At 44.1% G+C, this 72,089-nt stretch overlaps 1 protein-coding gene across 1 annotated transcript; it reads left to right on the top strand.

The window, feature by feature from the left end:
• The first annotated feature begins 24,806 nt into the window (after positions 1 to 24,806).
• Fermt1 (FERM domain containing kindlin 1) lies at positions 24,807 to 71,342 on the top strand. The gene is made up of 15 exons (XM_006983971.4): positions 24,807 to 25,262; positions 28,296 to 28,464; positions 30,518 to 30,751; positions 33,849 to 33,995; positions 35,471 to 35,684; positions 37,769 to 37,871; positions 48,524 to 48,631; positions 50,328 to 50,459; positions 52,227 to 52,276; positions 58,497 to 58,621; positions 59,421 to 59,527; positions 61,006 to 61,227; positions 61,776 to 61,900; positions 66,579 to 66,720; positions 68,661 to 71,342. Exons 2-15 carry the CDS (start codon positions 28,314 to 28,316, stop codon positions 68,832 to 68,834), a joined length of 2,034 nt encoding a protein of 677 aa, XP_006984033.1. The 5' UTR covers positions 24,807 to 25,262; positions 28,296 to 28,313; the 3' UTR covers positions 68,835 to 71,342.
• The last annotated feature ends 747 nt before the right edge of the window (positions 71,343 to 72,089 follow it).

Here is a 72,089-nt window from a genome sequence, read left to right as displayed (position 1 = left end):
GAAACAGGAACTCACTCTCTTTAGGCTGAGGATTTCGTAGAGGTAAGAACTAGTGGCTGGCTGTTCTGCTTCTCTGATCTTTCAGCTTTCACCCTGATACCTGGCTCTGGGTTTTTTATTAAAAGTCCCATCTAAGATTCAAACAACACCTAGAGCCAAGGAAAACTGCAGGCACAGAGTAGAGATGACTCAAGAGAGGTCATGTATACTGAAGGCATAGGCCATAGGGGCAGGGTTACTCAGGCTCTTCAGAGTTCAGACCGTGCCACCATTAGCTCTGGGTTCTGGACATGGAGCTACATCATTTTATGTCTGGCTTACTGGGTTTGGGTCTTGCTTTAGTCCAATCTTGCCTTGCCATAGCCCCCATCCTTCCCTATTTGGAATGGGAAATTTTACGTTGGCTGTTGAAAGCAAACTTTTTTTGAAGGGAATTATTGCTAAGAGTTTGCCTTAAATTCCAGAAGATACTTTAGTCTTTTGGCTTGGACCTGTTAAGATTGCAACTTTTGGGGACTGGGTAGATGGATCAGCTACTAAGAGCATATACTGCTTTTCTAGATGACCCAAGTCCCATTCCCAGCACCCACACCAGGCAGCTCACAACCACCTGTATATCCAGATCCATGCGAATCCAGCATCTCTGGCCTCTTCAGGTACCTGCATACCCACACATAGACACACAATTAAACATAACAAAAGCAAACCCCTATAGTGGGTAGCCATTCCAGCTTTGAACTGGAAGTTCCAACCCCCATTGAGGCTTCGGTAACAGTCACGCCTACAAGGCAGGGCTGAGAGAGGATGCTGAAGACCCGAGATCCAGATGCACCAGCTCTCTTGGTTCCTGGACCCTGGATGCTGGAGATAGACCGAGCAGAGTTCTCCAAAGAACACTGATGGACTGTGCCACACCTTTCCCAGACCCTGTAAACTATTCCTTCACTTGTGAGTCACCCCACAAAATAAACCTCCCTTTTAACTACGTGGAGTGGCCTTAATAATTTCACCAAAAAAACCCTTCTTAAAAGGCTGTTTGGCTTTTGAAGTTGGACTGAATATATTTTGTGTTATGAGATGAGCTTTGGGCATTGTGGAACCATCAGGTCCTAGCTAGAGGAAGTAGGTCACTGTGAGAAGGACCTTCAAGGTTACAGTCAAGTTCTGCCTCTCACCCCAGCCCTCTTTGCTTTCTGGTCTGAATATATATGTGTAATTCCAGCAGAATGCTACTGTCACTATAAACTGTAGTGTGCCTTCCTTCTGTGATGGACTATATCATCTCTGATGCTAAGCCAAAACTGATCATTTCTCCCTTAGATTGTTCCTGTGGGTAGTTTGTCACATTTACAAGAAAAGCAAGTGGTACAATTAAGAAAGGGAAGGCATTGCTTTAGCTCATGATCTGGAGGCTGGGAAGGGAAGAAGATGGCTGTATCTGGGGGAGAGTCTTGGGAGGCAGAGAGGCCACACAGCAGAAAGAGGGCTACACTCTCCTGACAGTGATTTCATTCCTGTGAGGCTGATTATCCATTGCTGTGAGGGCACATTAATGCATTTATAAGAGCTCAGCCCCTATGACCCACGCAGTTCCCGTAAAGCCTCACCCCCACAACATTGCTGCATTGGGAAATTCACCAGAATTTGGGGAGATACGGTTAAACCATAAAACATGGCAGCCCCAGGCATGGGCCCCTGCCCAATTACTTTTCAGCAGAGCCCTAAGCTTCTGCCTGCATGCAGCACTACCACAGATCCCTTTGTTTCCAGGTAGTAGATTATCAGAAAAGAAGGGCAACCGTTCCCTAGGGAACTCTTCCAAAAGACCAAATTATTGTCCCCTGATGGCGGGAAACAAGTTCCCTTGCAGTAGCTCTTCAGCTGAGTGTTCTACATCTTCTGCCATGTGCCCACAGAGGCCAGAAGAGAAAATCAAATGCCCTGGAGCTGGAGTTACAGGCAGTTGCAATTTGGGTGCTGGGAATTGAAATCTGGTCCTCTGGAAAAGCAACAGTTCTCTTAACCCCTGAGCCAGCTCTCAAGGCCCCCTTTTCAAAAACTAGTATTACTTATTTTCTCTTAACATCCCAGTGAGCCCAAACTCAGGAAGATAGCATGAGTCTGAGCTATCCTCACACTTGGCAGGCATTATTTGGTGTCTATTTGGGGATAGGCCCTGAAGACAAATTGATGGATTAAAATATATATGTTTGCAGCCCTTCAGAGGCTTAGATTCTGGTGGACATAACTCCCATTCAGCTTTCACAGATACCCCACTGCTTGGGAAAGTCATCTTTCTATGCTAAACACACCATTGGTTCTCCAGAAGAAAAGCCTTCCAGTCACACTGAAGAGGGAGGGGCCTCCACAAAAGGGGAATCAGGACAGGGAGAAACATTGCTTTGCATTTTATCTTCCGAAGTATGTCTGCTTTTACATGTGCTTTACAAAGTCCATGAAGGCGGAGACCATATCTTATTTACTACTTTATCTCCAGTACCTAGAACTGTATCTGGAAAACATTCAATAAATAGTTATTGATTGCTTGACCCTACGATTCCTGGCAGGTGATAGGTGCTCATTTCTGGGTGGCTGGATGAATGAACAGGTGACAGAGTCCATGAGTGGGTAAATGTGCAGGTGGGTTAATGGCTGTGTACAAAAATAGGCAGGACAATAGGTGCTATTGTAGGGTGAATATGGAATTGCTTTCCAAGGCTCATGAGTTTGAACTCTTGTTCCCCAACCAGCGGCACTGTTTTTGAAGTGCCTGTGAGATATGAGGCCCACTGGCGGAAGTCAGTCACAGGGGGTGGACCTTAAAGATTGTACCTTCCTCTAGTTCTGATCTTCATTCTCTGCTCCCTGGTTGGCACCAACCACATGAACAAGCCACCAAGACAGCAAGTTCCCACCAGAAACTGAACTCCTCCTGTCTTTACCACCACAATGAACTGAAGTCTCACTGAAACCATCAGCCCTGAGCAGAAGGGCGGGCTGAGAGACAGACTTAGTGTCATTTTAAGAAAAATTCAGAGTGCCAGGGTGTTCCCTTTCCACCGTGTGAAGAAGTAATAAAAGGCAGCCATCTACAGCACAGAAGAGGGACCTCACTAATGCTCAGTCTTACAGGTAGAACCTCCAGACCTGTGAAAATTGATTGATGCTGTTTTAAGCCACATTGACTATGGTGCTTTTTACAGCAACCCAACCTAGCTAAGATTCATTCCTTATTCCTTCAGCTCCTCATGTTTGCTGACAATCTCTTGCATTCCTCATGTTATAGATGTATCATCCTCATCTCTGAATCCATTATCATATGGATATCACCCCCCCCCCCCAGTGTCTGTTTCTCTTCCTCTTATATGAAGACCAGTGAGGCAACTCTTTTGAGAAGCCCATATCCACTCTGGATGTGCACCATTGTCCTTTTCTTACATGTCTCTCTCCTCGTCCATGCTCAGAATTAACTATGTATTAAAATTCTTTCTTGATAAATTTTGCTTCAAAAGAAACTATCATTTTGAATTGAGTTCTACCCAGTGTTCGTATACCTTGATTACATCTGCAAAACCTCTACTTCCAAATAAGGTCCCATTCACAGGTACTGGGGGTGAGGGCTTCACACAGCTTTTGGAGAGGTTCAGTTCACCCTATTAACAGGCATGAAGCTTAAAATCATATTGAACCCACTCATCCCAAGAAAGGATCCTGAAGGAGTTCCTAGACCCCTGATTCACCTTAGTTCTCATGCTTCCCAAAGTCTACTGGGAAATTTCCCTTGGTTCTATGGACCACACCCCATATGCTTACCATAGAATTCATTGTTTCTACTCTTTAAAGACTGGGCTATTTATATTGCTGTGCTATCCTAACAGTTAGACTCAGTCCTCAAAGACATTGAGATTGAATGTGCTTCAACCCCCCACCCATCACCTCTCTTATATCCTTTTCTCACTAAACCATGAAGAGTGAGCTTGGCAACAAAAGGTGAGGATTGTGTTATCAACCTAGATAACAACCAAAGATGGTCAGTGCTAATTACCTACTTGAGAAAACCTAGAATCACTTGGGAGAAAGGCCTTTGTGCGGATCTGTGGGGGATCACCTTATTATGTGAATTGAGGTGAGATCGTGGACTGCGTGAGAGTGCAGAGGGGTGAGCTGAGCATTAGCAAGCATCCACTTATTGCTTTTTTTTTTTTCCCTTCTGACTCTGGTCATAGTGCTACCAAGTTCCCTCAAGCTCCTGCCAGGTGATTTCCCTGCCATGACAGACTGTAATGTGGAACTGTGAGCAGAATGAACCCTTTCTCCTTCAAGTCGCTTTTGTCGCTAGGCTTTTCTACACACCTCCTGCTAAATTAGTGCCTCTTTCCCTCCATGCTTTAGTTCAAGAAGCTTTGATGCTCACCTGGTGGGCCATGCTGGATCTTTGCCCTAAAGTTATCACAGGGTTCCTGCGGGAATTTAGTAGGGAAGGGATGTGAATGCTCAACATGAACCACCGAGTGCTCACGGTACTGAAAGCCGTGTCTTTAACTGGGGAGGACCAAGCAGTCAACTTCAGCTGCAGAACACCCTCTGGTTTACAACCATCCCCCGACACCGTTTGCTTTCCTTACTCAACATTTCTAGAGTCTGAAGCTGCATTTTCTCTGTGTTTGTCCACTCTGTTGTCACTTCTCTTCACCAGAAGGCAAGTTCCCAGGAGATAAGGCCTTGATTTCACTCACCCCTGTATCCATGATATCTAAAGAAATAAGTGAGTCGCTAAACAAATGAGTGGGTGAAACGAGATCCAAATATGCTACAGTGTTGGCATTACAGACAATATACTTAACGTAGGTTTTGATTTCTTCATCATTGACATAAAGATTGGGCAAGCATGGTGGCTCACACCTATAACCCCCACACTGGAGAAGCGGAGGTAGAAGGATCGCTACCAGCTGAGACCAGCATGGTTACATAATTATAACGGGTCTTTCTTTGGACCACCAGCTCCCAAACAATAACACGGAAGCTTCTTATTAAATGTGACATCTTGGCCTTAGCTTAGGCTTGTTCCAAACTAGCTCTTAAAACTTGAATTAACCCTGTTTATATTAATCTGTGTTTTGCCACATAGCTCATAACCTCTCCTCAGTACCTTACATCCGATTTCCTCTGAGTCTCACTGGCAAATCCCTGCCTCCCTGATTCCTTCCCAGAGTTCCTATCTCTGTCCAGAAGTCCTGCCTATCCTCTCCTGCCTAGCTGTTGGCCATTCAGCTCTTTATTAAACCAATCGGAAGGTGCCTTAACAGAGACATATCTTCACAGTGTACAAAAAGATTATCCCACAACACATAGTGGATTCCAGGCTGACCTTATCTCAAAAACTTGGAAATCATAATATAAATGATTTTAAAAACCTACCAAGTTAGATTATTACAGGAATTAAGATATACTGATCCTGATTAGTCAAAAGCAGTCTGCTTTGGCTTCACCTGAGAGCTTGCTAAAGTAAAACATCCCCTGCTCTAGCCCATAATCAAGGAATCAGCATTCGCATTGTAGCAAAATCCCCCAAGTCCCTAAGATTCATGTTACGTTTGAATATCTGTGAGCTAAGGTATGTGAGAATGTAAAATATAAGGCTATAAATTCACACACTGCCATTATTATATTTTCAGTTGTTTTTCATATGTCCCTACTGTCTCACTTATGTGTCCAATGCAGTATACCCAGGTCCTGGTTGGAGCATTTGGGAGAGTACACATATTTGGTACAAGACCGTACTTGGTAGCAATAAGCAATAATCTTTTGGAGCTCTGACATGGTACTGGAGAGATCATATGAACAATCTTTTGGGTAAGAAATTTGATAATCATACCAAAATCCTTCAGCATATATTCTTTGACATAATCTAGGTATATAAATTCATTATAAAGAAGTACTTATTCACATATACAAAACTTGGCACAGGCGAATATTGAGAGAAAAACTGAAATTATTCAAAATAGTAGAGTCAATGAATTAAATAAATTAGGTATATCCAACAATGCAAAGCTTGACAGTCACATTAAGCAACATGAAAAGTCTTCACCACCAGTAAGACCATCAAGAATCACATTTTTTTAAGAAAAAAAATATTTTTATTGTTTGCCCTTCTAATCTGTGGATCTGGGGAGAAGGGCCATGTTTTTCTGTTCATGGATGAAAGTGAGGTAGCTTTCATGAGACATGCAGGCTTTGTTATGTTCTGGAAAGGTTCCAAAAGTGGCTGCTCATTGAGAACAGTCTCAGTTTGGTAAGGGGCAGTCCTGTTCCATATAATGAAACATCAGCCTTGGCACTGAAGGGTCTCCTTCCTCTTCCTTCTTCCTATTATTGCCCCAGAAACAAGGGTGAAAAGAATTAAAAGTGGCTGTTTCTGGGTTTTAAATCCATATTTCTATGGAGCTCATCATCAGTGCTAGAAAATTCTGTGAGTTCTCCTGCCAGCTACACTTTGTTACTTTGTGGCACTTTTGCTGTTGATAGCTGAAAACAAACTGAGTCCCCCCAAATGTGTTCCTGACCCACTGAGGTGGGACAAGGCAACCCTGTGCTTCTGCTTAGTTCATAAAAGATCCTGGGAGAGCAGAGGCCATGGGCAGTTCAGCACAAGAAGCCACTTGGATGATCTTAAACCCCAGCTTGGCCTCCCATTGTGGTGGTATCCTCAGGCTAGCCAATTTACACTTCCATCCTTGGGGCCAATTCTCTTTTTTTTTTTTTTTTTTTTTCTTTGGTTTTTCAAGACAGGGTTTCTCTGTGTAGCTTTGCACCTTTCTTGGGACTCACTCGGTAGCCCAGGCTAGCCTCGAATTCACAGAGATCCGCCTGGCTCTGCCTCCCGAGTGCTGGGATTAAAGGCGTGTGCCACCACCACCCGGCTTGGGGCCAATTCTAAGTAGGCTCAGGATGAGTTATTGTTAGGATTAAAGATCACAGTCTGTTAAAATGTGAGTCCTGATCTGTGTGCCTGTGCACACATGCTTCCCTGAGGTCAGTAGTCAATGTTTGTGATGACTTTGGAGAATATAATTGTCATGAGAAATGAGAATTAAATATGTATAACATTTGTCCTATGGATTCCAAACTTACAAATTTTAGATATTATCTATGATTCAAAGGCAGAAATCATACTTTGAATTTTTATTTTCTCCCAGCTGGCAACACACAGCACAGTACTCTCTTGCTATGCTGGGTGAGGGGTGGCCAGCTGGGCAAGAGCCACATCCCCAACCAGAGAAAACAGGTTGTTGCTCTTCATGACTTCAGAGCCATTTTGAACACATACTACTCGAGCACTGGCCACATGGATTCTTTCAGTTATCTTCACTGTTGCTACTGGATGCTTCAGCCATTTACACCACTTTGAGTTTTAAAAAAAAAAGTAACAGTTGCTTTTTCCTTTCAGCCCAAATTATAGGATTCTCATTCAACTTGAACCGCCAGTGGCTGTAAAAGCCTTCCCAGCAAAGTGCAGTTTCTCCCATCTCTTTTCATCAGCTGTGGGCTCTGGTCTTGGCATATCCACAAAGTGTGGTGGTTTGATTGAGACATCCCATAGTCTTGGGCATATGAACACTTGGTCCCCAATTGATGCTATTATTTGGGGAGGCTCAGGAGGCATAGTCTTATTGGAGGAACTGTGTCCCTGGAGGTGGACTTTGAAAGTTGCAAGAGTCTGCCATTTCCAGTTTGCTCTTTTTCCTGCTTACAGTTAAGATCTGGACCGTCAGCTTCCTGCTCCTGCCCCCATGCCTTCACTCTGCCATCATGAACTCTAACCCTCTGGAAACTTAACCCCAAATCAACTCCTTCTTCTGCAAGTTTCCTTGTTGTTTTATCACAGCTGTAAAAAGTGGCAAATACACCAGTCTCTGCTGCTACAGGCAAGAAGCCATTATTATGAACCAACATCCTAAACATTCCTTACCATTCTCACTAATAGCACTGCCTCATTCAACTTGCAATGTGCATCTGTCTCCAATATCACATATGCTGCCACTACTCTAGTCACACCACCTAGAAAAAGGTATCTGTCTAGATGCCTACCAACAAGTAGTGGATAATGAAAATATGCTGCATGTACACAATAGAATATTATTCAGCTATATAAAAAAAATAAAATTTACCCCCTCCCCTGGGCTCCATACTCCAGCCCACAGCCCCAGCAGCTTTATGGGAGGCCAGGCTGGTCCTAGGGACCCCAGGTAAGACACACATACCCATGCTCTCACCTTCCCCTCCCCAGCACTTCTTAAAGCCCTCCCAACAACCTCAGACTGCATTCCTCCCTTGGGCTCCATACTCTGGCTCACAGCTCCAGCAACTTTATTGGAGGCCAAGCTGGTCCTAGGGAGAAGACACTGCCCATTACCTGATAACACTCCTTAAAGTCTACCCAACATCCCCCAACAGCACCCCCTCTTCTGGGCTCCATATTCTGGCCTACAACTTCAGAAGAAGACTTAGGCTTTACCAGAGGCCAAGCCAGATCTAGGGACCCAAGGCCTCAAAAACCCCAGTGGAGATATCCTACTGGACATGAAGACTCCCTAGTCATCAGAATCCTTGGCCACTTGGGCCAAAAGACCAGAGAGGAAACAGAAACCAATAAACAAAATACACATGCAGCAAAGACAAATGCAGAAATCAATACCTAGACCTATAACCACCCCAAATCTAGATGCTTAAATGCCAGTGTAAGAACACAATCAATAGCAGAAAGAGCAACATGGCACCAACAGAGCCCAGATATTCAAAACCTGAATATTCCAATGCAGCTGAAGCACTAGAAAACAAGCTTAAAATAATTTTATGAAGATGATAGAGGCCCTTAAAGAGGAAATGAAAAAAAAATCTCTTAAAGAAATTGAGGAAAAGACAAACAAAAAATTGGAGGAAATCAATAAATCCCTTAAAGAATGCTAAGAAAGCCAAGAAAACAAACAAACAAACAAACAGGAGAAGGAAATGGTTCAAGACCTAAAATGGAAATGGAAGCAATAAAGAAAACAAACTGGGGAAATGCTGGAAATTGAAATCTGGGTACACTAAAAGGAACTACAGATGCAAGCATCACCAATAGAATACAAGAGATGGAAGAGAGAATCTCAGGCATTGAAGATACAATAGAGGAAACAGATTCACTGGTCAAAGAAAATGTTAAATCCAAAAATTCCTAACACAAAACATCCAGGAAATCTGGGACACTATGAGAAATCCGAAACTAAGAATAAGAGGAACAGAAGGATAAGAATCCCTGCTCAGAGGCCCAGAAAATATATTCAATGAAATCATAGAAGAAAGTTTTCCCAAGCTAAAAAAGGACATACCTATAAAGGTACAAGAGGGGGCTGGAGAGAGGGCTCAGCAGTTAAGAGCACTGGATAATCTTCTAGAGGATCGGGGTTTGATTCCCAGCACCCACATGATGGCTCACAACTGTCTGTAACTACAGTTCTAGGGGACTCAACATGTGAATAAAGATACAGAACACCAAATAAACTGCACCAGAAAAAAAGTCCCTGCATCACATAATAATTAAAACACTAAACATACAGAATAAAGAAAGAATATTAAAAGCTGCAAAGGAAAAAGACCAAGTAACATATAAAGGCAGACCTATCAGAATTACACTAGACTTCTCAATGGAGACTCTAAAAGCTAGAAGGGCCCAGACAGATGTTTTACAGACTCTAAGAGATCATGATGACAGCCCAAACTACTATACACAGCAAAAATTTCAATCACCATAGATAGAGAAAACAAAACATTTCATGACAATGTCGAATTTAAACAATATCTATCCAACCCAAGGAAGTTAGCTACATCCATAAGAATACAAGCAATAGATAATTTCACACCAGCAAAACTCAAAGAAGAGAAACACACACACACACACACACACACACACACACACACACACACTACCAACAACAACAAAAATAACAGGAATTAAGCCAGGCATGGTGGCACATGTCTTTAATCCCAGTACTTGGGAGGTCGAGGAGGTGGATCACTGTGAGTTTGAGGCCAGCCTGGTCTACATAGTGAGTTCCAGGACAGCTAGAGCTATTAAAAAGACAATTCACCAATAAAAAGACACAGGCTAGCAGAATGGAAATGAAAACAGGACCCATCCTTTTGCTACATACAAGAAACACACCTCAACATCAAAGACAGACAGTACCTCAGAGTAAAGTGTTGGAAAAAGATTTTCCAATCAAAAGATCTAAGAAGCAAGCTGGGATAGCTATCCTAATATCTAACAAAAATAGACTTCAAACCAAAATTAATCAAAAGAAATGGTGAAGGACATTCCATACTCATCAAAGGAAAAATCCACCAAGATGATATCTCAATTCTGAACATCTATATCCCAAATGAAAGGGCAGTCACATTTGTAAAAGAAACATTACTAAAGCTTAAATCACACATTGAACCCCATACATTAATGGTGGGAGACTTCATACCACTCTTACCAAGGGACAGGTCAGCCAGACAGAAACTAAACAGAAATAACGGAACTAACAGATTCAGATGAACCTAACAGATATCTACAGAACATGTTACCCAAACACAAAAGAATATACCTTCTTCTTAGCACCTTATGGAACTTTCTCCAACATTGACCATATACTCAGTCACAAAGCAAGTCTCAACTGCTGTGGGATGGTCTGTATGTCAAATTGCTCTGATTGGTCAATAAATAAAACACTGATTGGCCAGTGGCCAGGCAGGAAGTATAGGCGGGACTAACAGAGAGGAGAATTGAGAGAACAGGAAGGCGGGAGGAGACACTGCCAGCCGCCACCATGACAAGCAGCATATGAAGATGCCGGTAAGCCACAAGCCATGTGGCAAGGTATAGATTTATAGAAATTGATTAATTTAAGATATAAGAACAGTTAGCAAGAAGCCTGCCACAGTCATACAGTTTGTAAGCAATATAAGTCTCTGTGTTTACTTGGTTGGGTCTGAGCGGCTGTGGGACTGGCCAGTGAGAGAGATTTGTCCTGACTGTGGGCCAGGCAGGAAAACTCTAGCTACACTCAACAGATACAAATAAAAAAAATATATGAAATAACCCCTTGCATCTTATCAGATCACCATGGGTTAAAGCTGGAGTTCAACAACAACAGAAACTACAGAAAACCTACAAAATCATGGAAACTAAACAACTCTCAACTAAATTACCACTGGGTCAAGGAAAAAAAAATAAAGAAATTAAAGACTTCCTAGAATTCAATGAAAAATGAATGCACAACATACCCAAATTTATGGGACACTATGAAAGCAATGCTAAGAGGAAAGTTCATAGCACCAAGTGCCTACGTAAAAAGTTTGGAGAAATGCTGTGGGATGTTCTGTATGTCCTGTGGGAGCCCTTCTTGGGTTCTTTGTGGCGTTACCCAGCAGGTCCGTATAGAGGATGATTAGGACCATGGGCCTGAGTGCAGGTGTTTGAGATGGTCTGCACTTGGCTGTGCTGGGGGATGGTCTGTATGTCAAGCTGCTCTGATTGGTTAATAAATAAAACCTGATTGGCCGTGGCTAGGCAGGAAAGATAGGCGGGACTAACAGAGAGGAGAAATAAAAGGACAGAAAGGCAGAAGGAGAGGCGGCAGCCGCCGCCATGACCAGCAGCATGTGAAGACGCCAGTAAGCCACCAGCCACATGGCAAGGTATAGATGTATGGAAATGGATCAATTTAAGATAAAAGCACAGTTAGCAAGATAAGGACAGTTAGCAGGAAGCCTGCCACGGCCATGCAGTTTGTAAGCAAAATAAGTCTCTGTGTTTACTTGGTTGGGTCTGAGCGGCTGTGGGACTTGGGGGTGACAGAGATTTGTCCTGACTGTGGGCAAGACGGAAAACTCTAGCAACAGAGAAATCTCTCACTAGTGACTTAACAGCACACCTGAAAGCTCTAAAAAAAAAAAAAAAAAACTCACCCAGGAGGAATAGACGCCAGGAAATAATCAAACTGAAGGCTGAAATCAATAGAATAGAAACAAAGAGAACAGTACAAAGAATCAACGAAACAAAGAGTTGGTTCTTTGAGAAAATCAACAAGATAGACAAACCCTTATCCAAACTAAGTAAAAGGCAGAGAGAGAATATCCAAATTAACAAAATCAGAAACAAAAAGAGGGCATAACAATGACACTGAGGAAATCCAGACAGTCATTAGGTCATACTGCATTGGACCAACCTGTGTGTGACAGTTGTGTAGCTTGGTCTACTTGTGGAACTCCTAACAGTAAGAGAAGGGGATATCCCTAATGCTTTGGTGGCTTTTGGGAACCTGTTCCAAAATACTGGGTTGCCTTGCCCCGCCTTAGTGCAAGGAGAGGTACTTAGTCCTACTGCAACTTGATATGCTGTGTTTTGTTGACATCCATGGGAGGCCTGCTCCTTTCTGAACAGAAACAGAGGTGGAGTGGATTGGAGGGTGGTGCAGAGGGGAGGTTGGGGGAAGGAACGGGAGGAGAGGAGGAAGGGGAAACTGGGGTAGGGTTGTAAAATAAATAAATATAAATAAATAAAATTTAAATTATAAAACAAAAATATTTTTAAAAATGAAATTTACAGAAAAATGGATATAACTGGAAAATATTACACTAAGTGAGGTAACCTGGCCCAGAAAAGCCAGGACCACACGGTCTTCTTCATATGCGGATCCTGGCTGTGAATATTAGATTTATATGTCTAATTTGGAGTGTCTGTGAGGTCAGGAAGTTGGTCATGAGATGGGGGTGGGGGGTCTTAAGGGAGTTAGGGATGGCACAGCACACATGACACAAAAAGACAAGAGAATACGGGGGGCAGGGCTAAAGGTTTACATGAAGATGGAATAAGGGGGAGAAGCAATGGAGAGAATACTGAAGGCAGAAAGGTTTAAATCACCTTTGGGGGTGGGGGAAAGAGAGGGTGAGAGTTAACCAAATGAAGAGTATATAAACGTTCAAAACTGTGTACACTAATATAAAATATTGTTAAGGGAGTTTGAATTGAGGGTCCTGTATGGGAGGACAATACTGCTCCTAGACACCATGTCTAATAAAGAAAAAAATCACAATGCTGGATGCAAGATACCTTCTTATGTGTTACTGATCAGAGAGACTCCAGAGGGTCCCAAAATAATGGAAGTTATTGCCATTCCTATTGGTTACCTACCAGAACTAGATAGAGAGACTAATATTGCTAAAGACATCACACACTTTGGTTTTATGACATAGAGAAATCAAGCTAGAAACCCCACCCCACTTCTGGCTAACTTTTAGAGTGCTGGAAGGTACTATGCAGGCCACTCAATGAGAAAAGACATCAACAGTCCTACCCATGGTGGACTCCGCATGCCAGGCAAGCTATGTCCACTGGTACAAAAGAACTTGAAAGTTACAGGGGTACAGATGATTGCATTTGAGGTCTACTCTACAGGAGGGAGTTCATTCCTGATGCTGCAAATATGACCAAAAGCCCATGGTTTAGGGAGTCACAGGCCTAGGAGGAACCTAACTGAACAACACTGTTAAACAGCTTTCTAAATATTTATATTTAAACCCATCAATTAGTGCCACTCTTAACCTTGGCCAATGATGCTTCTTTTTCCAGTGGGCAGCAATCAATTGCAGAGATTCCTAACAAGTCAAAGTGAAAAGAATCAATGATTACAGGGAGGTGGTGGTTCATGCCTTTAATTCCAGCACTTGGGAGGCAGAGGCAGGCAGATCTCTGAGTTTGAGGTCAGCCTGGTCTATAGGATGAGTTTTAAGACTGCCACGGTTACACAGAGAAACTCTTTTTTAAAAAAAAAAATATGTGACTGTTGAGCACTCAGCCTTAAAGAACATCCCTACCAACCCCTCACTCAAGACTCAGGGAACATGATAGAAGAGAGGGTCGGAAGAATGGAGGAGCTAGAGGGTAGGGAGGAAGATTGTGAGATGCTATCTTCTGGCATTGATGAGGCCATCGCACTCATGAATTCACAACAGCTGTGGTTACCAGCACAAGACCTGGACAAGATCAAAAGTTGGTCAGCACTCTGTCTCGGATGGTAAAGGGGCACATGAAGTCCCACTTCTAGCTGAGGAGCTACTGGAAGTTAATAATAACTGGGAGCTAGGGGAATCATTTCCTTCCAGGGGTATAGACACAGGTAACCTGCCCATGATACAATAAGTAACATCATACCCACTAAAAAAATTAACTAAATACACACACACACACACACACACACACACACACACACACAATGATATGATGGTTTGAGCAAGCGTGTAATAGGAGTCATCACTTTCCAGTCTGAAATATTTGTCCCCCACCTCCCCTTACGTGACACTGTGCCTGCCATTAATTAGCCTCACTTCTAAATACCACACTCTGATTAGGTACAAATAACAGAATCCATTACAGCTATTTGAGCAGGAAAACAAGTAATCACAACATGCAGCATCTTTGGGCACAGCAAGCGAGGGGTAGCACTAGACATCTGAAACAACGCTTTAGGACTGGCAGCAGGAAGACAGCAATGCATCTGACATTGACTTTGCTGTGCCTGCTGCTGGCTCCAGCCAGCTCTGACGTCACTTCTGTAACAGAATTTCAGACTCACATACTAGGGGGAAACACCATTATTATACAACTGCCACCGAAGTTAGTCACCCTGCTACTACCAGGAAGGATGAAAACCCCAAGCACATCCTGCTTTCTCACCCTACCCTCATCCAGATCAAATTCTTACCTGTCTATGTGGCGCCCAACGTGGGGCTAAAGAAAAAAAGGGCTAAAGAAAAAAAGGGAAAAAAAAAAAAGGGGACTAAAGAAAAAGGACAAATGAACAGGGATAAAGGCCGGTGTTATGAAAAAAATAAATAAATAAATAAATAAAAGCGGTTTCTGGGCTACACGCTGCTTGGATAAAAGTGTAGACCCACTATTTCTGAGACTTGATAAGCCATGTAAAAATGGATATCACACAGAGAGTTTGGATTATATTGTCTTTGGGATTTTTAACTACAGAAAAACATTTGATCGTAAAAGATGTTGAGTTAAACCAGTATGTATATATTAAAGATATCTTGACTTTAAAATTTGGATATAAGGATGTGTTACTTTGGAAAGGAGACTCTGCTTTTATCTCTACAGAAAGCCAGAGGCTATGGATTTTTTCCAGATTGAGATACATCAGGTTTGACCAGCCAAGACCACCTGAAAGGTCTCCGATGACACCCTGGCCCAGATGATCCAACATCCAGAATCGTTTCAAGGCAACTGGCTCAGACGATACGGTCTCACGGACTACTCCATGATCCTAAAATTTTCTTTGCATCCCCATAAGATACAGCGCCCCCCTCCAGCAGGAAGTAGTTAAGAGAAGCTACGCCCAAATTCCCAAATATACCAAGCTGACTTTGGAGATGTGTAAAAGTTAAAACCTTCCTTTTAAAAAAAAAAAAAAAGAAAGGGGAAGTGCTGTGGGATGTTCTGTAGGTCCTGTGGGAGCCCATTCTCAGGTTCTTTGTGGCGTTACTCAGCAGGTCCGTATAGAGGATGATTAGGACCATGGGCCTGAGTGCAGGTGTTTGAGATGGTCTGCACTTGGCTGTGCTGGGGGATGGTCTGTATGTCAAGTTGCTCTGATTGATTAATAAATAAAACCTGATCGGCCGTGGCTAGGCAGGATAAAAGGACAGAAAGGCAGAAGGAGACGCTGCAGCCGCCGCAATGACCAGAGAGGCTGCAGCCGTCGCCATGACCAGAGACACTGCAGCCGCCTCCATGACCAGCAGCATGTGAAGACGCTAGTAAGCCACCAGCCACATGGCAAGGTATAGATGTATGGAAATGGATCAATTTAAGATAAAAGCACAGTTAGCAAGATAAGGACAGTTAGCAGGAAGCCTGCCACGGCCATACGGTTTGAAAGCAATATAAGTGTCTGTGTTTGCTTGGTTGGGTCTGAGCGGCTGTGGGACTGGCGGGTGACAGAGGTTTGTCCTGACTGTGGGCGAGCCGGAAAAATCAAGCTACAAATGGCGCCCGAACGTGGGGCTAAAGAAAAAAAGGGCTAAAGAAAAAAAGGGAAGAAAAAAAAAAAAAAGGGACTAAAGAAAAAGGACAAATGAACAGGGATAAAGGCCGGTGTTATGAAAAAAAAAAAAATATACTAAAGACAAAGTCCCTTAACCAAGAGGCGCTCCAATAAAGTGTGATCTGAGAAGAATCCTCGCGTGGTGGTAAAGAGGATTCAGAACTCAACACACGGAGCGGTGACGTCGGTAAGTTCTCCAGGAACGGTGACGTCGGTAAACGCCCCACAGTTCCTAATTCTCTCTCTCAAATGAGCGGCAGCCGCCGGTTTGAGTTACTGGCGGGTTCCTGGTGTGTGTGCTTAACCTGCAGTAAGGCGGAAATGAGGCCTCTGCAAATGGAACATTAAGCTGCGTGGTGGATTTAGCCTTTGCTAGTAAAAATAAATAAATAAATAAATAAAAGCGGTTTCTGGGCTACACGCTGCTTGGATAAAAGTGTAGACCCACTATTTCTGAGACTTGATAAGCCATGTAAAAATGGATATCACACAGAGAGTTTGGATTATATTGTCTTTGGGATTTTTAACTACAGAAAAACATTTGATCGTAAAAGATGTTGAGTTAAACCAGTATGTATATATTAAAGATATCTTGACTTTAAAATTTGGATATAAGGATGTGTTACTTTGGAAAGGAGACTCTGCTTTTATCTCTACAGAAAGCCAGAGGCTATGGATTTTTTCCAGATTGAGATACATCAGGTTTGACCAGCCAAGACCACCTGAAAGGTCTCCGATGACACCCTGGCCCAGATGATCCAACATCCAGAATCGTTTCAAGGCAACTGGCTCAGACGATACGGTCTCACGGACTACTCCATGATCCTAAAATTTTCTTTGCATCCCCATAAGATACAGCGCCCCCCTCCAGCAGGAAGTAGTTAAGAGAAGCTACGCCCAAATTCCCAAATATACCAAGCTGACTTTGGAGATGTGTAAAAGTTAAAACCTTCCTTTTAAAAAAAAAAAAAAAGAAAGGGGAAGTGCTGTGGGATGTTCTGTAGGTCCTGTGGGAGCCCATTCTCAGGTTCTTTGTGGCGTTACTCAGCAGGTCCGTATAGAGGATGATTAGGACCATGGGCCTGAGTGCAGGTGTTTGAGATGGTCTGCACTTGGCTGTGCTGGGGGATGGTCTGTATGTCAAGTTGCTCTGATTGATTAATAAATAAAACCTGATCGGCCGTGGCTAGGCAGGATAAAAGGACAGAAAGGCAGAAGGAGACGCTGCAGCCGCCGCAATGACCAGAGAGGCTGCAGCCGTCGCCATGACCAGAGACACTGCAGCCGCCTCCATGACCAGCAGCATGTGAAGACGCTAGTAAGCCACCAGCCACATGGCAAGGTATAGATGTATGGAAATGGATCAATTTAAGATAAAAGCACAGTTAGCAAGATAAGGACAGTTAGCAGGAAGCCTGCCACGGCCATACGGTTTGAAAGCAATATAAGTGTCTGTGTTTGCTTGGTTGGGTCTGAGCGGCTGTGGGACTGGCGGGTGACAGAGGTTTGTCCTGACTGTGGGCGAGCCGGAAAAATCAAGCTACAAATGGCGCCCGAACGTGGGGCTAAAGAAAAAAAGGGCTAAAGAAAAAAAGGGAAGAAAAAAAAAAAAAGGGACTAAAGAAAAAGGACAAATGAACAGGGATAAAGGCCGGTGTTATGAAAAAAAAAAAAATATACTAAAGACAAAGTCCCTTAACCAAGAGGCGCTCCAATAAAGTGTGATCTGAGAAGAATCCTCGCGTGGTGGTAAAGAGGATTCAGAACTCAACACACGGAGCGGTGACGTCGGTAAGTTCTCCAGGAACGGTGACGTCGGTAAACGCCCCACAGTTCCTAATTCTCTCTCTCAAATGAGCGGCAGCCGCCGGTTTGAGTTACTGGCGGGTTCCTGGTGTGTGTGCTTAACCTGCAGTAAGGCGGAAATGAGGCCTCTGCAAATGGAACATTAAGCTGCGTGGTGGATTTAGCCTTTGCTAGTAAAAATAAATAAATAAATAAATAAAAGCGGTTTCTGGGCTACACGCTGCTTGGATAAAAGTGTAGACCCACTATTTCTGAGACTTGATAAGCCATGTAAAAATGGATATCACACAGAGAGTTTGGATTATATTGTCTTTGGGATTTTTAACTACAGAAAAACATTTGATCGTAAAAGATGTTGAGTTAAACCAGTATGTATATATTAAAGATATCTTGACTTTAAAATTTGGATATAAGGATGTGTTACTTTGGAAAGGAGACTCTGCTTTTATCTCTACAGAAAGCCAGAGGCTATGGATTTTTTCCAGATTGAGATACATCAGGTTTGACCAGCCAAGACCACCTGAAAGGTCTCCGATGACACCCTGGCCCAGATGATCCAACATCCAGAATCGTTTCAAGGCAACTGGCTCAGACGATACGGTCTCACGGACTACTCCATGATCCTAAAATTTTCTTTGCATCCCCATAAGATACAGCGCCCCCCTCCAGCAGGAAGTAGTTAAGAGAAGCTACGCCCAAATTCCCAAATATACCAAGCTGACTTTGGAGATGTGTAAAAGTTAAAACCTTCCTTTTAAAAAAAAAAAAAAAGAAAGGGGAAGTGCTGTGGGATGTTCTGTAGGTCCTGTGGGAGCCCATTCTCAGGTTCTTTGTGGCGTTACTCAGCAGGTCCGTATAGAGGATGATTAGGACCATGGGCCTGAGTGCAGGTGTTTGAGATGGTCTGCACTTGGCTGTGCTGGGGGATGGTCTGTATGTCAAGTTGCTCTGATTGATTAATAAATAAAACCTGATCGGCCGTGGCTAGGCAGGATAAAAGGACAGAAAGGCAGAAGGAGACGCTGCAGCCGCCGCAATGACCAGAGAGGCTGCAGCCGTCGCCATGACCAGAGACACTGCAGCCGCCTCCATGACCAGCAGCATGTGAAGACGCTAGTAAGCCACCAGCCACATGGCAAGGTATAGATGTATGGAAATGGATCAATTTAAGATAAAAGCACAGTTAGCAAGATAAGGACAGTTAGCAGGAAGCCTGCCACGGCCATACGGTTTGAAAGCAATATAAGTGTCTGTGTTTGCTTGGTTGGGTCTGAGCGGCTGTGGGACTGGCGGGTGACAGAGGTTTGTCCTGACTGTGGGCGAGCCGGAAAAATCAAGCTACAAATGGCGCCCGAACGTGGGGCTAAAGAAAAAAAGGGCTAAAGAAAAAAAGGGAAAAAAAAAAAAGGGGACTAAAGAAAAAGGACAAATGAACAGGGATAAAGGCCGGTGTTATGAAAAAAATAAATAAATAAATACTAAAGACAAAGTCCCTTAACCAAGAGGCGCTCCAATAAAGTGTGATCTGAGAAGAATCCTCGCGTGGTGGTAAAGAGGATTCAGAACTCAACACACGGAGCGGTGACGTCGGTAAGTTCTCCAGGAACGGACGTCGGTAAACGCCCCACAGTTCCTAATTCTCTCTCTCAAATGAGCGGCAGCCGCCGGTTTGAGTTACTGGCAGGTTCCTGGGGCTTGGAAGAGAGAGGAAAAGGAACATAGACAGTTAAAAATCAAGCTACATCTATGTGTATCTGAATGAAAAAGCCTAAGTCAACAGGGAGCGTGACTACAAGGGAAATCGGATGATTTGAGCTCTTACCTCTAGACTGCGATAGAATCATGGGAATTTCCATAAATATTAGATGGGGGAGGGACAGTCCTAAAAACATTTATGACAATCAACAAGATATTCTAAAGGAAGAAAAGCAAAAGGTTTAATAACAGTGTATCTGGAATCTCGTCATTTGCTTAAGAAGTTTCTGCAGAAACAGGTAACTATTATTCCAGGGAAGGAAAATTCATAATCAGGGGTAGGAAGAAGACTTAATTATCACTGTAGGTTTTGACTAAGACAGATACAGTGTGAAAAGGAGTAAGAGACAGCTCCAGAGAGAGGGAAGGGGAGGAGGGGGAAGAGAGGGGAAGACAGAAGCCATGTTTCTGTGGGTGGCTGCAGAGTGGCCTCTGTGGAAAGCCTTGTCAGTCCCTCTATCACTGGCCTTGCTCCAGGGCCTGTAGATGCATGAGACATGCCCTTTCCCCTGGGGCAAGGAGAACCTTTCAGAACTTACCTGAGCATAAAAACTGTTGGCTACTCACCCAGTGGAAAGGACCCCAGTATTAAAACACATTCTGCGTCTTCACACAGAGTGGAACAAGCACTCCATGCAACTGGTCACACCACCTTTGTGTGCATCCCAAGGTCCATGAAAACAAAACTTTAGGTGTCTACTACATTTCTTGCTTATTTGCCAGACTCTTAGCATATTTAAGCTGAAATCTTGATGTGGAAATGTGTATTGGGTAAGATCCTATTCATCTTGACAAGCAAAACCATCCATCAGGAATAACTGGGAATGGAGTGTCACCTTTTCCTCCTCAGGTAGCTTTCTCAATCCACCAAAGTCAGTGAGCAACTTCAGGGCACATCCAATGGACCAGAAGGCTCAAGCAGGGTTATGAAAACCTTGGGCTAGTCAGATGGCACTCGCCATGTAAACCTGATAACCTGAGTTTGATCCTTGGAACCCACCGGAAAAGCCAGATGTGGTGGCTCACATCTGTAGTGGTAGGACTCCTGTGGCAAGGTGGGAGACAGAGACAGGAGAATCGGGTAGAAGCTTGCATGGGGGACACAATGGCAGAAACAGTGAGAAACCATGCCTCAAGAACGAGTGGAAGGAGAGCAGACTCCTGGAAAGTTGTCCTCTGACCTCCACACATGTGCATTGTATCACACACACACACACACACACACACACACACACACACACACACACACACACACACACACACAGAGAGCTTTCTTAACAGCCTGTTAGGATCTCATCTGAAGCTGAAAGTTCTGTCTCAGCAGTCACCTCCTATAGGTGCCCTGAATAGGTAAATAATGCTCCTCCTAGAAGCCAGTAGGTTATCAAATGAAAATCCCAGTGCCAAGTGCAGGATACTCCTGTATACAACATGAGTAATAAAGGCTCAGAAGCCCCCAAAGTGATACAATCCATTATTGTTCTTGGTTGCCCACCAGAACCACGTGGTAAAACCCTATTGCTGAAAACAACACACACTGTAGTTGCAAAGCAGAAATCAAGCTGGAAGTGACGTGGAGACGTCTTCCTTGCTGGCTAGTTTTCACAGTACTGGAAGGCACTATGCAGGCTCCTAGGGGAGGGAGGCTATCAACAGTTTTGTCCAGCTGTAGACTCTGCATGCTACATCACCAAGAAGCCAGGCACGATGTGCCCGCTGGTACAACAATAGCGGCATGATGGTTATAAGGGTAACCATCCACTTGCTGATTGGATTTGAAGCCTACTCCACAAGATGGAATTCATGTCTGGTACAGTCAACCTGATCAAAAACCTGTGGCTAAGGAGTCTATGAGGGGACATAACACTGTTTTGCTAAATAAACATGTTGTCAAGCTGCCCTCTAAATATTTCTGTTTGTACCCATAGATCAGTGCTGCCCTCAGTCTCGGTCAGAGATGCTTCTTTTTGCAGTGGTTAATGCAGAAACTCATGCCGAGTCAAAATGATGAGAATAAGTGGCTGCTGAGTGATTAGCCCTAAAGGGGACATTTATGTGCTTCCACCCAGAAACATGGCAAAAAAGGGATAGAAAGGATGTAAGAGCTGGAGGGTGGGGAGGAGAGCTGTAGACGGCTGTCTTCTGAACATGGCCCGGCCACTGCACTCATGAACGCCCATCAGCTGTGATTTCCCGGGTGCCTGCCACCAACCCTAGTTAAACTCAGCACATCACCAAAAGAGAGACAGACAGACAGACAGACAAGAAAAATTTGTGAAAACAGTGGGAGAACTTCCTAGGAAGAAGAAGGGGTTTGGTAGAAGCGAGAGAGGGGTGAGAGAGTAATAGGGGAGGAACTGTGACCAAAACACATTGTACACATGCGTGAACTTGTCAAAGAACAATAAGTAAAGGCATCATCTTCTTTCTGAAGCCTCTTCTCGTGCCCCACCACCTTGAACACCTGCCGGAATTAAACATCTCTTTTCTATCCGTCCACATTACACTTAAAATTTGAAGATAAGCCACTGAGTGTTTTCAGTTTACACTGCCAGATGTAGTTCAGCATCTAGCTAATACACTGACTAAAGAAACAAATGGGCAAATTAAATTCACTGCTGATTACTATGTATGAATTAATTAATGAAAGACTCAGTGTTGACTCTGCTTGTGTTATAAAGGAGGGAAGGGGGCGTGTATATGTGTGTATGTGGGTGTGGGTGTGTGTATATGTGGGTATGGTTATGTTTATATATATGTGGGTGTGTGTGGGTGTGTATATGGGTGTGTGGAAGGGTGTGAACAAATGGTAAGTCCAGAACACACATTCCAATCTATTTTGTACTCATGATCTTAGACCTGTTTCAGAAAACTCAAAATAACCAAGTGATAGGTAAAATTTTAAATCATAAGTCTAGGATACATTCTATGGGTGAAAATCACAAATATATCACAAGACACACACAAAACAATACATACTATTCTATTTCATTTAAATGAAGTGCAAATACTGGCAAAAGCCCATCTGAGAAGGAGATCTATTTTTTTTTATTTATTTATTGTAGTTCAATGTTCAGTGGTTCAGAACAAGCGTTGTTGTAAGTTTGAGGCTGTACATGTTCGCTTGTTGCAGGGTACTGTAGCTAGCCAGCCACACCCTCATAAAGGAGAGGGCCACTTCTCTCTGGCATACTTTGCTACCAAACTATATTTAGGGGCTACATTTTTACCTCAAGATTCTTTCAACTTACAACGAGCATTTGGGGATACAACCCTATAAGAGTCAAGGAATTATCTGTATGAATTTTTAAAATAACAGCAAGAAGGAAGCCTAAAGGTAGCTGAATTCTTTAGTACAATCCAGGTGTTTTCAGGGGGATAAAAAATGTGCACTGGTAATAGAGCCATTAATCCTTCAAGGTCACACTGCCGACCTTGAACACGGGCTCACTTCTAATCTGCCAGAAGCAGAGTCTTCAGAAAGAAGGTCTGTAAACGTTTGCTGACTGACCAAGGTCTGGACATATTTACCTGGGAAAAGGAGAGTCAGGTGACAGCCCATCCCTATAGTCGACTGTGCTAAATTAGGAATGTCCCTGTCTTAGTCAGGGTTACTATTGCTATGATGAAACGCCATGACCAAAAGCAAGTTGGGAAGGAAAGGGTTTGTTTTACTTCTACTTCTGTCTCTCAGTTCATCATCAAAAGGAGTCAGGACAAGAACACAACATCACCACACACACACACACACACACACACACACACTCACACACCACCAGCCCCACCCCACCACCCCAGTCCCACCCTCAGACAGAAACCTGGAAGAGTGTGGCTCAGCTTGTCTTCTTACAGAACCCAGGACCACTGACCCATGGGTGGCCCCATATATAATGGGCTGGGCCCTCCCACATCAATCACTAATTAAGAAAATGCTCTACAGGCTTGCCCACAGCCTGATCTTATGGAAGCATTTTCTTGAGGTTCACTCCTCAGATGACTCTAGCCTGTGTCAAGTTGATATAAAAACTAGCCAGCAATGCCCTAATTTCTTTTTTTGTTTGTTTTGGTTTTTGGTTTTCAAGATGGGGTTTCTCTGTGTAGTTTTGGTGCCTGTCCTGGATCTTACTCTGTAGACCAGGCTGGCCTCAAACTCACAGAGATTTGCCTGGCTCTGCCTCCCAAGTGCTGGGATTAAAGACGTGCGCTACCACAGTTCAGCATCCCCTAATTTCTTAATTATTTTAATTGTAAAATACCTTTCATTACTGCTGGGGAAGGAACTCATCGGCAAGTGCTCTACCACTGAACTGCATCCTCTGCTCTTAAAATACTGCATTTGTTGATAAAATTCAAGTGATGTTTATTTATTAGGTGTTAGGGATAGAATTCAGAGTGTTGTGTGTGTGTCACGAAAGCTCTGTACCACTGAGCTATACCCCCGGCTTTCAGTCCTAATTTAAAATACTTAGAAACCAAAACAATTCCTAAATATTGTGCTGTTCAAACAAAAACAAAGATGTGACTTTAAATTTCAGAATATTTTCGATTTAAGAAGTCACCTCATTGGTGCAAATACCTGAGGTTTGAGGCATGATGCATTCAAGTTTCCCAAGGAGTGGCTGCCTTCTACTCATTTCCAGTTGGAGAACTATGGCTTTATTAACCACTGTGTCCTCAGAGGCCAGCCCCGGGCCTGACACAGTCAACATTCAATCAAGTGTACACTATGAGCGGGGGAGTTCAATAGGCTGTGTTAATTACCCAAGGTCGCCTACACTTCCTGGGAAGGCTGCTGTCTGGTACACACAACAGGAAAGTAACAGATGACTGAGTAGGGTGAACCACCCCAGGGGTGATCCAGCCTTTGGCTCGGAGCTTGGTCTGATTGGAGGGGGCTTCCTCCTGTTGAGCCTCACCTTTTTGGAGGACTGACATCACCCTCTTACTCAGAGGTGAATCGCCTCTGTGCATGCCACCTGTCTGGTAGGCTTGGTCCCGCACTCTGCAAAGGCAGACAGTTGCCGACAGAAAGGGAATCTCCCGAGCCCCGGGCATGAGTGACGAATGTACCTAGCGGGCAGGGGAAACGACTGGGCTTTGCGATCTGAGCCAGCGGCTGAGGGCTTCAGGGTACCCACAACCCTGGAGGCGCCCAGGAGAAGCCATATAAAAGTGGAGGCGGGAGGGGTGGAGTGTGTCCCAGGCTTCTTGGCTCCTGCCAGGAGCAGCCCTGCGGCTCCCTTCAACCCTTATTGCATCTGCAGCCTTCGCCTGCTCCGCGCGCGAGCAAGACCTAGCAGGCCGGGCTGGACGTGCCCCCGCCTGCCCGCTGCGCTAGCCTGCGCCCGCCGCGACGCCGCGGCCCTGGGACCGACCGTGCTGGGCGCTGGGCGGCGGACTCCAGGCGCACTCACTGGCTGTCGCGAGGTCCCCGCAGCGTCACCTGGCCCACCGCAGCCTTGTGCTGTCCCGCGAGACCCCTGCTCGTCCAAGGCGGGCCCTAGGGACGCTGCTCTCCACGTGCGGGCTGCAGACTGGACGCCGCCGCGGGCTCCATAACAGGTGAGATCTGGGACGGCCGAGCGGCGATCGCCGGGCTGTGACCCAGCACCGCGGAGACTTGGGACCCTTGTCCCCTTCTTTTCTGCAGCTCTGTGCAGTTAAATGGCTGTTGAACTGAAATAATTTTGTCTGGATGTGATCACCTTCTGGGGCCCAGTAATCTGGCCGCGCAAATGAACTCTTCCGTTCAGCTCGGGAGGTTGTCGTTAATGGGCGAGGGGCAGGTGTCTGGGCACCAGCATACGCCTAGGACCCCGCGACACCCTCCAAAACTAAGAGTCTTTTCTTCCTGGCATTCTCTTTGAACCGGGGTGGGGGGTGGGGTGGAGGGGTGACCTTAAGGTGCCTTTTAAGTCCTGTTTTGGTCTCCTCGGGTGCGCTTCCACTGGCTGAAGTTTACTCCACAAGTAACAGCTTGTTGAGGATGAGAACTTCAGGCTAAAATGAAGGCCCGGAGAGATAGGAAAGGAATGTGGGAAAACCAGATTGTCTTAATTTTAGGAGGAATTTCCATTGTAAAGGATCTGCCCATTGTCTATACAAATGTTTTAATTACTCCAGTCAGAAAAACTAAGGACCGCGTGTCTGAAGGCCCAGGAAATGAGCAACAAGAAATCATCTTTTTAAAAATAGTTATTTATGTATGTATCAAACGTTATTTTAAAAACTCTGCTTCGGAAAATAGAATTTGGAGACCATAAGGCTCTTCAAACCCTTCCATGTCAAGTTGACCGTGAAGAGGGTGTTTTTATTCACTGCTGATCTCTTTGTAGAGATGATAAATGTTGTTAAAAGACAGAATTTCATTCATGTGGTTTCCTCCTGTTATCGAAAAATTACCCAGGACATTTCTCAGAGTGATGGATAGATAAGTTAGAGTAAAGGCGAGGGATGGATTCACGTTTGGGCTCCCCCATCGAACTGAACGGGATTTACAGCAAGTGGCCTGCCTTCCCTCAGCCCACGTTTCCTCCTTTGTAGATGAGTTACTGGTGAGAGTGGAGGACCTGATGCTGGGCTGGTAGCTGATACACAGTGCATGCATCACCAGAAATGCCCCTGCAGGCTGATAAGGGGAGCAAGCGTCCAGGCCACTTCAATAACTGAATGCAAGAAGTCACCCTGAGGGCCTCTGTTATTGAGAGGCACACCACTGCATCCTTATACTGCACCCTGGGGGTACTTTTGGTTATAAAACACTCCTGAACTTTTGAATTTAATTAAAACACCTTCAATCTGTACTGCATGTTCAGATTGCAGTAGTTGGCCTATGGATTTGTGGTAGTTAATGTATCTGGTGTATTTCTGAGGTTCACTTAGTGCTTACAAATACCCCACGTGAGATGAACATGGTGTGACGTTGGTGGTTTAATTATCCACCAATTATTACGAAAACAGTGCCCCCAGACGTCATTACCAACCCAGCTCCATACTCTGGTAGGCTGAAGGGGATACTGAGTCCTACATCTATTTTTTTCACTTGGCTCTTGTGACTCAGAGTATGAACCATGCCACGGAAGCTGGCTGGGCCTCAGAGTCTCTGGCTCTGCCTCACACCTCTGTAAGATCCCCAGAGATTGGGTCATGGTCAGGAGTGCTGCCTTAGGAAATGAGTGCAGTGTGTCCCTCAAGATAGGCCTTGAGAAGCATGGGCTTCTCATAAGCTGTCTTAAACAGTGGTGTGCAAAGGGTTCCTTACAGTCATTTAAATGACCTTCAGTTAAAATCTTTTAAAAAGCCCAGATTAGCAATGTTATTTGAGCCAACATCTCAAGTTTTGTTGAAGTCCTGCCTGCTTAGGATTCTGATGTTCCCAAAATCACCAGGTCATCTCAGTCTAGATTCTACTTGTTTTCTTTCCTAAGCGCCTCCAGTTAGGAGGAAATCATGGGTTTGAACTTCCTACCCTATCTTAAAGACTAAATTTTTGCCCATCACTCATAATTTTTAATCTTTCACCAAAAAAAATGTGTAAAACAAAACAACAACAAAGAGTGATATGGAGCCGAGAGTGGCAGCACACACTTGTCACGTCAGCACTGGGGAAGCTGAAGCAAGATTGCAAGGTGCCAGACCCCTCAAAAAATATTTTTTTAATTGATGTAATTTATGATTCGATTATTGTGTGCTTTAAGAAAAGTAACTTGCTTTGAGAGTTATAGCACGGTGCTGAGATCATTTGACTAAAGTCACAAGGCCCTAGGTTAGACACCCAACACTATAGAAAGAAAATAGCTTAAGTAAATCTAATATAGGGCAATAATTTATAGTCATGTGCCTATGCCATTGTGTACATTAAAGTAAGATAATAACTAATATGCAGTTATTTTTCTGAGTTTTTATAGTTTCTCATACCAGAAGACACGAATATTACTGGGAGAAATATAATAACATAGGTGTATTAGAGATACGAAAGAGGATTTCAGTGGGAAATGGTTTTAATGGAAAGCTTCTTTGAATTGACTTTATTGAAGTATAATTTGCATGCAAAGATGTGTTAAACTGTTACATTAAAGTCTGTACGCTTTATCACACACAAATTATACCTCAGTAAAGATGGAGGGTACTTTAAGATTGATGGAGGATTGCCATAGTTTATTGTGTTTTGTTGAAATAGTTCAGAGAAAGTCAAGAAAAAGTAGGAAAAAGGGAAAATGAAGATTGATACATTATATGGACAAAGAAAATATATACCGCAGTGGAGAAAAGAAAATATAGAACTTTAAATAACTGATATTATTTTTGTAAGTTTTATATATACGGTTAGGATTCTAATTTAGTATCTAGGTACCAGGAACCTTGCAGAATTCTTTGAACAAGAATCTAAAATAAAAATAAAAAGCAGGGTTGGGGATTTAGCTCAGTGGTAAAGCGCTTGCCTAGCAATTGCAAGGCCCTGGGTTTGGTCCTCAGCTCCAGAAATTAATTAATTAATTAATTTTTTAAAAAAAGCAATGGCCTTCCTCTGACAACCTGCTGGCACCTTCCACTTTCCCCTGCCGTTCTGACCTATGCTTGTCTTTGTCCCTAAAGACACCTGCCTGTGCCACAATGCTGTCGTCCAGTGACTTTGCATCTGCTTCTTGGGAGCTTGTGGTCCAGGTTGACCATGCAATTGAAAAGCAGCAGAGAAACATCACACTGAGGGTGTCAGGAGACCTGCATATTGGAGGAGTGATGCTCAAGTTGGTGGAACAGATGAGTAAGTCATTCATTCTCCGTGGTTTTCTGGGTTTGGACCCCTCTCTGTTGCTTCAGCATGTCATGGCAGGCCCTAGATTTCCTGAGAGCATGCTCCTCTTCCTCACCCCTGGTTTCCCCCAGAGAGAAGAAGAGGGACCACACAAGAGCTTCCCAGTGAATCCAGCCACCTTTGTAAAGGCTTGAGTCTTTGGGGGCAGATCGAAGCTCTCAAGAAGGTAGAATGCTCTACTCCTGCAAGGTCAAGGGCCATCCCACCGGTGACATCCATGGTGATCTTAGGTGACATGGCATTAGACTGCTGAGTCCATTCTCTATTAACACTTGATAACTTCATGCTAAACTCAGCTTACTGTTAATGGGTCTTTTTACACTCGTCCACCAACAAAGACAGAGAAGTCTTCTTCATTGTTTTTTTTTGTGTATCTATTTGAAACCTTGGATGCTGGCTTCTCATTTGTACTGAGATAAAGGTCTTTTCTAAGTGCATCTCATGTCCATATTCACATGATCATCACCCAAATCAAGAAAGAGCATCACCTGCTCCCCTCTCAAGCCCTTACTTGCTACCCACTCACCCCCCAATCAATGGTTCACCCAGGGCAACCACTATCCTGGCCTCTCATTTTGCTGTTTTTAAACTTCATATAAATGGGCTCATACAGGATATACTCTTACACAGCTGCTTTATTTTATTTAATATCATGTTTGAAAGAGATCCATATTGTTGCATATAGTTTGGGTTAATCTAATTTGGTTGTTATATAATATTCTATTATGTGAACCTACCACAATTTATCCACTTGTCCACTGATGAACATTTGAGTTTTGATTTTCTTTTCATATAGGTAGTGGGATATACGATCATTATCTCTTGGTAGATATTACTGTTGAAGATTGCGTTAGTTCATTCCTTTGTTGCTATAACAAAGCACCTGAGTCTAGGTGACTATAAAGAACAGAGGGTTATTTTGGCAAATGGTTCTGGCTAAAGGTCTCAGGACCAAATCTGATGACAGAAGACTACAAGACTCTATAGCATGAAGCAAGGTGTGTGTGTGTGTGTGTGCGTGCGCGCGCGTGCGCATATGCCTGGTTCTCTCCTGCCTCTTCTTATAAAGCCACTAGAGTTGCCCAGAGGGGCTGCACTCTAATGGTCATGCCTAATCCTATATACCTTCCAAAGGCTCCATCTCCCAACACAGTGGTTGGATTAAGTTTCCACCCTCTTCATTCCTAACAGTGGGGATCAAACCTCAACTCATGAAGTCTTGAGAACACTCAAGCCTTATTCCAACCACAGCCTTATCCCCATGCCACAGGGAACAGTTACTGATTCATCACCTTCCAAAATAATCCCATGCTTCCGCTAAGAGCACTGACAGGAGGGGCTTTCTAATTAAAGAAGAGGCATCATTCACAGAGAGAAAAATAAGTAAATTAAAATGTTGATGTCTCCTAAATGAGCAACATAAAAGATGGGCTTGACTTCATACTGGCCGAGGGAAGGTTCACCTCTGTTACTGATGTCAAGTCTAGGTGTAGATGCCCACACTGCAGGGGAGACTGTGCAGCTCTGATGTCGACTCAGGTACTTTGCAAACTGCAGATATAAAGCTGCTAGAGGGGCTGGACATGGCTGAGAAGAGTGAGCCATTGGCTCTCTGTGCTTTGTGTGGCCTGTGGAGACCAGCAGTGTTCCCTTGTGATCCAATAGTGAGAGGATTCATTTCTATTAGAGATTAAGATTGATTAAACAATGCAGATTGGTGCACAGAGGGTTTGGGGGTGTGGTTTAGCACTCATCAGAACAAAAATGTTGCTTTATGTTTTTTTATGACACTTGAAAATAAATGAGGGTAGAGTTCAGACACTCTTTGTTCCCTGCCCCTCCTGGGAGACTTTGGAAGGGAGCTAAGAACTGTTGAGCCGTGAGCCATAAAAAGAGATTGTAAGCTAAAGGTTAGTGCTTTACCCATGAACGGACTGGGGTGTCTGGAACCTGCGCGCTCAGCCTCTTTGCCTACGCTTGACTGTGTTTTCCACTCTTGCAGACATAGCCCAAGACTGGTCAGACTTTGCTCTGTGGTGGGAGCAGAAGCGCTGCTGGCTTCTGAAAACCCACTGGACCCTGGACAAGTGTGGAGTCCAGGCTGACGCCAAGCTCCTCTTCACCCCGCAGCATAAAATGCTCCGCCTTCGCCTACCCAATGCCAAGACCGTGCGACTGCGAGTCAGCTTTTCGGCCGTGGTGTTTAAGGCTGTGGCCGATATCTGCAAAGTGCTGAGTGAGTTCCCTGCCGGGGCCACTGTGCCCTTTAGACTCTTGGCAAAAGAAAACAGGAAAATTCCTTGTGCTTTCTGCCTGCCTCGGGCATTGGCTGGAGAACCCTCCTTTACAAGGAAGCACACTCCCAAGCCCAGAGCAGAGCACTGCAGTTGTTCAGGTGGAAGGAAATGAAGGGGAACACTATTTGCACACGTCAGAGCCAGTTCCACGAGCTTGCAATTGTTTAAAGCACACTTGTAAGTAGAAGTGGTCACGTTGAGAGTGCTTCTCCAAACTCATTCCTCCAAACCACACTCAGATGTTAAGGCAAACCAAAGGATGGGAGATCTGTTGAATCCTTCATTATGACACATCTCTGTCTTTGGGGTGGTGGTACCGCACACTTCAATTCCTTCACTAGTACTTGGCTCCTGTAAATACTCTGTCTACAAAAGTCACTTAGGAAGCTTAAGCAGAAAAGTACTCTTGGGGAAGAGAGCTTATCAGTACAGGGCTTGCCTTGCCAATACCCAGAATCCATTTTTTTAAAATGGGCACAGTGGCATACATTTGTAATCCCAGCAATGAGCAAACAGATAGGCAGATCCCTGAGGTCCACTGGCCAACTAGCCTGCCCTACTTGACAAGGTCCAGGCCAGGGAGAGACACTGTCTCAAGAAAAACAAGGTGGATGGCTTCTGAGGAATGACACCAAAGATGTCTGCTGGCCTCACACACATGTGTACACAGGTGCCTGTGTACCTGCACACACACAAATATCTGCATACACACCACACACACATACACACAAAAAATTGTTTGAAGATAGCAGCCCAATCTTATTTTTGTTTGGTTTTTAAATATGATCTTATTATGTAGTCAAGGCTTACCTCAAACTTGTGATCCTCCTGCCTCAGCCTGAAAAACACTGGGCTTACCAGCATGTGCCACCAGGCTCACTTGATGATTTGGTGTCTCATGGTACAGTATCACAGAGATAACCCTACTCCGATTTTTTTTTCTTTATAATACACTGTAGAAAGAGGGACCCTTGTACCATGAATGGTTCTTATTTCCTATTTCTTGAAAATGTGTGGGTGTCTTCCTTGGTTGGTACCAAGAATATTATGCATCATCACTCAGCATGTGAATACAGAATATTACACATCACTAAGAATTCACCCTCCTCCATTAAACTATAAGCCGCTTTATTCATTCACTCAAAAATGCTCATTGAGCCCTGCTGTGTAGCAGGTAATGTGGTGAATGGTGGACACTGTGACGAAGATCACTGAAATCTTGCCCTTTGAAACAGACGAGATGGATAGTCAGCAAATAAGCTGACTGAAAAGAGTAGAGAGTGTTAAAACAGGATGGGAGGTAGAGCAAATGAAGGAAAGTCTCCACAGATTTAGGAATGCCTATGTTAGACATTAAGGGTTCTGATAGCCTGAAATGGGATTAGAACAGAAACCACTACCTCAGCATATCAATGTCTGGCACACATCGGCTGCCCAGTGGCTGTTTAGTGAACCAATCAATTCATGGAAAACAGTCCACTGCAGAACACAAGTTCCTGGAGTGTCCCGGCCATGTGGGGGCAAATGAAGCCCAAGAACACGTTGTTGTTAGTAGTAACCTAGTGAGGATTCGAACACCAAGTAAGCCGTCATATGAAAAGGCCTTTTCCAGACCCCACAGGACTAGGTGACACGTCACAGCTGAGGCCAAGTAGTCGGGTGATCTCTTCTCTAACTGTGGCTTTGAAGACTCGTGAGGGGAGACCTCTGCTCAGCATCTCTAACCATGGCTGTTAAGTCTAATCAATCAGCACTAGCTCAGACTTAGCAGTATGGCGAATTCCCCTGAAGAACAGAAGAGGTGCAGATCTTGGGCAGAGGAGTTTCACTTTATTGTTTGTTTAATGCATACACTATAATGTTTAAGTTGTCAGGTGCGCATTGAGTATACATTTGGGATGGCTCCAGGTGTTTTGTAGCCTGACAGTCAGGCATCCAGGATAATGGGGAGAGTCAGCCGGGTTGCTCTTGCCTCTGGACGCCACGCAGTTTGTGAACTGACTGGACAAGAGGATCTAAGAGAGGGGTACCAGGACCCTTAAAGCAGCCACTTCCATGGATTAAAGCGGCTCTGATCACAGTTGCACTCTTGGATGAACTGGGGAAGGGTTATCAGAGCTGGGTTCTTCAGAAGCAGACTCTGAGGTAAGGAATCCAGAACTGGAGTCCTAATGCCTGGAGATACTGTGTGGAATACAGATACGGGGAAGCGACTGTAAACACCTGGCTTCCTGTAAGAGTGTCACACTGTGGGCAGCCAGGACCTCTGGGACCTCTAGGCTGCCCCAGCAGGGTGAAGGTACCAAGGAAGGAGCCTACCACTGAAAGCCCTTCTTGGAGAGCATGAATCCTCTCGCATGGACTGGTGGAGGTGGGCGGTGGGCAGTGCAGAACGTGGCTAGCTGCCAGCACAAGCTCTTGACAGACACACACATGCTCTTCAAATGTTGCAAGTCAGGTTGGCACACACTGAAATGGTAGTGACCCAGAAGACAAGGCAGGACATGAGGACAGCTCCACGGGGATGGCAGGAAATGGTGGGCTTTGTATAGGAAAAAAAAAAAAAAAGACGCAGAATCAGTTGTCCACAAAGAAAAAAAAAAAAGATGCAGGGCCCTTTGTGGTTATTTCCAAAATGGAAGAGAGAGACTGAGATGGGAGGGGAAGGAAAAGAGAAAAACTGCTGGCTCATGGATGGCACCGAAGCCGCACAGTGTTGGCAGTGGTTAAAGTCAGATAGCAAACCCATGGAGAGGGTGTGACACCGGTCCCTTCGCTCTGGGGGTATTTAAAATATTTTCATCACAAATTAAAATGCAAACTAGAATTGCACTAGACTTAACCTTCTGCCACTATTTGTCCTTCTCCAGCTGAGGGTCTTGGTTCCTTCAAACGGGATGCAGTGGCTTCAATTTACAGCCCCAACCCCCTAAGACCTGCCAAATACACAGACCAGCTGAGTCTCAGGAGGAACTCTTTTTCTCTTCAGTTTTCTCGCTTTTTGTTTGTGTTAGTTGTTACTTTGATTTATTTTAGATATTAGAAGACCAGAGGAACTTTCATTGTTAAAGCCTTCTGGTGACTATTCTAAGAAAAAAAAGAAGAAGGACAAAAATAATAAAGAGCCTGTGGCTGAAGACGTCCTGACCTTGGACAGTTCTTCAACAAGCTCGGGTTCCCCAGGTAAGGGGCTGCTTCAAATGTGACTGGAGACTGGCTTTCTCTCCCTCCCTTTCTCTCTCTCCCTCCCTCCCTCTGCCCCCTTTCTCTCCATGTATAGCAGTTCATGAACTGACTGCATGAGCAGATCTAAGGGAGCCCCCCACCCCGACCCTTAAAGCAGCAGAGGAGATCTATGTCCCCTCTCCTCCTTTCTCTTCCTCGCTCCCTCCCCTCACTTTCTCTCCAAACAAAGAAGGACCAATGTTGTTGAAGGATCAACGGACAAGTTGAAAAGGAGATACATAGTTGTTTCAAATGGTTTTTTAATTTAGACTTTTACCTTAGGTATGCTTAGTAACTCACAGTTTTAACTGTGTGTCTCATGTTGTAAAATGCTAGTACATCTGGCTATGAATTGTGGGTGGAAAAGTACATTTAAGAAAGAAAATAGTTTGGATAATTTAAATATATTTTTTTCTTTTCCTGGTTTGCCTTTGTGTGGCTCTTTCTTAAGCATGCTGTCATTGGCTTGTAAAGGAAAGGCAGTAAAGATTTGGAGAAGGTATATACTTTTCTTCCTGGATCAAACAACTGTCCTAGCTCTCTTGCAATATCAAGGGCTTTCTCATATAGTGTATTCTGATGCAAAGAATAAAAGGGGGATTTGAGCAGTGTTCAGAGGTAATGGCAAGATAGCCAACTCTTGGGTTCTTATAAGAAGCAAATGTAGCTCTTTGCTGTCTGAGACATTGTGTGTCTGTGTTCTCAGTTTGCTCATAGCACCAGGAAACAGAACTTTGAATGGCTGGAAAGGACTGACTTACCAACATTTCTCTGTGTTGATTCTTGGAAACGTTTACATCTTTGGGATCTCAGGCTGTGGTGATATTGTGTTCCCCAAAATATTGTGCACCCTAATAAACTTATCTGGGGTCAGAGAACAGAACAGCCACTAGATATAGAGGCCAGAAAATGGTGACACACACGCCTTTAATCCTAGCATTCCAGAGGCAGAGATCTGTCTGGATCTCTGTGAGTGCAAAGCCACACTGGAAACAGCTAGGCATGGTAACAAGAGCCTTTAATCCCAGGAAGTGCAGGAAGCAGAAAGGTATTTAAGGTGTGAGGACAAGGAACTAGAGCCTGGTTAAGCTTTTAGGCTTTTGAGCAGCAGTTCAGCTGAGATCTATTTGGATGAGGACACAGAGGCTTCCAGTCTGAGGAAACAGGATCAGCCGAGGAAATGGCGAGGTGAGGAAGCTGTGGCTTGTTCTGCTTCTCTGATCTTCCAGTATTCACTCCAATAGCTGGCATTGGGTTTGTTTTTATTAATAAGAACTTTTAAGATCCGTGCTACACCAGGCAAGATTTTTTCTTGTGCAACGGGTCTCCCTACACTCCTGACTCCTGATACATTTAGAATCAAAATTCATTTTAGTCTAATCTTCTTCTAAATATTCCTAACCTGAATCACCTGTCATTTGCCTGCCTCACAGTAAGCCCTGGCTTGTACAGTAAAACTATGACACCCACATATGACCCCATCAACGGAACGCCAGCCTTATCCACTATGACTTGGTTCGGTGACAGCCCTTTGACGGAGCAAAACTGCAGTGTTCTGGCCTTCAGCCAACCTCCTCCACCACCAGATGTGCTCGCCGACATGTTCCAGCCTCGATCTTTGGTGGACAAAGCCAAGATGAACGCGGGGTAAGGGGGGCTCCATCTTTCTCCTGTCTGAACTGGTGTCTGCCGTGGGATGGGCTTTCTGTGACTATGTGTTGCTATCACTGGTTAATAAAGAAGCTGCTGTGCCCTATGGCAAGGCAGAATAGAGCCAGGCGGGGAATCTAAGCAAAGATATGGGGAGAAGGAAGGTGGAGTTGGGGGAGACACTGAGCGCTAGCTACCAGGGGAGCAAGATGTAATGGAACACAGGTAATGTGACGAAGCCATGTGGCAGAACATAGATTAATAGAAATGGGTTCATTTAAGAAGCCCGAGCCATAGACCAAACAATTTGTAATTAATATAAGCCTCTGTGTGTTTACTTGAGACAGAATGGCTGTGGGACCAGGTGGGACAGAAACTTCCATCCACAGGTGTCCATACACTAAGAGATGTTAAAGAGCTGGGGGCTATCCAGTCTTTTAGTTAATAGGCATGGGCATTATGCTTCCTTAGCAAAATTCAGAGTGCTAACTTTAACAACAAAAAAAGACTACTATGGTAGTCTCAGTACCTTAAAAGTGTGAGAAAACTGTCTTCAAATAATTCAGTGGCTTACCATCCAGGACTGTGCCTCTTGCTGCTGTTACAGGTGTGAAAAGAGTCCTGGGGAACACAGAGTAGTATATATGCCTGGTGGCCTCTATGAACCTGTTAGAGACATTGAAGGTGGTCAGTTCAGCTCGTGCTATATTTTAATAGAACACTGCTTCTCCTTAATTAAAATTAAGATGTGACAATACTCAATTTAAATATTCAATAGCCACATCCGGCTAGAGGTTAATGCATTGCACAGTACAAGGAGGCCTTTTCCCATCATTGCAGAAGGGTCTGCTAGGCATGTCCAACTCACGGCCTGTGGGCCACACATGCACAAGATAGCCACAAATGCAGCCAAACACAAAATTATGAAGTTCCTTAAATCATGAGTTTTTGTTTTTGTTTTTTTAATTTTTGTAACTCTGTTATGCATGAACTTTGTAGATGGCAATGACATGTTGCTTGTCAAAAGGCTGGACAGTGGCTAAGCTGGGCGTTGCTTTGGGCTGGCCACCGTGGAGTAACAGAACAGGCAGGCAGAGGTACAGAGTTACATGCTGGCTCCACCGTGGAGCTGTAACCCTGCATAAATCATCTAATTCACGGAGACTTGGTCACTTCATTTGCTACACTGAGATAATGCCAGGCATGGTGGTACATGTCTATAATCCAGCACTCAGGAAGCTGAGTCAAGAGGATCACAGGTTCAAAGCCAGCTTGGACTACAAAGTGAGATGAAGGAAGGAAGGAAGGAAGGAAGGAAATACTAATGAATAACCCTCCTAACTCCTTTACTTTTTCATGTGTCAATGAGAATTTTTGGGTTTTTTGGTTTGTGTGTGTGTGTGTGTGTGTGTGTGTGTGTGTGTGTGTGTGTGTGTGTTTGAGCTGAGGATCAAACCCAGGGCCTTGTGCTTGCTAGGCAAGAGCTCTACCACTGAGCTAAATCCCCAACCCCCCCCCTTTTTTTTTGTTTGTTTGTTTGTTTTTTGTTTTTCGAGACAGGGTTTCTCTGTGTACCTTTGTGCCTTTCCTGGAACTCACTCTGTAGCCCAGGCTGGCCTCGAACTCACAGAGATCCACCTGGCTCTACCTCCCGAGTGCTGGGATTAAAGGCATGTGCCACCACCGCCCGGCATTTAAAGGCTAGGCTCACAACCAAAAATAAAAAAGAATATTTTTTAACTTAAAAACTGTAACATAGCTGGGCATAGTGGCACATGCCTTTAATCCTAGAACTCGGGAGGCAGAGGCAGGCAGATCTCTGTGAGTTCAAGGTTAGCCTGGTCTACAAGTGAGTTCCAGGACAGCTAGGGCTGTTACACAGAGAAACCCTGTCTTGGAGGAGGTGGGGGAGCACTGGGAAGGTAGAGTGCAAATATAAGCTAGTATGTGCTCACTGGTTTTGTTGATATTGTTTGCCCTGCCTGTGTTCTTGGATTTATGTAACATGCAATATGTAACACAATGTGGTGGGTATATGTGAGGAGTGGACTGTTTCTAATTCCTAACCTGTTGTTTCCTAGTTGGCTGGATTCCTCGAGATCCCTCATGGAACAAAACATTCAAGAGGATGAGCAGCTGCTGTTAAGATTTAAATACTACACCTTCTTTGACTTGAATCCTAAAGTAAGAAATGGTTCCTTTGTTTCGTTTTGTTTTCCTTTTGTGACGTGTGTGCATGGAAGTTCTATACTTTCTGTTTGGTGATCAAGGTCAGGACTGATTTGTGTGACCTCCTCATCTCTGCAGGGTAGACAGACACAAGTGTACCTGCTTCTGAACTTCCATCTCTGCTCCCTAGGGCAGCCTAAGCAGGCGTAGCGGGAGTTGCCCCGGGTCTTTGTACCCAGCATGCTGTACATTGCCTCTCTACATTCACGGAAATAAGAAGGCGTGAGCGAGGGACCCACATACTAGAATCCGTCATGCCTTAGGAAGGAGAGGAGGTACCAGAGCCAGGTTGAGGACATGTCCTTAAGAGCAAGCCAGGACCACACGGGATCCATACAAGACTCCCAACCGCAGTGTTAAAATGTCCTCAGGGAAAAGGAATCATCTGTCTAAATAAAGGGCCCTGCTAGTCACCAACTCCAATTTTAGGGCAAATCTCCACCCAAAGCTTATTAGTGAGGGGTGAGATGAGTCCTTTGGACATCTACTGCTTTCCTGCTTCCAGTCAGCCATTTTGTGGAGTTGAGCATCAGCAGCTAAATGGGCCCTTGTAGGAAATATAAAATGAAACAGCATCATCTCTGGGTGGCCAGGCAACCTTGCTGCGTCAGCCTCACTCAGGGTCTGTGCCTCCTGCTCATCCTCACTTCCCTCTGAGCATTTGTGTGAGGAGCTTACTTCCACCTTTCTCTCCACTCTTCCCCCTGCAGCAACGTCTCTGCCTTCTTGGTTGATTTTTTTTCCTATCTTTCAAGGCCCATCTCAGTTCCCTAGCTTCCCTACTTAATTTCTTCCAAAAAAAACCAAACGAACAAACAAAAATAACCCAAAAACCACCTTACTCCTTTTTATTTCTTTTTAGGTGTGTGTGTATGTGTGTGTGTGTGTGTGTGTGTGTGTGTGTGCGCGCGCGCGCGCATGTGTTCATAAAAAGGCCAAAGTCAACATCAGATGTCATCCTCAACCACGCTCTACCTTATTTTTGAGACAAGGTCACTGACTGAACACTGAGCTCACCAAATTCAGCTAGACTGTCTGGCAGCAAGCCTCTGGGACCTCCCCACCACGGGGATTACAGAGAGGACCACCCACCCACCCATGCTGGGTGCTGGAGATCCACTCAGGTCCTCATGCTGGTTCAGCAGGCACTTTACAGACCGAGCCGTCTCCCCCAGCCCCAGCCCTGTCATTTCTATGGAAAAACTCTGCCTATCCTTGGTTTGGACCCAGGCTAAAGCTGGTGGGTCTGTCCTGTGTCCGGAATGCATGACTCCCCGTGAACTGTGGCAAAACAGGAAATTTTGGCTTCTTAGTGAAGGATTGAGGAATCATGAATGTGTCACTCTCCTAAGCAACTGTTTCATTTTGCTTTGACTTTTGTTTAAGTTCCTTAACAAACATTGTTTATGGCTTCTTCTTTTTTGCATTGTCTACTAGTACAAACCTACACATTTCCTGTAATCTCATTTTTTGTTGTTGTAAAAGTGCTTTATAAATTGCAAAATATTTCTGACATACAAAAAGAGTTGTATTTTAGCTTAAGGTAAATTTTTTTCTTTTTCTTTTAAAAATTTTTCATTAAAACATCATACATATTATGCCGGGTGGCAGTGGTGCACGCCTTTAATCCCAGCACTTGGGAGGTAGAGACAGGTGGATCTCTGTGAGTTCAAGGCCAGCCTGGGCTACAGAGCGAGATCCAGGATAGGCACCAAAACTACACAGAGAAACCATATCTCAAAAGACCAAATAAAATGAAATATCATATTATTCAGCCCCTTCTCCTTCCTCTAACCCCTTCCATGACCTCTCCCCACTCCCTCGAAAATTCATGGCCTCTTTTTTTCCTATTATTGTTACATATATATGAATAAATATATAAGCCAATCTGCTGAGTCCATTTGTGGTGTGTGTGTGTGTGTGTGTGTGTGTGTGTGTGTGTGTGTGTGTGTGTAGGGCAGACCACTAGGTACTGGGTAGCTGATCAATCATTCCTGGGGAAGACTAATTCTCTCTCTCAGCAGTCATTCATTGTTTGTTGCTCATTATCTATGGATGCGGCACCATGAGACTTCACCCATCCACATTGAGATGTCAACTGTTACTAGAATTGTTCAGGTCTTATTTGGGCAGCTATACTGTTGAAATTTGATGGGTATATCTTCTCTGTCATATCTGGAAGACACAATCTCCTAGCAGACTTTCTGGTCATCTGGCTCTTACTATCTTTCCACTCCTTCTGAGTCTTAGGAGTAGGAGCTGTGTTGTGGATGTGTCAGTGGAGTCTGGCACCCCACAGTCAGTGATGCTCTGCATTTTGACCAGTTGTATACTGGCAAAAAGAATCTTCTTTGATGTGGAATGAGAGCTACACTTCTCTGTGGGTATAGGAATATTTAGAATAAAGTAAGGGATTATACTGGTTTAGGAAAGGGACAATAGTAGGTTCTCTTAGGTTTCCAGTACCAGGCATGATTTTTCTCCTATTAAGTGAGACTCAAGTCTAATTAGAAAATTGTTGGTTACTGCCAAGATATGAGTGCCACTATTGCATCGTTAGGAATACCTTGCCATGCTGGTCCTTGTTGTGGTTCATAGATGTCACAGCTAGGTAGGAGTTTCAATTGCTTCTCTTCCTTGACATTTTGCATAGCACCTTCTGGTACTATACCCCAGGAGGAAGGTTTTCAGGTCAGACCTAGCTCATAATCCTCTGAGTCCTGAAACTGAAATTTGTGGTGTCACCAAAAGGACTTACCTTCAATTTCTGGGAGGCAACCAAGGGTGACATCTGTAGACTATATTACCTTATGAGTCTCTTGGACTACCCTGACCAACAGCCCAAAAGAAGATTTCTCACACCTGTTGATGGGGCTTTCGTGATTTCATTTTTAAGCTTTATCCTTGGTTCAACTTGAGTCTTTCCTCATTGAGTTCCCAGCTAAACTGTGTTGTTCTGTGCTTTCAGTTCTAATAACCTACCTGAAATTGTCCACAAACTAGATAAATATCAATAGAAAATATATTCAGACAGTTGCTAAGTCAGTATTCTGGCCCCATTTTATCTATTCAAATGTTTCCCCATCTGATTATTTATTCACATATTTATCAAGCAACAGTTATTAGCCAAGAACTAAGTTGCATGCAGGGAATCTAAAACTGCCAGGCATTAAAGCCAATGAGCTAAAATGTATAAGTCTACCACATGAAATGAACTACAGTGAGCAAAATCTTTTTCAAAGTGGACATAGTAATATGTGTATTTATTAATGAATTGAATAAATAATAAAGCCCAGGGTAGGTCCTACACAGTGATTGTAAGTCAAAATGCAAAATAATCTAGCCTCTGTGGAAAGCAGTGTGGCAATATCTACTCTTTATAGCATAATGGCACTTATGTAACTTTATACATCACTACTATAGGTTATTATTGTATGAATGGTTTTAAGAAAAGATTGGAAACCACCTAAATGTCCATCAGTAGAGAACTGCTTGACTATATTATAGTGCATCCATGCCACACTGTTGTTAAAAACAAATGAGTCAGCTCCCTTGGTTTGTTGTAAACACTTATGCCCCTTTTAAATATGTTTAAAACATGTGAACTAAGGAAATAAACCTTTTTCTGACTCTGACAGTCCACAGTATTTTCAAGTTTTGTACACAATAAACACATTGGAGGACCCCCAGGATACTGACATCCATTCCCAGCAGACAGAGAACCTGTGGTCAGATGTAAGCAGTTAGCTTTCTTGAGAAGATGGAAAGGGTGATGCGGGCTTATTGCTGTTGTGTCGTGGTTGGCATGTGGGAAAGGGAGTCACTGAACTAATGAGACAGACAGAAACAGGGATGTGTATAACAGAGATGGCAGAACCCATGTCCTCCAAGATGTGGGGTTCTAGCTTAAGTCAGCCAAGAGACAGAAAACCTAAGCTTAGGCATTAACGTGAGTAGCCCATCCCCAGTGTCCTGGTTAGGGTTACTATTGTTGTGATGAAACACCATGACCAAAAGCAACTTCGAGGGGAAAGGGTTTATTTGGCTTATTCTTCGACATCACTGTTCATCAAAAGAAGTCAGGACAGGAAATCCATATAGGGCAAGAACATGGAGGCAGGAGATGAACCAGAAGTCATGTAGTGTTTCTGCTCACTGGCTTGCTCCTCATGGCTTGCTAAGCCTGTTTTCTTAGAAAACCCAGGCCAGGACCACCAGGGTTGGTAGCCCAGGGGTGGTACCACCCACAATTGACTGGGCCCTCCCCCATCAATCACTAATGAAGAAAATGCCCTACAGGCTTGCCAACAGTCCAATAGAGGAATTTTCTTAATTGAAGATCCCTCCTCTCTTAGCTCATGTCAAGTGGACCTGAAACTAGCCAGCATATCCGCTTAGGAAATACTTGTTCCTAAATCAATGGAGAGCAACTAAAAGTATTCTCCAAGACAGAAACCTATAGGATACCTGTTAATGACCTGCAGACAATGCCTCAACCAGCCTCTGAGGGGGAGACCCCAAAGCCAAGCAGGACCAATAGGGAGTCCCAGGATAGCTCTGGGGGCAAGGATTGGACAGCATTGAGCCCTTATTCCAGATCCTATTGAGCATCTTATTCCAGATCCTATTGAGCATCTTATTCCAGATCCTATCGATCTCTTACTGTTAACTTGTAACTGCGGGTGATTGTAGTTTATGTATTTTACACATCATTGTTTTATTTAGTTTATGAGCCATGTGAAGATGGTTAGGTGTGAGAACTTTTAGTATACTTTTAAAATCTTTATTGAGTACTCTGAGGAAAGCCTTGTTGAGTGGCCCATTGAGTTCCTGTGCTATTAGAAACTGAATATACCAGGACTGAGGGGCTGACAGACATCTAGGTTGACAGTTTGTTAATCAAATGTAAGAATCAGTGAGTGTATCGCTATTTAGATTTTGCCTATAATCTGTGAATTAAAGCAGGATTCTTTTTTTTGTGTGGTGTAGTAGTGGCTGCATGGCTTTGATTGTTTGTTTGTTTGGTTGGTTGGTTGGTTGGTTGGTTGGTTGGTTGGTTGGTTGGTTGGTGGTTTTTGAGACAGGGTTTCTCTGTAGCCCTGGCTATCCTGGAACTTGCTCTGTAGACCAGGCTAACCTCAAACTCAGATTTGCCTGCCTCTACCTCCTGAGTTCTGGGATTAAAGGTGTGTGCCACCACCATCTAGCAGTTTTGTTTGTTTTTAAGAGGAGACTGGCTCTAACTCCTGAATGATCCTCCTGCCTCAGGCTTCCCTGTATCTGAGATGATGAGCATGTGCCACCACACCTGGATTCATGCACACTGTGAGTTTCCTTTAGTTGTCAAGTCTTCAGTGAACTGTAATTGATGCACTATAAAACTCATTCACTGGAAGTCAGGCATCATGGCACACGCCTCTAATTCCAGCACTCAAGAAGCTGAGGCAGTGGGATCAAGAGTTCAAGCCTGGATTGCGCAACAATTTGGAGGCCAACCTGGGCTGCATGAGACTCTTTCTTTCCAAAAAACACCAAAAAGTAAATAAAAAAAAATGTGTGTGTGTGTGTGTGTGTGTGTGTGTGTGTGTGTGTGTGTGTAGTAAGTGTACAATACAATGGTTCTATCTTTGGTCAGACACTGGTCCTAACCCAGCCTGCTTGGCCTTCTATCCCAGCTTTTGCCCTTTCTAGAAATGCCATGCAGATGGACATCAGTCATGTCAGGTTCACCAGGCATGTTCACAGGTGTCATGCTGCTCTTGTTGCTAAGTGGTTCCCATTATGAGGAGATAGTGCAGTTTATTTCTCCATTTTCCAGCTCAGTGAGGGCACTTGGATTGTGTCTGCTCAGGCCTGCTGTGAATGGTGATGTGGTGCTTATTCTCAAGTGTGTTTGTTTCTGTCTGTCTGAAGGGATGGGCAGGGTTGGGGGCCTCCAAAGCCAGCTCTTTGAGATGCCTTTGTAGATCACAGAACAGAGGCAGACTTTCTTGAAGGTCTCAGCACATCACCACATTTAGGACATGAAGGTCACATCCTAAATCCCATCCTCTTGGCTCTGCATTTGTCTTCCCAGAAACTTTAGAAATGCAGAGAAAGAACATGTCAACACAACATGTCGTCTTTCCCACTTACCATTATCAGAGCTGGTTGCTGGTTTGGGCTTGCTTCCCATTTAGACATTCCCTATCACCTCTTTTCTTCACAGGTGTAAGATTAACGCAAAAGGAAACATAAGCCAGTGTTAATCAATTCATGATGAGTCTACTGAGGTGCTCTGGGTGTTTTCCATTCTTCTTTCATGTTTTCTTTATTCATTTTAGTTTTTCAAAGCATATAGTATAATATATTCTCATTGCAAAAAAAAAATTCAGATGGGCCTGAAGAAATGGTTCAGTGGTTAAGAGTGCTTAATGTACAACCATGAGGACCTGCGTTCATATCCTAACCCCCAAGTAGCTAACTCTGCATGGTCTCATATGTGCCTGTAACTCTGGCACTGAGATGGGCAGACACAGACAGACATTGGGGCTTTCTGGATGCCAACCAAGTGAAAAACCATGAATTCCATGTTCAGAGAGAGGCCTTGCTGCAAAGTAATAGGCGGAGGGTGATAGAAGAGGATATCAACACGCTCCTCTGGTCTTCTTTCACACACCCACACAAACACATGTCCATACAGCACACAAGCACATACCAAAATGACACACACACACACACACACACAAAGAAATTAGAAATCACTTCCTAAAAACTCTATCATAGAAACTATGATTTAATAGACTAGAGTTTGAAGGTGGGTGGTTGCACAACATTGTGATTTGCCTGTGCCACTAAACTGTACATTTTTTTAAAGGTCAAGATTAATTTTATTAGACATATTCTGCCACAGTTGAGGTTATTTTTAAAATTAATGTAAAGAGGGATTATTTAGAATAAAACATTGTGTTTAACCTGAATGGATAGATTCTGTGAAGCTTTGTATGCATATACATGAATGACTTGAAAAGAGATCTTGCCATTTGCCGCAACACAGATGTGTCCTCCAGAGGACACATGTGCCAAGTAAAATAAAGCAGACTCTTGTACATAGACTCCAAAAAAAGAAGAAATAGGAGTAAAAATTGTGGATACACCAAGCTACAGTATTAACAAGGGCAGCCCCAGTCAGGTAGATAGACAATAGGGAGACACAGGTCAAAGGATAGAAAGCAGCAGACACACAGGATGAATAATTCCAGAGTGCTCATGTAGGACATGAGGACCACGGGCTGTAGACATGTATGTATTACAAGTTTTTCTTAACTAATGCAAACAATAATAGGTCCAGCCTATATTGCTTGCTCCCAGGGTCCACGAAAGAGTCTATCAACCAGCTGAGGATTCTAACCTGAGGGATATTCAATGAATCTAAGCACACTGAGTTCTTTAGTCCATTCATTCACTTTATTCTTCTATGATGATTCCATTTGCACTGTTTCTTTTCTGCTCTCTTACTTAGCTCCTCTCAGTCCCTCCTGCTCTCAGTCCCTTCTGCTGTTCTCTCATTATTCTACCTAGTTCTTTCCATCTCCGTCCTCATCTTTGTTCTTCTCCATCAATCCTCTTCTCAGTGCTGTCAGAGAACCAGTTTATATACATATGCAGTAACTCTTTGGTAAAGCAATGTGAGGCTTGAAGTTTTCAGGGTCACAGAGAGAGGTGATAAGGACCCACACATAAAGCAATTGTCAGCTTCCAATTACAACCCAAAAGGGGAGAGTGACTAAAGGGGAGTTCTCTGGTAGGGTCAACTAAAGGCTAAGACCAATTAGGGAATTTATGTGCTCAAACAATAATCTAGAAATGGCTAGATAAAATGTTAGCGGTCAATAAGTCACAACAAAGTAAACTGTCTTTGGCCACACTTTTCCCTCTCGTCCCAGCTGCAGCTGCTTTCTGATAGGGAGGGGGGCATATGCTAGGTGGCTAAGCAACCTATGTCAGAGCATGTAGTATTTGGTTAGTAAAAGCACTTTCAACTCAGAATAATTGCTGAGGAGAAAATCTAGGAATAGCACCTGGCTGAGGAGAAATAAAAACTTAATTTGCACAAGAAAGAAGCTTGGCACCTATTGCCTGCCTGGCCTGGAGGCAATCTCCTTGGGTCAGTGGGAAGTAACTGCCTTAACTCAGTATCTAGCAAATGGCTAAAACATCATCCCAGGAATGTGAGCAGTAAATCTCTTAAATTAGGGTCTTGTGTAAATAACCCGGGGTGAAGGTAAGGGGTTGAGGATTTAATTGTTAGTGGTTCTTTTCTCTATCTGTGAGTGAGATGAGCTAATGTTTATCTATGTGCAGTTTTATCCTTGGAAAAAAGTATCTTTGCTGAAATACTTTTGTCCGGAGAATGGCCCTAGCCAGATATATGTTAATGAAAAATAAACTCAGCTGGGGACAGTTGTCCAATTACCCCAAATGTATAGGGAAAGTTGTACCCAAGATTGAGATGCAATCATGAGATTACATGTACACGTAACATGGAGATGCACGGAAAATGGGGAGACTCATAGCTGTTACTGCACCAGAAGTTTACAAGAGACAGCCAGTTCATTTAAAAGGCAGTAATTCCACAACGCCTTGTGTGATGGTTTCCTCTAACAGAACCCTTAGTTCTGATAGGTTGACCTTCTGAACACTAGTTGTCAGTGCTGTATACTCTCATGGACTTTCACTACCAGCAGCTCTCAATACTTAACTTACGATTTTGATGAGTTAGCTGCTCTTTTCATGAACAAAACCATTTTACATTCTGTATTATACTATTGTTTTATGTTGCAAACCCCAAACATGCACAACAAATATACCCAGTAAACTCATTCCAAAAGAACAAAGAAAATCATCCTTTGCTATATGATCTTTCTCTTAAAGGCAGCCACAACTTCATGACTAACCATCCTTGCAGATTTTTCCCATATTTACTAGCCTATATTTACCGGGTTTCCCAGGCCTTGTATTTCCTGTATAAATAAGAGCTTTTACATGCTCTGAGCTTGCAGCTTTTTACCTGTTGGAGCTGTCTTTCACATCAGTATATAAAGTCCAATTTGCCCTTTTATCAACTGAAACGTAATCATAGGCTAACCCATATTGTTGGGACCCAAGTGTGGCAAACGTTCTTATGAGAGTGTCTGATGCATGCCTGCATTTCTGTCTAGAAATGCAGTGCAAGAGGGATTAAGAGATGTGTCTAGGTAGCATTCCTATAACCACACCTGTAAAGAGTACCAGCTGCCCCTCATCCCACAGCATCAGATATCAATAATACCTAACAGGCCAGTCTGATGGAACAGGAATTCTGTTGTCTTGTTTTAGTTTGAATTCTCTAATTTTTGATAAGGTTGGGCATCTTTTCCAGTGTTTAAATGGCCATTTGGTTTTCTCTGTGAAGCACCTGTTTCTGTTTGCTCTCCATCCTTTTAGATTGTATGATTTTCATGGGAATGGTTTCGATTAATGGATATTGTCTCTTCTATTTATTGAAATATGTTCTTTCAGTCTTTACCTTATAAATGTATGATCTTTTAAATGTATTTTCACTGTAAATGTTTAATTTTATGTTGACAATTCTACTTTATACATCATAACTTTTAGGCATCTTGTCTTCTGTAGGGTTCTCCAGGCCAGGGAGTGAGGTTCAGCAGTAGAGCGTATGTTTAGCATGCTCCCGGTTCTAGATTCAATCCCAATACCAAAAACAGGAGAAAGAGGGAAAGGAGAGAAAGGAAGGGAAACAGAAGGCTTCCTCTACTCATTTAAAGATTACACATTCACCTACATAATATGCATGGTTCAATGTTTTTTATGTATTCACAGAATTGTTCAACCACAACTGCATCTATTTTCAAAACATTCCATGACCCCATAAAACATTCCTGGACCACATTAACAAGCATTCTGATTGCCCTTCAATCCTTCCAGCCCCAGGCAAAAAACAATAAACTAATTTCTTTATGGATTTGCCTATTCTGGTTGAGGACTTAGTTCATTGGCTAGAGTGCTCACCTGGCTCTGAGGTCGATTACCAGAACCACATGAAACTGTATGTGGTGGTGCATGTCTGTAATCTTAGCTCTCATACTTAGGAGACAGAAGCAGGAGGATCAGAAGTTCAGGGTCATCCTCAGCTACATGGCAAGTTCCAGGAGAGCCTGAGCCACATGAGACCCTGACCAAAAAAAAAGAAGGAAGGAAGGAAGGAAGGAAGGAAGGAAGGAAGGAAGGAAGGAAGGAAGGAAGGAAAGAAGGAAGGAAGGAAGGAAGGAAGGAAAAGTAATACATAGAATTATACGGCATGCAGGATTTTGTGACTAATCTCTTTCACACAACATGTTTGGCACTTAGGCTGCTTGAAGAAGCTCTGGAAGATATTTAGGGAACGTTCCTTCTAACCTCAGACATCAAAGGAGCAGGGCCACAGGAAGGTAGTGGTCTCCATGCAGTTGCCTGAGCTAGGCTCTAGACCATATGATTCACAAAGAATGGCTCCAGTTATCCAAGAACTTTTGAACTGTGGACTAGAAAGAAATGCCCACACACATATATACATTTGTTTCTTTCTCTAGTATGACGCTGTCCGAATAAACCAACTCTACGAGCAAGCCAGGTGGGCTGTTCTCTTGGAGGAAATCGACTGCACAGAAGAGGAAATGTTGATCTTCGCAGCACTACAGGTTGTGAGGGTGTCTACAGGTTGTGAGGGTGTCTACAGGTTGTGAGGGTGTCTGTCTACAGGTTGTGAGGGTGTCTGTCTACAGGTTGTGAGGGAGTCCGCAGGTTGTGAGGGTGTCCGCAGGTTGTGAGGGTGTCCACAGGTTGTGAGGGTGTCTGTCTACAGGTTGTGAGGGTGTCCGCAGGTTGTGAAGGTGTCTACAGGTTGTGAGGGTGTCTACAGGTTGTGAGGGTGTCCGCAGGCTGTGAGGGTGTCCGCAGGCTGTGAGGGAGTCCGCAGGTTGTGAGGGTGTCTACAGGTTGTGAGGGTGTCTACAGGTTGTGAGGGTGTCTGTCCACAGGCTGTGAGGGTGTCCGCAGGCTGTGAGGGTGTCCGCAGGTTGTGAGGGAGTCCGCAGGTTGTGAGGGTGTCCGTGCGCAGGTTGTGAGGGAGTCCGCAGGTTGTGAGGGTGTCCGTGCGCAGGTTGTGAGGGAGTCCGCAGGTTGTGAGGGTGTCCGCAGGCTGTGAGGGAGTCCGCAGGTTGTGAGGGTGTCCGTGCGCAGGTTGTGAGGGAGTCTGTCCGCAGGCTGTGAGGGTGTCTGCAGGTTGTGAGGGTGTCTGTCCGCAGGTTGTGAGGGAGTCTGTCCGCAGGCTGTGAGGGTGTCTACAGGTTGTGAGGGTGTCCGCAGGCTGTGAGGGTGTCTGCAGGTTGTGAGGGTGTCTGTCTACAGGTTGTGAGGGTGTCTGCAGGTTGTGAGGGTGTCCGCAGGTTGTGAGGGTGTCCGCAGGTTGTGAGGGTGTCTGTCCGCAGGTTGTGAGGGTGTCTGTCCGCAGGTTGTGAGGGTGTCTACAGGTTGTGAGGGTGTCTGTCTACAGGTTGTGAGGGAGTCCGCAGGTTGTGAGGGTGTCCGTGCGCAGGTTGTGAGGGTGTCCGTCCACAGGTTGTGAGGGAGTCTGTCCGCAGGTTGTGAGGGAGTCCATCCGCAGGTTTTGAGGGAGTCCGCAGGTTGTGAGGGAGTCCATCCGCAGGTTTTGAGGGTGTCCGTCCATAGGTTGTGAGGGAGTCTGTCTGCAGGTTGTGAGGGTGTCTGTCTGCAGGTTATGAGGGTGTCTGTCCGCAGGTTGTGAGGGTGTCTACAACTTTTCGAGGGGGTTGGGGAAACACAGTTTCAGTTTGTTCTGGTTAGAGCATTCTATTTGTTCCTTGGATGAAAGAAATGAAAATTAAGGGAATAATTTTCAAATGTAAAATGCTCCTCACAATCTACGAGTGTGCACACACTATATAAGGCATCTATTCTGCAATTCCCATCACTTGCCTCTCACGTGCACAGAGACAAGGCAGAACTAAGTTTGATCCCAGCTAACTATAAATGTCAAAATTAGTCCAATTGGATGTCATTTTCCTGCATAGACAGACCTCCTTCCTGGAGATGTTCAGGATTCTAGGGAAATTCTCCTCCAAGAAGAAGACGTGGCTAATGATCCACTTGTGGCAGTAACATTTCTAAAACCTCCCTCTTGAGCCAGGTGAGGTAGAGCACGCCTGTGATCCCAGCATGTGGGAGACTAAGGCAGGAGGATCATAAGTTCAAGGGCAGCTTAGACTACCTAGAGCGTTTGAGACTAGCCTGAACAATTTAGCAAGATCCTGCCTCAAATACACACATTAATTTTAACTTGACAAAATAAAAACAAAACCTCTGTTTATGTTTTAGTATCACATCAGCAAACTGTCACTGTGTGCTGAAATACAGGACTTTGCAAGCAAGTCTGAGGTAGATGAAGTGGAGGCAGCCCTGTCCAGTTTGGAAGTGACCCTCGAAGGTGGGAAGGCCGACAGCACCTTGGTATGAATGTTTCTGTTAACTCAGAATTTGTCCTCACAAATGCAGATTGGAGCTAAAAGAACATTTCTTCCAAAAAGAAAAAATATGCTGCTCATGTGACAAGCTTAAATTTAGTAAGAACTGGCTTTTCTCAGGTTAGCCCTGCAAGGGACTGTAAGATAATTTCACCACCACCAATGAAAGTTTTGATATGGCATTTCTTCCTGGGGAGCAGTTGGTACAGTATGTGGGGAAATGACACTGGCCCCACAACACTAGCATGGAACATGCCATTGATCCTTTAAGTCAAGACAGAGCTCTACAGCCTATGGCATGGAGCACCCATGAGGGTGAAGAAAAAGGCCTTGGAGCCTGGTCCCATGTTGTCACTGAGTAAGGCTGACAGAGAGTAGGGCCTGTCTCTAGGACAGCAGTTCTCAACCTGTGAGTCATGACCCCTTGGGAGTTGAATGACCCTTTCATAGGGGTCACATATCAGACATCCTGTATATCAGATATTTACATCACAATTCATAGCCATAACAAGATTACAGTTATGAAGTAGTAATGGAAATAATTTTATGGTTAGGGTCACCATAACATGAGAAACTGTATTAAAAGTATGTTAATGTGTTAATGCTGTAGTAACTGTATCAATGCTATATTGACTGCAGTATTAGGGAGGTTGAGAACCACTGATCTAGGATATAATCAAACACTCCTAAACAATTTTGATTTCAGGAACTAAAACCCTCCAGTCACACCTAAGAAAGAAAACTAGTTAACAGCCTGGCCCCTCTCCCCATAGGTGGTTGAATGACAGCCTTGTCATTGGAATGCCCCTCTGGTTTGATTCTTCCCCTGAGCGCTGCTCTTTTGTTTTAACTTCTTCAACCAAAGGAATAATTACTGGTTTAATCACATTGAATCCAAGCAAGAGGGTCTGCTGAAACTGTGATCTAAATGAACGCTAAGCATGAGTCACTGCATTCTTCTGCTTTCATTGGGAGTTCTCTTATCAGGAACTGCCTTAAAATGGAGTGTTGGTTCCACAAGAAAGCAAAAGCTTACCACACAATGCCAATGCCTGACCAAGCAGAAATTAGAGCTTTTTGCCTGCCACCTTCACTGAGTATATAACAGGAAGTTAACCCTGCTTGAACAAATGAGAAATTCCCTCTTTCCCTCAGGAGTTTTATGTACTGCCGCCAGCCATCCACCGCCACCTCAGAATGAACTTTGAACCAGGTTCCTTTCAAGTTTAATCAGTGACCTGGATGTGACCTTAGTAGTCCACTTTAACTTCAAAATTACAAAAGAGCTGTTCATACATAAGTTTTCATTCCAAACTCAAATTTTTAACTTGAAGTATGTATAGGTATAAGAAGTATGAGTTGATTTTTTTTTTACTTCTTTTTACATTCTTAGCCTCACAAAGAAAATTTAAAAAAAAAAAAAAGAAAGAAAGAAAGAAAGAAACATACAAATATACATATTAACAACTTAGCATTGCCAACCAAGTCACTGTCCAGAATTGGGAAACAGGACCTTGTCACCTACCCAGGAGCCCCTGAATGCTCCCCATTCAGCTTCCTTCCTCCCATCCCCCAGAGATAACTACTGTGGTTCATGTAACTAAGGAAAACTCAGTCTCTCATTTTCTTTCATGTTAATTAATTCAGATTGTAAAGTCTCTGTGGCAAGTGACTGCCATGCTGGGTGACACAGGTGTGGCCTAGCAGTGCCCTCTGTGAAGTTCCTGCTAGTAATTCCTGTATCTCTCCTTAGGAGGACATCACTGATATCCCTAAACTTGCAGATTATCTCAAATTATTTAGGTAAGTAACTTGAAAGGGCAAAAGAACCCCTTGTAGCAGACGCTCACAAGTAGGGTCTGGGATTGGACACAATTGCACAACCAGCGGCCAGGTCCATGGGTCAAAGGTGGGCTCCGAGTAATGGGTTTTGTCACAAGACAATAATGAGTTGAACCTCAACCCCCATCACATGCACTGGCCACCTTGAGTGGAGTTTTTATAACTCTGAGCTTTAGTTTCCTAAGCTGTCAAGTGAGGGTATACCTCTTCTTGAGTTCGTTGGGAGCATTGAATAAAATGAGACATTTGAGCATATAGTTTGGTGCCTGGTACATACACGCTCGCAGACCAGTGGTGTAAATATGAGCAGGTCAGCAAGATTGACCATGTGTATATCACAACATTTCTGCTAGGGTCTGCTTCGGAGGCTCAGGACTCCTACACCATCGGAGAGCTGTTTGGAAGTGTAATAAATCTTTGCTTCTAGTTCTTTGTTCCTGGGCTTACAGGGAGTAGTCACTTTTATTAACCTCCATTCACCTGCTCCGTGTTGGTCAGTCTGTTACCATCTCGTTTGTTTTATTGGGTGACTGCCACCCTTGTGATAGTGCCAAGGAGTGTTAAGTTGAAAGACACAAGGCAGTCACTGTGTCGCTTTATGGTTTATTGACTTTTCTTAACAAACCAATACCTTACTGGGGCACCTGGCCTTGAGAGAAATGCAAGTCGCTTTTGACCACACTAGAGGCAGAGAAGGACTTGCAAAGTCTGAATGGTGAATGAGGTGTACCTGAGAAGCAAGGGTCCAAGAGGCTGTTTGTCACTGGGCTTCTAGTACTGGTTTATTTGGTCTTTTGTTGTGATGATAGGGTATGATCTCAGGTGACTTCTTGACACAAGTAGCTGTAACGACAATTGATCAGTCTAATGATACTGGGAGCTGCAGGGGAAAAGAGTAATTTGACATGGCAAATATAGCTTTATAAAATATATATAATAATATCACAAGGAAATTTAGATTCATAGTCTCCGAATAGAGTGTAGGCAGCCCATCACAAAACAGATGGAGAAAGCCCCTTCCTGCCCATGCTCTAGTGTTTGACAAAGGGGTGATGTGTGGAAAGTGACCTGTGTCCTCTTCACTTCTGCTGCCCGCTGGCTTCCTGTAACTTACACCCAGATTCACCAAGACTGTCCTTGTTTATTATTGAATGGACACTGTCTACCAAAGGTCTCAGGACACCAAATTCACTATACAGTAATAGTGATACAGTAGTGTTCCTAGATGGAAGAAATGCAGACTGGAAGGTGAGAGGTTATGTGAGAAAGGGACAGAGACTGGGGGAGGAAAGGAGGAGTCCTGGTGAGTGAGTAAAGCTGCATTCCTAATAGAGTGTTGGGTCCAGGAGGCCCTGCATTTCCCTGGGTTTCCTTTCCTCATTGATATGAGAACAGTAGACGAATCCTTTGAGGTTGACTTTTTATTCTTTGTACAGGGAAGCTCTTTATTGTTTTCTAAACAAACTCTGTTGTCCCCACCATCACTGTTGAGCAGTGAGCTTCAGTTTCCAGCAATGTGGCACTGAGTCTAGTGCGCACCCCAATCTGGCTGTAAGGACACCTGAATGCTGTGTAAAACACTAGATTGGAGCCAACAACAATGTTTATAAAATGAAGCCACAGCCACACAGGAATTGGGTTCTCATGACTTGGGACTGGTGTTTGTTGTTTTGCTGTGTTGGGTTGATTGGTTTAATCATTTGTTTTGAGACAGGCCACTATGTAGCTCTGGCTGACCTGGAACTCACTGTGTAGAATGGCTGGGCTCAAACTCACAGAGATCTGCCTGTCTCTGCCTCCAAGTGCTGGAGTTACAGATGTATGCCACCACACCTGGCTAGGGCTGGGGCTTTAATTTCTATATAAGTATAAGACATACAGCTCTACAGGTCACATTAAGCAATAACCCAGACAGAAGCAACCGGCAAAAGGTGCAACCTCATGAGGGCCATCTTCTCTGCTCAAAACAAAATAGGAAAACTACAGGGCACCTGGCAAGCAGAGAGGAAGCTGTCCTTGCAATGCCATCTGTGGGAAAACAGGAAGCCTCTCTTGTGGAATCAGAGCCAGGGTGCATGCTTGGTGCAGACTGAAATAACCTAGGTGTCCTAACTGCTGAGGGAATCTAAAGGAAAGCTGGTTTGGGCCACGAGACCCGTGAAGCCCTAGCAATGCAGCTATGAAAATACTAAGAGGGAGCTACCCACACCCTTCATGTGGAACACAATGTGTGTTCCCACGGGAAGTCACAGCCCTGTGACGTGGTGGGCCATTAATAATTATAGATGTTAAAATACTAAAAACCTATCAAGTGAGTATGATTACAACCAGTAAGTAAATTTAAAAGTAAAAAGCATAGCAAAATAGACCATGAATTGTTAAAAGGATTAAAATAGAAATTCTGACGATTGAATGTGTTGCATAGGGATGTGAAATTGCTAGGAAGAGAGTTGAGGACTACTGAAAGATTGAGGTCTGCCTGGGCTACACAGTGAGAACCTGACACAAATAAAATTTTTAATTGTTCTGGTGTATTAACCATCAAATTATTAATGCCATCAAAGAAAATCCAAATGGCATAAATATGACTTAAATAGACTAAGAAGGCCCAACCTGTGTCTACTGGGAGTTCTAGAGGAAATAATTGGAGAGAATGAAGCATTCAAAAGAGAATACTTAAAAGTTTTCCATGAATCTTGAAAATAAAAGTGCTTAAATCCATGGGTCATGGGTCTTAGGCAGGAAAAATCAATGAATCATTAAATCTTGGTAAACCCAACCATTGATATTGTCTTTAAGACAAGAGGAAGAAAAGGACAGACTTACTTCAGGAGAACAACAGAAAGATGGCCGCCCAGAGTGTCACATGGGCAGCCAGTGGCAACAGGAAGTGGCCCAGGAAGTTCTGAGAGAAAAGAGTGAGTGCTCAGTCAAACCTCTCAACTCTGCTTCCTCTAGGTCTGTAAATATGTGCCAGACAAACACAATCCTAAGAAATTCCACATTTGAGAAAAGCAGATTTATAAGTCTTGGCGCTACTAATAAATGACTTCGTGTGAACAGGGTGTATGCCAAAGCTGCTACCAGCGCCACTTTGGAGCAGATAAAATGGCTCCATCCACAGTTAATAGGAATGCTGCAGGTAAAATTTGTTCACTGAGTTATTTATCGGCAAGCTACCACAGCAAAGAACTTCTAGTAATACTTACACATGAGTGGATAGTTGATTTATTTCAAGACACGACTTTTAAAATATTCCAGGATCTTTACAATACTTCATAAATAAATGAAATGATCATGAAAGTTTGATCCCAATGATAAGACTCACCAGCTTAATGTAGGCAAAGCCAGTAAGTGGTGTTGTGAGGTTCTGTTTTTCAAAAATAAGTATCCCCCACTTAGCATCACTTGTAAGCCACCACATGTTTCCAAAACTGCATACACACTTACCTCTCCTTGAAGGAACAAGTGATTGTGAAATAGTTACATTATAACCAGTTTTTGAAAGACAGGAATGTTGTGAAGATAGCATTTTTTAGATTAGATTTTTTTTTAATTTTATGTGTGTGGGTGTTTTGACTGCATTTGTGTGTGCACCATGTGCATGCCTGGTGAGAGGCCAGAAGAGGGCATTGGAGCTCATGGAAATAGTTACAAGTGATTGTGAGCTACCATGTGCATGCCTGGTGAGAGGCCAGGAGAGGGCATTAGAGCTCATGGAAATAGTTACAAGTGATTGTGAGCTACCATGTGGGCACAGCAAGTGCTCTTAACTGCTGAGCCAACGCTCCAGCCCCCAAAGATAACATTTTAGAAATATTCTGCAATGTTTCCATGGTTACCCTGTTGCCAATAGTCATGCTATGCATTAAAAAGACAAGTGCTGGGCCAAGCATGGTGGTGCGCACCTTTAATCCCAGCATTCAGGAGGCAGAGGCAGGTAGATCTCTGTGAGTTTGAGGGCAGCTTGGTCTACATAGTGAGTTCCAGGACAGCTAGGGCTGTAGCACAGAGAAACTCCATCTCAAAAAACAAAAGACAAAAAAAGATAAATGTTGTGGATCTAAAACATCAATTTCACAGCAGTGGAAGGCAGAAGTAGTGGTGTGATCTGGAATAAGAAGGAAATGGGGTGATGACCAAAGGATACAGAGATCCAGTATGTAAGATAAGTAAGTCCTGGAGGTCGCTACAACAAAGAGTAGTTTCCTAAGAAAATTAACTCTTCTTACACTGAAGGGAATAGTAATAAGGAAGGGACAAGGAAACTCTGAGAGGTTTCAAACATGTATATGGCATTAAGGGCAATGATTTCACGTTGGTATCTGCAAATTCATCCAGATTTGTATATTAAGTATACAAAACTCTTTGTATGTCAACCGTACCTGATTACAGTATTTTAGTAATTTTTAGGCTGGTGTCTTAGTTAGGGTTTCTATTGCTGTGAAGAGACACCATGACCATGGCAACTCTCATAAAGGAAGACATTTCATTGGGGTGGCTCACTTAGAGTTCAGAGGTTTAATCCATTATTGTCATGGCGGGAAGCAAGGCAGCGTGCAGGCAGAAATGGTGCTAGAGAAGGAGCTGAGAGTTCTTACATCTTGATCCACAGGCAAAAGGAAGTGATCTGAGATACTGGGTGTGCCGTGAGCATATATAAGACCTCAAAACCCACCTCCACCATGACACACTTCCTCCAACAAAGCCATACTTCCTAATAGTGCCACTTCCTTTGGGGGCCATTTTCTTTCAAACCACCATAGCTGGCATACAGACTAATGCCTTGTGGTATCTTCCTACATAAATGTCATTATACTTTCTTCCCATTGCCCACCACTGCCCACCCCTGCTAAAGTGGTTTTATAAAAACAATAATGGCTGAGGTAGTGTTTGTCTAGTGTGCCAGGTCCTGGTTCAATCCTTAAAACCATAAAAGAAAATAAAAAGTCTGCATGCTTTTAAAACATGATAACATATATCTCCATGTTAGATGTTATCTAATTGAAGAGCTACAGTGAGTTAGTTTGAAATGTACTTATTAAAAATATTAAAATTCCGTATGTTCTACTTAACTTTCCTAAGTGAGTGACTGGCTTCAGAAAATATGGAAATTAGTAAACTATTGTACAGCTAGGGTTACAGCATCATGATTCAGTAATCACAGCTGAGATAAACCCACGGGTTTTGAGTAAGCAACTACTTCCTTTCTTGAAATGGGCTTAACGTTCCATTCACTTTACATTTATGTGTAAGTTTAATAATGTTTTTAGTAGAACAGTGTTACTCTTTATAAATACACATTGGTCAGGGAGGCAGGTGTTTAAAGTGTTTTGAGGGGTTTTTTGTTTGTTGGTTTAGTTTGGTTTGGTTTGGCTTCATTTCCTCTGGCTTTTCGAGACAGGGTTTCTCTGTGTGACAGCCCTGGCTGTCCTGGAACTCCATAGACCAGGCTGGCCTCAAACTCACAGAGATCCACCTGCCTCTGCCTCTGGAGTACTGGGATTAAAGGCATGCGCCACCACCACTAGGCAAAATTTTTATTTTTTTAATTAATTAATTTATTTGACATCCAGGCCGCAGTTTCCCCTCCCTCCTCTCAATCCTCCCCCCAACTCCCCTCTGCCCCCACCCCATCCACTCCTCCTTTCTATTCATAAAAGGGAAGGTCTCCCTCCCATGGATACCAACAAAACACGGCATATCAAGTTGCAGTAAGACTAAGCACCTCCCCCTTGCATTAGAGCTGGGCAAGGCAACCCAGTATGAGGAGTAGGGTCCCAGAAGCCAGCAAAAGAGTCAGAGACAGGCCCTGCTCCCACTGCTGGGAGTCCCACGGTGGCAGAGGAAGAACATGGACCCAAGAGGTCTGACCTCTGACTTCTGGGCCTTTGAATTAGTTTGCATCAATGTGTACATCACATAGCAATGTTTCACCTCCTGCTTTTATCTGTTAGTGGGCTGGGGATGCAGTTCAGTGGGATAGTACTTACTCAGCGTGCCCAAAGCCCTGGATCTGATCCTCAGCACCATTAGAAAAACGTAGAAGTAAAATCAGAAATTTGAAAATTGTTTTAACAATAAAGACTGTGTTATCCCAAGGCCTTAATCCACTCCATATTTGCTTTGTATTCTGCAGTTCCAACTCGTGTTTAAGCATTTGCTGTTCTTTAATTTGCAGGCCCAAGAAGCTAATGTTAAAAGCTTTCAAGCAATACTGGTTTGTCTTTAAAGACACATCTATAGCCTACTTTAAAAATAAGGAACTTGAACAAGGAGAGCCAATAGAAAAACTAAACCTTAGAGGTAAGGGCTTTTTGCATCGCGCTGTGGCATCCAACGGGACCCAGAAGAACGCCGAGCCTCGCTGCTTACCAGACAGCAGCTCCTCTGCATTACAGGACACGGGCATTGCATGCGGTCTGTGCTGGACTCTCCCTTCTCACCCAGCACGGGAGGCTTTTTGATGCAAAAACAGTTGTTGGTTTGGGGGTAGAGCATGTACTTTAGTGCAAGGTTCCTGGTTCGATCCTAAGCCCTACAGAGAGGGGTTGGGGAGAAATGCCATGATGTGTTGTGTTTCGGTCTTAGTTACTTTAGCACCCGTTCTAATTGCTGAAAGCGACTGTGCATGCAGTGGCGTCTCAGCCCCCTGGGTTATTTCATCAGCCTGTGCCACCACTGGAGCAGAGTCACTTCCGCTTTGTTTGCTTTTACATTTTTTATTCATACTAGGAGGGGCGTTATCCTCCTGAGGCAAGAGGATTGTGGATTCAAGGCCAGCCTAAGCTACACAGTCAATTCAAGGCCAGCCTGGGACACATTGAGATCTTGTCTCAAAAAAAAAAAAAATTATACTTATAATTGCTCCTAATAAGATAGTCAATATCATCCTAAAAATGAATTCAATTGATTTTTAAAGGAAATAATAGAATCATTTTCTTTATCCATCTTGTTTATATTCCTAACTAGTTTTCCCTGAATCGTTGTTATTGGTTGCTCCTCTAGCTTTGACTCATGGGCAAGTCTCAGCTGAAGATACACGTTGGCATTTATTACAACAGATTTCTCAGCACTTAGTGTTGACCTGCTTTTTGTTCCTCAGGCTGTGAAATTGCTCCAGATGTGAATGTAGCGGGGAGAAAATTTGGAATCAAGTTACTAATCCCTGTCGCCGATGGGATGAATGAAGTGTATTTGAGATGTGACCATGTAAGTAAAGCCACTAAATCGCATCAGTTCCTCTGTATTAAGACTAAGCAGGGCCTGGCAAGATGGCTCAGTAAGTAAAGGTGCCTGCTGCTAAACTGAGTGATCCGAGTTCGAGCCTCAGGACTCACACAGTGGAAGGAAAGATCTGGCTCCCCCAGGTTGTCTTCTGACCTCCTCTACTCCTACACCAGGATCACATGTGCCTACCCCCCAAAAACAATAAATAAAAAACAATAAATAAATAAAACTTAATACTAAGAGCAAAACACAGATACTTGTTGATGTACATACAATGGTTTTGATCTCATAAACACATCATAAATTAAAATTACTGTGCAGTCAAAATTGCATTTAAAACACCTAACCTGCAAATATCCAACTAAGCCTATCTTAGGCATGCTCAGAACACATACATTAGCGTACACATAGGCTAAAGCACCTAACACAATGCCTATATTATAGGAAGTACTAAATGCTGTATGTGATGTATTGAATTCTGTACTGAAAGGATCACTGCAAAACTGAAGTCTCCTCTGTAGAACTGTAGTAAATGCAGCCCTGTAGAGGTCATAGCTCAAACTACTGCTCTGTCTGTAACAGACACGGTAAGTAGTGTTGCACCAACCGATGTCCTAAAAACATTTGAATTTTGGCTGGAGGAGTCTGATGTTCCAGGCTGCTATTAGCTGGCTGCATCTTATTAAACTACAGGTTTACCTAGACTTGGCTCCTTGCTTTAGTTTGAGCTGACTTTATTTATTCTGGGTCCCAGGCTGCCTAACTCAGGCATTAAAGAGCAATAGAAACTCCACTGACTGGTTCAAATCCCATCCTGATTGTCTCCTTAGAGTTAGAATCTTTACCTAGGATAGATGAGGATACAAATAATACAGAAAGCCTGAGGGGTGGGGTTCTTCATCATGTATGTCACCCACGTTATGAAGTTGGAAATCATATCTATGAAGCTCTCAGGAAATTTGGGGCTTCATTTGTCTGCACCGCTTAGGACTCCTTTGTCTCCTTTCATCATTTTTGCACACAGAGTTCCTGGTGCAAACTCATTCAAAGTTGGGGCTGAAGAGACAGCTCAGAGGTTAAGAGCACTGGCTGCTCATCCAGAGGACCTGAATTCAATTCCCAGCATCCACATGGCAGCACACAACTCTCTATAACTCAAATTCTAGGGGATCGGACACTTTTGCACCAATGCACATAAGATAAACTTAAATAAATTATTTTAAAATGTCTTTCAAAGCTGACAGGACACACTTCAAAAGCTCTTGCTGGGTGTTACCTTCAGCGGCTAGCAGCCACTCAGAACGAGTGTGGCTTCACATCTTTCCGTGATTGGAAAACAATAGTTTTCATTAGCCCAAGGCCTCGATTGCTTCTCACCCTTTTGGCCAAGATCTCTGCTGGTCTGTGGCAAGGTGGCTCCACTGAGGACTTGCTTCTAAGTCCTCTGACATTTGTTTCAGGAGGATCAATATGCCCGGTGGATGGCTGCCTGCATCTTGGCCTCAAAGGGTAAAACCATGGCAGACAGCTCCTATCAGCCAGAGGTCGTCAGCATCCTTTCATTTCTGAAGATGAAAAACCGGAACTCATCACCTCTCGTGGCTTCCAGTATCGAAAGCATGGACATGAACCCAGAATGTTTAGTATCGCCTCGCTGTGCAAAAAAGCACAAGTCTAAACAGGTTCTCACCTGCTTGGTTGTTTGTTTACAGTACTTATACTCTAAAATAAAAGGAGGGGCTCCATCCAATTAAGGCCATCATCATGAAAAATAGGTTAATGGAGAAATTTGACAATGTACTGGGTAGTAGACAATGTGACAGAATTACTGTTGGTTTTGTTAGAGATTATTTTACTGATGACTGGATATAGTAATAATCCAGAGTTAAACCATTAAGAATCAAAATTATGCTCCCATCAAGTGGGTTAAAGGTTGCCCAGGTGAACCTAGTCCAGTGTAAGCAACACCAAAGAGAGAGAGCCATCTGCATGAACCTTAGATTCGTGTGTGTGTTGACTGATCTTGGCCCTCCTCCTCCTCAATGATTTTCACAACTCTGCCAAAAAGAGAAAGTGAATGAACTAACTAGTTAATTAGTAGAACGAACCATCTGTACAGAGTTCAGTGGAGCCCTGGATGGATTGTTCTCACTGGGGATCTAGAGCCAGAATGATTAGAAAGCAATTAGCAAATGTGAAGCAGAATTTGATGTCTCCCGTTTCTGCTTAGCTGGCAGCCCGGATCCTGGAAGCTCACCATAACGTGGCCCAGATGCCTCTGGTCGAAGCCAAACTGCAGTTCATCCAGGCATGGCAGTCCTTACCGGAGTTCGGCCTCACCTACTACCTCGTCAGGTAATCCCAGGACTTTTCACTTTCCCTTCAGCCATAGATGGCTTTCTGGAAGCCTACATTGTTCTCAGTCTAGAATGTCAAGCTCTTATTTTAGAATGCTGCCCTTTCACAAACGGCCCAAGTACTCCAACTGCCCTTACGAATCTTCTATACCTTCTGCTCAGTGAGTCAACAATCCCTGAAACTCTGTTAAATGCAGGAAAGGAAACGTTCATATTTTAGCTGGGCAGTGGTGTACGCCTTTAATCCCAGCACTTGGGAGACAGAGACAGGCAGATCTCTGTGAGTTCGAGGCCAGTCTAGTCTACAGATCGAGATCCAGGACAGGCCCCAAAACTACACAGAGAAACCCTGTCTCGAAAAACAAAAAGAAAAAAAAATGTTCAGATTGATTTTACAAATTGCATTCTTTTAGGCTAACTGCCTATGCTGAACCAAAAGAAGAGTGTCCGCTCCTGAGTTTTTGCCACCTGTGACCTCCCTTCATGTCAACTTTCCCTCCCTGCTATGATCTCACAGTAGGGCTTGGTAGAGTTTTGGGTTTCCAGACAGATGTCCTAGCAAACACACGCATCATATTCCCCGGCCTTTTCTGAAAAGACACTGTTCCTGTGGACCACAGAAGATTTCTGTGTCTGAATGTCCTGTGTGTAGCTCATCTATTATTACCTTCTTGTATTTTACAGATGAGAACATATTTCTCTATGGAAAAAAAAAAGAGTTACATAATTTGTCCAAGTTCAACCCAATAGTCAGGGCCACTGACATTGATAATCTGCACTGGTACAATGGCTGTGACTACCATATAAAAGTGTGGCTCTCCAAAATGTGTCCATAGACAGGCTCATAAATTGATGTTTTAAGCAAACCCACCTTCTGCCACGCCTTCCTCTCCAGATCCTCCCACTTCCCTCCAACCATTTTCCCAACTTCAAGTACTCCTTTTTAAGCCAGCCAAGTCCAAGTAAGGGAGACCGGTGCTTAAGCAAAATGTATGCTAAATCCTCTGGCACAGCAAGCGGTACATCATGACCTCACTTCATAACGCAGTTGACTGACTTGTGTAAGATACAGCCAATCACAAACATACAGTTTGTGTACGTTTCGGTTCTTTCCAAAAGTCTGGTTCCTCCAGCCTCTGCTGGCAAGGGAATGTGTTCAGGCTTTTCAGTTCACTTCTGTTCGCATCTCACTTAACTTTCGCTTACACTCTTTGTCCCCCACCCCCCAAAAAATCCTTCTGCTTTATTCACCACAACAAAGAGTTGCTGTGCAATGACACATGGCGGCACATCATTATCAGCCTGGCAGTCAGGACAAAGGCAGGTGGACCATGTGTTTAAGGCCATCTGAAGACCAGCCTGAGCTACGTAGCCAGGCAAAGCATCAAGGACTAGGGAGCACAGTGAGAGGGCACATGTTCAAGGCCCTGGACTCCATCCCAAGCACAAAGGGGAAAAAAGATGGAGAGAGGACAAATTACATGGATACTCCCATATGAGCACACATGTATGTGCATGTATGCTCACATGGCGCAGGCTTATCTGTAACTCAGAGGTCATCACCACACAGTAGGAAGCAGGGATCCTTAAACCAGCCAGGACCAGCATCCAATCTCACCTCTTCCTAAACTAGCTTCTGACCCTGGGCATTTGCATTGGTCTTCCCAAGATTCAGCTTGGAGACTTGCTAGTGGGTATCTGGACCTGCTCTGTTGAGCAAATCCAACAGGGGAACAGTGTGAGTCACATGGTAATTAATTGTAAAGTGTGGGCAGGCCCTGAACAGACATCCCAGGATGACGACCCCTTGACATGACTTCTCGCTCTTGTCTTTTTGTCCTGTCAGCTCATACACCTGTAACATCTAACATTTGTTTATAAAGATGTTGAGGCAGAAGCCCAAGGTTTGTTTTTAAAAACCTGCACTTCCAAAGGCTAGTTAGAAGGAAGGGCTAGTGCAGACCCTGTGTGTAATATGACAGGCAGTAGCAGAGACTTGGCCACCCTAAGAAAACTGGGTCTGTGCATCACAGCTTCCTGGAAGCTAAAGAGCAGCCCAGGGGGGTTTCATCCACTAGAGCAAGACATGCACTGAGTTGTGTTATTAAATGTTGAGGGGCTAGAGGTGTGGCTCAGGTGGTAGAGTCCTTGTCTAGCATGTACAAAGTTCTGTGTTCAATCCTCAGTACTTCATAAAACTAGATATGGTGGTGCAGACTTGTAATCCTTGAGAGATGGAGTCCTTGAGAGATGGAGGCAGGAGAATCAGCCTGGATTACATAAGACCATGTTTCTAAAAAATTTATTTATTTATTCAAAATACTTAAGGTAACAGAATGAACAATAAAAGGTATAAAAATTACCCTAGAAAGCAGAGCTAACTTTACTCAAAGGTAGGAGATAAGGAAGATGAAAAGTGTTTTGTTCAATTAGAATTTTTCCCAGATTGTTTTTCTCTCTTCTACAACATCCATGCTGATATCAGCCTCACATCCTCCCTTGCTGCCCCTGTCTGTTCCCTTCCCAGCAGAATTCCTCCCACGTGTTGTACATACTGTCTCCAGTTCCGTCTTTTCTTGAACCCACCCCAAGCATGTCCCACCCACTCCATAGCCTTCCACTTGCTGTCATCAAGGTCACCCACTGGTCACCCTTGACCTTTGCTGAACCCAGTGGCTAACTCTGAGCCTTAGTGCCCTAAGACCTCTCAGCAACCTTTAACTGTAAAGCATGCCCACTATTGTTTGTTTTTTCTCTTTTTGGGGGCCCACCACCCAGCTCCCAAATAAATCACACACGGAGGCTTAATCTTAATTTTAAATGCCCAGCCTTAGCTTGGCTTGTTTCTTACCAGCTTTCCTTAAATTATCCCATCTACCTTTTGCCTCTGGGCTTTTCCCATTCTCTAACTTCTGTAAATCTTACTCTTACTCCGTGGCTTGCTGTGTAGCTGGGTGGCTGGCCCCTGATGTCCTCCTCCTTCCTCTCTCATTTCTTGATCTTTTCTCCTACCAGATTTCTCCTTCTATATATTCTCTCTGCCTGCCAACCCCACCTATCCTTTCTCCTACCTTTCTATTGGCAGTTCAGAGCTTTATTAGACCATCGGGTGTTTTAGACAGGCACAGCATCACAACTTCACAGAATTAAACAAATGCAACATAAACAAAAGTAACACACATTAAAATAATATTCTACAACACATGCCTTCCTCCTGGACCTAGACTTCCAACATAGCAGACCTCTCTAGTTACCCACCTCCCTCCCTGGCCAGTTTTTTTAATCCCCTTTCCTGGTCCATTCTTGTCTCCCCAGTTTCTTAGAATACGAGAATGCGCAAGCTCATGTAACTTAAACCACTCCTCACACTATAGCTCAGCCATTTGTTTGGCTTTCTTTATACAAGGAGTTGTTACTCTGGAATGTGTATCTTGATCCACAAACCCGCTCTTAAACTGTAGATTCACCCATCCAACCAAATCATGGTGTTAATGAGTTGGCATCTCATCTTACCATGTCCAAAATGCCTATTGTTTCTCCCCTAAAGCTGCCCCTCCTTGAGTTATTCTGCACCTCACTAAATGAAACTCTTTCACTAAATGAAACCATGGTTTCTGTCGCACGGACACCATGTATAACTGGCAAATCCTACCAGCTCTGCCTTCAGGGCACACCCAGAATCTCACCACCACTTGGGCACTGCCAGGGAGGCCCTACCTGGTTTCTCTGCCTCTAGCCTTGTCTTCTAAGAGCAGCCAGGGTGATTCCTGTAAAAGCTGAGGCAGTCCATGCTAAGACTCTGCCCCAAACCCCCTGGCATCTTTCTGTGCCACTCAGAGTCAGCATGTCTTTCCAGCTTAGCCCTCTGTGTCCGTTCCTCTGCCCTCCTTATACTGTGCCAGTCACCCTGGCCCCGGCAGTCTTTAAGCATACCCATTTATACGCATAAGTGGTAATGCTGCCATACTGCATTGCCTGCGATCCTTCTCCCCCCAGATACTCACGTAGCTCACTCACCCCCGGGCATCAGCTCTTTGGTTCTGTCACCTTCTTCTCTGACCTCTACCTACAACTGTAATGACCTCATGCTAGAACTCCCTGTCACCTCTGCACTTTGCTCTCCTCTCTTATCTTATCTGGCACACGGACATCACTTACTCATGTTCTTCACTCCCTGCTGGTCAGGAATAGTCTACCCCCCAATTCTAAAACGTGGTGGTGCTAATTTTGTATGAAGTGGTTTGACTTCCTCTGATTTGGGTTCCTCTGATGTCATCTTCTTTTAAAGAATGTCTTCAGGGAAGCCTTCATTCCCTCCCGGTCTTCATATCTTCTCTATCAACACGAAAGTGCCCTCCTTCAGAACATAGATGGTTTATTGACTTTTCTTCTGGGATAATTTAGAAATATTATGAGGTCGCCTTTGAGAAACCGTATGTGGGGCCAGAGAGCTGGCTCAGCAGGTAAAAGCTGCATGAGCCTGGTGACTTGAGTTCCCTGGGACTCACATAAAGATGGAAGGACAGAACTGACTCCACAAAGTTGTCCTCTGACCTTCACACGTGTGTTTTGCACCCACACATACACATCCTGCATACAAACAACAACAATAAATTATTTTAAAGAACTTATATATGAATAACTGTTGTTCTCTTAATTAACATTATTGTTTTCAGATTTAAAGGAAGCAAGAAAGATGATATTCTGGGAGTTTCATACAACAGGTTGATTAGAATCGATGCAGTCACTGGGATTCCAGTTACAACATGGAGATTCGCCAATATGAAGCAGTGGAATGTCAACTGGGAAATCCGGCAGGTGAGACAGAAGCTTCTGATAGTCCAAGCTGACCCACAGATGTACATTAGCAAAGATTCAGGTGCCTTTATAGTTAGAACTCATGAGCCAGGAACATGTGGTAATAGCCTATTAAAATACTAGCATACATTTCTGGGCAGTTTCCTAACAAATCTAGGCCCAGAGTTATCCAGTTAGCACTGCCAATCAGCTTAGCTCTGTGAAGACTTCCCCTGCAGACAGATTATAAAACTGCTGTGCAGTTTATTCCATCTTCATAACCTCATCATAGGATTATATATGATTGAGCACAATCATTATTGCTTAGCCAAAACCACCTTAGCTGAAACCCTACACAGAACAAAGCCAAAAAAAAAGCCTCATCTAACTGCCAAGAGCTCAGACTACCTGCAGACCCACCATCTCAGTTGCCTACCTAGAGAACATTCCAGGCCCAAGCAGGGAATAGTGCTGAAGGAGGAAGAGATATATCCAGAGATGGCTACCCAGAGATGGCCCAAAAAAGATTGCCCTGTGAGATGAGCTCTTGAGCCCACAACTGTAACAGCTGCCATCATTTTACATCCTAGGAACTATATTTAGCCCAATGTCAAGATCAAGTTAGAGGTGCCTTAGAATCCTACTGATGATGCAGAACAGTTTGATGCTGCTGATATAAAAATCTCTCTTGGGGATGGTAAGATGGCTCAGTGGTTAAGAGCGCATCCTGTGTCAGCACAAAGGACCTGGATTTCAATCCTTAGCATCCGTAAAATATGAGGCATGACTATAAACACATGTAACCCCAGCTTTGAAGAGTGAAGTCAGGCACATCCCAGGAGCTTGATGAACAGCCAGGCTAGCTCAAACATAGAGCTTTTGTTCCGTGACAGACCCTGTCTTATAGGAATAAGTAGAGAGTGATAGAGGAAAACACTTGGCCATGTCCTCTAGCCCCCACATGGATGCACACAGGTGCATGCACATACCCACATCCCCCCACGACCACCACATACACCAAAATAAATACGTAAGAATCTATCATCCATAGTTCCTTTTACATTCTCATTTTTCTGAAGAAAAAAAAAAACCATCAACATGACAGAGCAGTAAGAGACCCACACTATTTTTCAGAATGCTGGATTCCTCTCAACAATATTAACTGTCTGGGCACACATGAATAGACTGAAGGCCAGAAAATAGATCTAATATCTTAAAGCATTTTACTATTACTGTCCAGGAGTGGGAAGTGAGCGTCAGTCATTTTTAAAGTTCTGCAGGGAATCCCAATGTGGAGAGGTGAGAAATGGGCCATTCTCTAAGTCGTTTAGTATTTAGAGCTTGTAACTTTCATGGAGGAAAGGCTGACGGGCAGAGGCTGCTGGAGAACTAAGGCAGGGCTTTTATTCTCCACTAAAGAGTCTGCAGCCCACAATGGTAGCTCACATCTATAATCCTAGAGCTCAGGAGGCTGAGACAGGAGGATCACTGCAAGTTCAGGGCTTCTAGCCTAGGCTACACACAGTGAAACCTCCTCTAAAGAGTCCGCAAAGCTAGTCAGCAGTAGTTAAAAGCCAGCTAGCACACACCTTTAATCTCAGTGGGAGGAAGAAGGAGGCAGATTTCTGAGTTCAAGGCCAGCCTGGTCTACAGAGCAAGTTCCAGGATAGCCAGGGCTATACAGAGAAACCCTAAAAAACAAACAAGAGTCCACAAAGCTTCTTGCCCCTCCACACAAGGAGTGACTGGGATGTCCTCACCTCTAAAAGAGCAATGGCACACATCAGAGTTAAAACCACAAGAGGGCGCAAAGAGCAAAGGCATGTTTCGGAAAGCCGTTCTTGGCGTGGTGTTTTGGAGACTTCCATAATCCTCAGCTTTGGGGGCTATCCCCAGCCTAACAACTGCTTTCTGGCCCTTACTTGCCAGAATTTAAGTTTATCCATGGCTTGCTTTTCCAGGTGGCAATCGAGTTTGACCAGAATGTCTCCATCGCGTTCACCTGCCTAAGCGCGGATTGCAAGATTGTGCACGAGTACATTGGTGGCTACATTTTCTTGTCCACCCGATCCAAGGACCAAAACGAAACGCTCGATGAGGACCTCTTTCACAAATTGACGGGCGGTCAGGACTGAAGTGAAGCAGGCCTACTTGGCCTATGTGGACCTAGGAGACCTTCCAGGATGGATAGGACCTGTGGCTTTCCCAGTGTGTAGATTCCAGACTAACACAATGTATACTTCCCACCAGACGCCCAGCTCCTTGCCTCATCTGAACACACTGCCAGCACATCCCTTCCACAGGACTCTGCCTCAAACTGCCAGCGGCAGACTGGGCTCCTGCTGCTTTTCCTGTGAGCGGGTAGGGAGAGAGGGGGCTGCTACTCCATGGCTACTCTAAGGCTCGGCATGGCACTCAGGCTCTGTGCAAGCACATGATAGTAACTAGCAGTCGACCTTCTGCCTATGTGCCTCATGGGAAGTCAGCAGTGAGAACAGAAGGGGAAAAGGGACAGGTTGCAAGTACAAATCTTAGTCCAGAAACTCAGGTCCTTCCTTAACAAAATTGATCATAGCTCTCATCTTGCCAAAATGGCAGAGGGACGCACCTTTTCTCTGGAGGTCAAAGAGATGAGTGGGGGAGGAACAGGATTACAGTGGTCTTCAGCGTCATCAGCTTACAGTCGCTGTCACATCTGTTAAGGTGACCACTGGCCATTGGTCTAATCATTGGTCCTCAAATTACTGCTGAGACTAGAAGCCCCATTCCTAGGGAATCCCATAGACACACTGAAGTCCTTCTTAAAGACGTGTACTGAAGGGATACAGGGAAGCCCATTCTTAGCCAAGATCCATGATTCAATTGCTTCTGTTCTGGACTGGATCTCAAGAAAACAGGCCCAGCTCTCTGTTAATAAAAACTACTTTCCATGGAGCTGGAAGGGTGACTCAGCAGTTAAAGGGTTTTGCTGCTCTTCCAGAGGACCTTAACTGAGTTCCCAGACCTAGCTCCAAGCATCTGAGTCCTTCTCCTGGACTCCGTGAGTCCCTGCACTCACATGCACATACCGTGCGCGTGCGCGCGCGCGCACACACACACACACACATACACAATTAAAAATGACCCAAAAAGACAAAAACACCCAGGACAGGATTCAGAGTCCAGTCAGGCCTCCATTTCAACCAAGTAAGTAAGGGAGGGCAGACTTGTTCCTAGAGTCCGCCATGGTCAAGTTCTGTGAACTAATGGCTGGCCACTCAGCGGAGTTCTGGGGGTGGAGTCTGTTTCTATGATTCTTGGCATTTTCCCTAAACAGCTTTAGCTTTGTAAATCACAAGCCAAGAACAGATTCTTGGGGGCTGCGTTTTGCTGCATCATCCCTGCCCTGCTACCAGCATAAGCCCTTGACAGCTGCCTGAATGTCACATCCTGGTTTTTCCCTAGGAGGGAATGAGTGGGATTTGAGTAGGTGGGACGCAGCATCAGAGCTAAAGGGAGGTGTTTTCTTTTGTTCATACACAGCCTTTCTCCTTCCACACTAACTCAAACTGCACAGACAGAGGAAGGACTTGACTTGAACTCTGCCTTCCTCCTAGGTTGCAAGCTTCAGGGGCTTGGCTGGAGTCCAGAGCGCTTTAAACATCAGCTGTTGCTCTGTTTCCCAACAAAGCCACCTGGGAAGGGAGAGTTCTGCAATTCCAGGAGTCAGGAGACAGCCCTGGCTGGAGACCACAGACCTGAGCCAGAAGAACCTTCTGGAGGTTTCTTTTAGCCTCTCCTTAGAGGTGTGTATTCATGAGCCTTCAGGCACCCACTGAATTTCTGGGGCTCAACTTAGCCCAGAAGTGCTTTAGGCATTTGGAAGCTCTGCCTCCTATCCTGAAGGACTTAATTTGGAAAGTTTTATGCAGACACCGATGTTAAGTGCAGCGAGCATGGTAGTGGTTGTTCCTCTACTGTCCTGGGCTCTACTGTTTGGAGCCTAGGCAGGAGGCTGGGTGTAGTGCACACATCTTTAATCCCAGAACTCAGGAGGCAGAGGCAGGCAGACCTCTATGAGTTTGAGGCCAGCCAGGGCTCCATAATGACTCTCTCACAAACAAACAAACAAACAAAAACACATTTGCATGCTAGAGTCTAGACAAATCGTTCAGGCCCTGGTCACAATGACCTCCTTGATTACATGTCACCTTGATTGCGAGTCACCAATGACAGCTTAGCTTGCCGAGTTTTCCCAAACCCAAGCCTTCAGGTCAGGCCCTCCTTGGCTTTTCATGGTTGGCTGACATTTCCATGAAATGCTCAGAGGAACTGGCTGCGTTCTATCCAAATTTCATGCCGTTTTGAGTAGTGTTTCTCCTGTGCTGACACAGCAACATCTCAGAGGAATAAACTGGTGTGAGAAGAAAACTTTAAATGCCACAGTTCCAAAGAACAGCTTGGTCCTTCCTTCCTTTCTTTTTAACATTTGGGTACAAAAGGTCAGGTGACTTGTCCTCGGCGAGATTCTAAATTAAAGTGTGCCCCCACCACCACCGTTTGCTGTATTATCTGCCACAGATGCTGAAATCTGCATTGTATTATTTATATGACTTTTAAAATTGCATTTTATATGGGTTTGAATACAGTCTGGTTGTGTCCTATCTGGCCTGCTCTCTGAAGGTCCAAACAGGTCTAACATGTGCCTCTGTACACTAGGATTCTAGATCCTCCAGGTAATTAGAGAGTGCTTGACCTTGAGTCCTAAGAGGTCAACTTAGAACCTTTCTTAACCTTTGCTTTCAACTTATCACTCACTGATGGGCATCAGATTTCATGTCCTGTCCTTACTGTGGCCTCCCTTTCTAGATCTTGAGAAACCACCAGAAAGCAAAGAAATACATATCCAGAGAAAGGAAGAGCCAAGGCCCCAGCTTTTGATAGTTGGATGCTGAGAGCACCTCTGTATTTAATGGAGAATGACCCCTAATAGGTATAAACCTGTACTTTGTAAGATCCTTTCATGTAATTCTCACATCGGCCCATAGGGGGCGCAAGTAGAGCTTGCCTACTTGTTCTACTGACAGAAGAAAGCTCACAAGGAGAACCACCCTGAGGTCTTAAGGTTGAAGCAGTGGAGCCAGGATCCAAAGCCAAGCTTGTCAACCTTCTCCCTCCCTGCTCAGCCTTGAGGCGCTAGCCACCTCCCACTCAACGAAACTCGGTGTCCCTCACTCGCAAGTCCAGTGTGACTCAGTGTCCACCACACCCACCCACAAAGTCAACAACCCCTCATCAGACTGATACTGGCAGGAAAGTGTCACCAGCCTTGGGAAACTGGCTGTCCCAGAGTTAGATGGATAAGGTAGAGGTGAACCAGAGAGGTCTGAGAGACAGAGAAATACCTCACT

The sequence above is a fragment of the Peromyscus maniculatus genome, chromosome 4 (assembly GCF_049852395.1).
Source record: "Peromyscus maniculatus bairdii isolate BWxNUB_F1_BW_parent chromosome 4, HU_Pman_BW_mat_3.1, whole genome shotgun sequence".
In the NCBI taxonomy this organism is placed as follows: Eukaryota; Metazoa; Chordata; class Mammalia; order Rodentia; family Cricetidae; genus Peromyscus; species Peromyscus maniculatus.
The sequence above is the reverse complement of the archived record's forward strand: the minus strand, read 5'-3'. Positions and strand labels throughout refer to the sequence as shown.

Coding starts and splice junctions, on each gene's coding strand:
- Fermt1 (XM_006983971.4), top strand. CDS start 28,314: ATGCTGTCGTCCAGTGACTTTGCATCTGCTTCTTGGGAGCTTGTGGTC. Junction 30,752..33,848: donor CGATATCTGCAAAGTGCTGA/GTGAGTTCCCTG, acceptor GATTTATTTTAG/ATATTAGAAGACCAGAGGAA. Junction 61,901..66,578: donor CTCACCTACTACCTCGTCAG/GTAATCCCAGGA, acceptor TATTGTTTTCAG/ATTTAAAGGAAGCAAGAAAG.